The sequence below is a fragment of the Diplotaxodon limnothrissa genome, linkage group LG19, assembly GCF_057381915.1.
Source record: "Diplotaxodon limnothrissa isolate DT_005_m linkage group LG19, D_limnothrissa_male_GT1.1, whole genome shotgun sequence".
In the NCBI taxonomy this organism is placed as follows: Eukaryota; Metazoa; Chordata; class Actinopteri; order Cichliformes; family Cichlidae; genus Diplotaxodon; species Diplotaxodon limnothrissa.
In genome coordinates, this window is record NC_140614.1 from 24,379,979 (window position 1) to 24,452,067 (window position 72,089).

The window sequence follows — 72,089 nt, forward strand, 5'->3', positions numbered from 1 at the left end:
GCTAGTCTCGTCAGCAGAGAGCTGGGAGAAGGCTGTGAGAGATAAAACAATCTAAAACAATATGTCCCAAAACAGTATGTCTTTGCTGAGAAAGTCTAAAAAGATAATTCTAAACTAATCTAACCATAGACAAAAGGGCATGCTTGCACATTTAAAAGAAGGTAAAGAAACATAGAATCATTTTTCCTGTAACAACTTAATAAGGGATTATTATGTTCTTCCTGATATGGGTGTTGCTGCAGATGCGGCTGCAGGAGTGAGTGATGGTTTACTAAAAGGATTGTGGGGACTGCACAGTGTCTCGTCTTCTGGTTTTACTAAACTGGCAGTTGAGTTCTGTTCTTCTGACTGTTTATATTTTGTTTTCTTAAATCTCTCAGTTTACAGACACTGTTTTTGTCCGGCGTCTGGACTTTTCTTTTCTCACCACTGCTCGTCAGCAGGAGTGAGTTTTAATTTCACTTGCTTGATTACCCATCTTATTTATGTATTTATTTATTTATTTATTTATTTATTTTTTATTTATTTATACACTGGCAATACAGCTGCTATCCACCTTCGCTGGTATTAGGAATGAGAGTGGTTGTTCACACGCCCTTCTACTTTCGGACTATTTCCAAAAGCGGTGTGAACTTTACGAGGCGGAACTCGACCGTTCTCCCAAACCACCAGCACTTCAGCGAACAGCAGTGAAGGAAAAACACAGTAGGAGCGGCTCAGTCTCTTATTGGACCGTGAAAAGTCAGCTTGCTCCGTTAGTTACAACAATACACACACATACATTCACATTCACACTTATTCGCGCGATCGGAACCCTTATCATAAGGGGAGCTGCCAGTCTTTCTGTAGACGAGCTACTTATTCCCTTGACCCAGCTGGGGGAGCTACCCAGAGCTCCAAACCTAACCCACAAGAGTGGGGAGCTTCCAGTCGACGAGCTCCAAGCTACCAGCCGACGAGCTACTTTAAACCTAACCCACAGAGGTGGGGAGCTTCCAGTCGACGAGCTCCAATGCTACCAGTCGACGAGCTACTTTCGCTATTTTAAATTCCCTGAATTCAAAACTCCCTGAATTTAAGATTTCCTGAATTTAAAATACGCTTTTACGCAAAATTGTGTCAGTGTGTCTGTATCTACCTGGTCAGTGTCGCCGGGTCTGGTCCACCTCGATCGGGCCCCACCACCGTGGGTCGCTTTCTAGAACGTTGGCCAAGACTCGAATTTAACGCCCTTGGTCTTTGACCACACACCTAGTGTGTGGGCTGTCGACAGACGAACAACGTGGACTGGTCACGGAGATGGGACACGATGGAGGCGCTCCGGCTCCGAAGGACCAAGAAATGTTGGGGGAAAACTCTGTAAAAGACCCAGGAGAAATAAAGACACAATGAGACAAGATCACTTTTTATGCTTTAACGTGCACACGGGTAAGCTGTTCAGAACAACTCACAACGTGTACAGAGGCTGGGCACTTTTTATAGGAAAGACAGTGAGAACAGGATAAGAAAATACAAAACAGATAAAATAAACAACTCCATATGTGGCGCTAGTCTCGTCAGCAGAGAGCTGGGAGAAAGCTGTGAGAGATAAAACAATCTAAAACAATGTCCCAAAACAGTATGTCTTTGCTGAGAAAGTCTAAAAAGATAATTCTAAACTAATCTAACCATAGACAAAAGGGCATGCTTGCACATTTAAAAGAAGGTAAAGAAACATAGAATCATTTTTCCTGTAACAGTATTCTTTGTGATATGAACACATGTGAAACAAATGATCATTTAGCCATTTATTTTTAGCTCAAAATGACAACATTAACACAGTAAAACAGGTCTCTTTCTTAAACAGAAGCCTGTCATGCTTAACTTTTGAGAATATAAGTAAATCTTTCTTTAAAAGAACTCTGTCCTGCTTAACTTAAAATAATAGAAAACAATAGAAAGAAAAATATTCTTGTAACAGTGCACATTTAGTGCATTTAGTACTATTGGCTTCAGCTGAGGTATTATTTCAGCTTTTCTAATGCTAATCAGCTGCTCCCGTTTGAAAACCCGCTTGTTCCCATGATTACGCATCTTAACTCATCATCATTATTCATCTATGTATTACTTTTATGTATTAGTCATCTATTTGTTGTAATCATCTATCCTTGCAGTCGTTTATTACACAAAATAAATTATATTATCACACTTCTGGCCACATAGCGCTGATATTCACTGCACATGCCCATATTAACTTTTTCCAGCCAGGTGTTTTCCTTTTCCCATTCTTCCCTTTCTCTGAGGGGGAACAAACATTGCTGCTCTAACGCTGGGCTCACACTGTGCGGTTTTAGGCCCATTTTGAGCCGATTTTTGAGTGATCGGACCGATTTTGGCCTTCATCGTGCGTCGTGTAGTATACGTGGGGTAACGAGAAGTGATTAACACCTCACGACCAGCTCCCGATCATCAATCGCTCGTGAGCCGCTCACACTGCTCGCGCGCAAACACGTAAACGCCGTGAAAAAGACGGAGCAGCACGGCTGTGCAGCGTGTGATCTGGACACAAGCGATGGAGGCACAACTTGTAGAACTTTGAAAAGCTCATCCGAGCCTTTTCGATGTGGCCTCACAAAATTATCACGACCACAACAACCGTGAAAATAGTTGGATCTACATCGCTGCTAAATCACAGCTGCCTGATCAATGTTTTTCATTAGCAATTTAGCAAAGTTGATGGTGGTGGTGTGTCTGTGTGAGTGAGAGACAGAGAGAGCGAGCGACAGATTTTCTGTTATAACCTTAATTTTATGGACGCACAGTGTGAGCACTCAGGTCGCATCAGAGCATCGGGCGGTATAGTGTGAGACCTGCATCGTGACCTACCAACTTCTAACCCCTGCGAGTCAATCGTGCAGTTTGAGCAGGAGCTGAATAACGCGACTGAAAAAATCGCACAGTGTCTGCCCAGCTTTAGGTGTACTGTCGTCCGAGACTTGCACCGCAGTGACGGCGTTTGTTCCCCTGTTGGCCATGCTTCTTGTTGTGGTCATCTGTTGTCTTCCGGTATTTTCTCCGTAAGCGACCTTTCCTCGACCAATGAGATGAGCGATAATCTGACTTGTCATACTCGAATTGTCATAAGTGTGCTGTCAGCGCATTGGTCACAAAGCAGGAGAGGGGCTGGGAATTATGTTTTCAAACAAAGCGTTAATTCCATTAACATTTATAGACTACTTTTGATTCTCACTGTATTACGGGACAAAGTGCGTCCCTTATTAGCTCAATACGGGACGTGTACTTTTGTTTCTAAATACGGGACGATTCCGTATTTTAAGGGACGGTTGGCAACCCTAGATAGGCTCGTTACTCGTTACTTCGTGTGATGGCTATCGCGGAGCTTCCACAGATTCAATAACATTAGCAAGTGGAGGAAGCCAGCAGGTGGATGAAGGAAAAGGGAGGCAAGAGGAGAGACCCGAGGCGGCCGCCGGTCCGAGTGTCAGGTGAACTGAACTTCAGGTAAGAAGTTACGACCTGCAGTCCATCTGGGTCAGATATGAACCAAGTTTAGGTGGAGTTTATTTTCGTTATGCTGACTTTTTCGTACTGCGTGCTAGCTAGCATGACGGAGTTTCTATACAGCTGGGTGGTGCTATGATGTTACTGATGTTGAACTTTATTTTGTTCATAAGTTATTAGATTTGCCAACCGTCCCGTCTGGTATTCAGAGAAAATATTACGCGTTTCATATTGAGGTGAAAAGGAACAGTTTGTCCCGTAATTCAGCTACAATGAAAAAGGCACAAAGCTGGAGTTATTCTGTGTTTACGCTGCACAGCTGCCTCTTCTTCTCTCATTCTCTCCCCTCCCTCTCCTGTTGCTACTTCAATCATGAAACTGATCAATGATCAGCTGATCGTCTCTCTTGTTTGTTTATCGCCCACTTTGCGCCAGAAAGAAGAAACCAGCGGATGTCGCGGTAAACAACAGCAGCACGTTTAAGCTTGATCAGCTGTTGTTAGAATTTATTTAATATTAATTTCTAGTATCAGCTGATGTTTGCTGGAGCCACAGCTGTAAAGCTGCTGGTCATGATATGATTTGGTTATGTGGTGAGAGGGAAACATGAAGATGAAACCAGGAGACGTCCTTACTGGATCATCAGAGCTGTGATGGAGAAACAGGTTTACCTTTTAGGTGACATGAATGAGTTGAAGGGAAGTTGTGAACTGTTTCTGAGAGACAAATAACCCCAGGATCCTTTTTTAGGTAGCTGACAGCTGGTAACTGTGCAGGGGCGGGTCTAGCAAAGTGTTGCCAGGGGGGCAGGTAGGGCATTAACAGGGAGAGGGGGGCAGAAGGAAATACTTTCTTATTCTCATTTAAAATGTCTCACTTTTAAAAAAACAATTATCTGAGTCTTTATTATCTGAGGCAACAAACAATTGATAGATTGATACATATATACCATCAGAACAGTGTACATCACTGTCACAACAGTGTTTATTTTCATTCAAAGGCTTTATGATTTTTCCTATAATGGCGGCCGGTCTCTAGTCAAAATGCCCGGGACGATTTTCTGTCCCAGTCCAGCCCTGTATGCAGCTCATCTGCAGTCTGCTGTTACCTACATCTTCCTATTCAGAAGGCAGAATTTCCGAGTTCCGATATTTGTATTAAAACATTTGGCCAGCTACATATAAATTTCCCATACTGCATTACTGTGTACACACAGCACACAAAAGCATGGAAATTACACATTCTGTGTCCTTCAGCACTAACATAGTGACAGACAGCTGCAGACTCTCTCATCCACATCTATGACCGATTTAAAATCTTCTTTCATGTTCACTCTGTGGTCCTGCAGGAGCACAGAGTGAACATGTAAACCTTAATGGTCAGGGACCAGTTGCTTTGGACTTTTGAGTTATTACTGAAGAGTTTTCCATTTGTTTTCACTGTTAAATGGTAAATGGCCTGTATTTATATAGCGCTTTACTAGTCCCTAAGGACCCCAAAGCGCTTTACATATCCAGTCATCCACCCATTCACGCACACATTCACACACTGGTGATGGCAAGCTACATTGTAGCCACAGCCACCCTGGGGCACTGACAGAGGCGAGGCTGCCGGACACTGGCGCCACCGGGCCCTCTGACCACCACCAGTAGGCAACGGGTGAAGCGTCTTGCCCAAGGACACAACGACCGAGACTGTCCAAGCCGGGGCTCGAACCGGCAACCTTCCAATTACAAGGCAAACTCCCAACTCTTGAGCCACAATCGCTCGTTGATCTAGTGTTCTGTTAATTTTATGTTATGTTGTGATTTAGTTTATTCCAGTTTCGAGCTCTTCTTGTTTCAGGTAGCTGTTCATTTTCTTGTTTTATTCTAGATTCTTTTTGTGTCTTTTTGTTTTACTTCCAGCTATAGTTTTGATTATGTTCAACTGTACCCCGTTCCTCACATCTCTGCACCTTTCCAGTCACTGTTCTGTGAATAAATAGTCTAGTTTTCCCCTTGTCCTTTATTGTAGTGCCTGTTTATCTTACCCTGTTTGTCCTCTGTGGCCCGGGCTTCCTGCATGCTTTTGGATTTATATTTAAACTTGTTTTGCTTGGTTATTCCGGACTTCACCTTTCAATCTAATAAAATTTTGCCTTTTGTTCATCTACCTGCTTTGATTTCTGCATTTTGGTCCATTTCTAAACTGAAACGTAACACAAACTCATCACAGGAGATTTGAACCCAGAAGCATTGAGCTCTGAGGAACAATGAGAATTCCTAAAACCAAGATCACTGTGAGAATGTGCATACCATAAGCACCACTTTTTAATTTCACTGTGAATTTTAAGGGTACTATATACTGTGTTTCATATAAAGTATATTTACACCCACCATATTCATGCGAGCATTACTGTGTGTTTGAGCTTCACATCCTGAGCTTGGAAGCTTTAGCTTTCACAGATTAACAGCCATCACCTCAGGTCCTATTCACAGCAATGATGATCTCTGCTTAAGACTTCAGTAGACATTTATCTCTTCCTCATTCAGCACACACACATACACCTGATTCCAGGAAGATTTATATGTGTGGGTGAGAATATCTTCATATAAAATGAATAGTAACCATGTCTGGCAGGCTATTCATGCTGCATGCACATACTGTATGCATGGTGTGTGTGTGTGTGTGTGTGTGTGTGTGTGTGTGTGTGTGTGTGTGTGTGTGTGCCAAGATGAAATGACTTTGACTGCATTTTCCACACAGCAGATAAGGATCAGAGGCTGCCTGATAGTAGGAATTAGGAGCAGGGATCCCATTGATCTCTAATGGACCGCTACAAGCAGTCTGAGAGCCCATCACTGTATCCAAGGAAACACGACCCCACGCTTACACACGCTGACACACGAACGCACACGCTCACACAAAGCAAATAAGACAGACACACCCGCTTGTGTTATGAATGCAAGAAATGTTTCTGCTGGTATTAGGTTACACGGCCAAAACGCCCCCAGAATCAATGATGAAGGCTTAATTACGAAGGGTGAGGGATGAAATTGTTCGTGTGTGTGTGTGTGTGTCGCATCTGTATATGTACTCACATACCAATATTTTTTTGCTGCAGACAAAATAAATCTGAGAGGAAGCTAGTGTTTCAAGGCTGGACGTTTGAGTAAAAATAGAAGGTCAGTGGACCATATTGCCTGGTTGTCCCAATCCTTAGCTTTTTAGACAGAGGACACAAAATCAAATTACCCTTTCTCTTTCATGTACACACACAGACAGCAATCCACAAGCCCAGGGTAAAGAGACGGTGAAAGATGGCCTCTCAAACTTCTTGATATTGTGTCTCTTGTCTCTCATTGCAGATGAAATGAATGTATCCCTCCTGCTTCTCTCCTCCTTGCTGCCGCTTGCTTTCTCTTGTTTTCTGCCCTACTGGGCACATCTATTACCCTCTGATGAATGACACTGGGAATCCTATCTGTGCTTACTACTCTCACTGTACGGTGTCAGCAATTCATCCTACATCTAAACCTCAGGGTTGCGTGATCTGCTTCAAAGGGGCGCTGTTAATCTCTGCAGGACCAATTATAAAAGCATTATTGGAGAGGCCTTTCACGGGAAGGTTACATTCAGTGTCCAGGTATTCTGCATGGTTTCAATGAGCACTGCAAGTGCAATTTGATATAATGAGCAATGTTTTATGAGGTTAACGTAGAAAAGGTGTCTTTCAATTTTAGATTTAATTGGATTTTCATTTTTATCTTGTTATCTTCCTGAGATTGGGATGTCTAGAAAGAAACATCATAGAAGAAATACACAAATAACTTAACGTACATTTTCCAGGAAATTAACTTATCTTTCTTATTTCATACTTATTCTCTGTTGTGAGTCAGACTAGACAATTGGAACAGCTCTGATTTGCTAAATCCAGGTGCTATCACCTCTTAAGCTTATACATGCACATTATATCATGTCTGTTTATCCAAAGTGTCCAAGTGGCAAACTGCCTTTTCCGTGGTCTCAATTTCTTTGTCACAGTTGATCAATTTTGTTGTGAGCTTCGAGTAGGTTTAAGTTGAAGAAAAGAAATTTACTGGCTGATAAATCAACTCGCTGGTTCCTCATTTAAAATTTTAACATCCATGTATATTACCCTGGCATGATATAATAGCTATTGAGACCAGTGGTCGGGGCTCAAAGCTACTGACTGATCCAAGTGGATTCCCAGCTGAGCCACTAAGTGCCACTTTTGAATTCTAACTTCCACTTCTCCTCCACTTCCCTCTTAAATTACATTGACATGACATTGTGATAACCCAATACTACAATAGAAAAGGCTAATTATGAGTGTTTAAGCTCCTTTTGTAATTAACTTGGAGTTTCTTAAATTTCATCCTCCAGAAGTGTTTTTTTTTTTTCCTTTCTCCAGTGACACACGTGGCAATAGTTGATCCCAGATGAACTTACAGTGAGATGTTTTCAAAGGCTGCTTTCAAGTTTGGATATCAGAGCCTTTCTTTTGCATTGAGGCTCATTTAACTGCTCAAACTCTGTGTTCAAATGGTTCTGATGAAGGAATAAAAGGATAGTGACAGTTTATCACAACCTGAGTCTTGTGTAGTTGTGGTCATTCCTCTTGAATAGCTTGCCTGGGAAGATGCCAAAACCATGATAGCATTATTTAGTATTAGCATTATTGTTAAATGATGGTTTATCAACCCTTCAGTGCTGTTTCTGGATCAGAAACAAAATCACATTGGTCACACAGGTGACTCCCTAGCAACCAGGTCACTAGAGAAAAATGTTTATCGCCTAACCGGTTGGTGAAAGGTTGGTTGCTGGCTGTCGATAGGTGACAGCTTTGGTTGTGTGGAAGACACCAACTCGTCTGCAAACACTGGCCAACTACTTGCCAAGCTGTAGTGAAACTTAAAAAGTGCAACATGAAATGCTTTCTTCTTTTTCATCTCACCCCCAACCAGTCATAAAGAATTACTGCCCCTCCCTGAGCCTGTTCCTACCTGATGTTTCTTCCTGTTGAAAGGTAGTTTTTCCTTCCCACTGTCACCAAGTGACAATGACATGAGCGGTTAATTACTCACTTGTAATTGTACTCCTAGTTTACCTGTAGGTCAGCTTTACCTCTTTTTAAGAAGCTTATAGACTCACAGCCAGATATTTAACTCTTCAGAAAAGAAGCTCTGACCAGCAAGGATTTCAGTGTAGATGTTATTGCTGATTATACCTATAAATCTGACACGCTGACAATTACTGGCTAACTGGTGCACATAGTGGAATTGTGAATATTTAATGTACAGTGCTGTGCAAAAGTCTGGCGTCACTCCTCTATCTCTTTATTTTTGCTAAGAAAATGGGAAGTGGGTACAGCAGAGGTAAATGGGAATAAAGTATATAGAGCAAAAACAGAGTTTGTACATTTGCAATAAGCTTGAAAGGCAATATTTGGTATGACCACCTTTATTCTAACACAAGGCAAACGTTTGGCAAACTGTTGTAATTTCTTTTAGTATTTATGACTAGTTCTCCAGGCTTCTTGAAGGACATTTAAAGCTTTTCTTTGGATGTTGGCTGTTTTTTGTTCTGTTTTCTGTCAAGATCTTGTAAGGAAACAGTGCACACCTTGCTAAAAAATGCCAAGGCTTCAGACAATTGCTCTTTGGGAGTCCCATTGTTGGTGTTAAAAAAACAGTTTTATGTCTGTGTAGTTTCAAATGAGGAAAGTTAAGCAGATAATGTGTTTTCGCAACAGGCTGCTAGTAACAAAGTGCCTAAAGGTGCCTTTATATGCTTGAATGATTCATAAGTAAGTGTTTAGCGGCTTTACAAACAACAAAACACTTCTCTGAAAATGGTCAAGTGCAAGGAGTGGCCTGAAAATGAGTGGAAAAGCAGCCAAAGAAAAAGTCCTTGGAAGCAAAATATAAAGAAAAGAGGTGTAGCTCGAGACTTTTGCACGTTACCGAACAACCGTCTTGTGCCAAGATGCTACATCCACTTGAAAGGTGCACAGGTTGTTCCTTCTACATAAGAAGAGAACCAAAAAAACGGTCTTTCCTTTAAGTGAAGTTTAACAGAACCTTTGGTCGGTACAGGGTTATCATAACTGACAGAATTAAGGTTCAGAATTATAAAAATCGCTCCCAAGTCCCACTGAATCATAATTACTTTTCGTGGGTATGATTTTCATGGCATAGCTCTGTTTAATTACCTTGGGTGACGAGCCGCTCAAAGGCAAACCATTACCTGTATATGCGCTCATATATATATTTTACCTCTACAAGCTTTATGGCTAACTCGAGTAAGTTCCCATTCCCTGTACTTCTCTGTGATATTACTTATCATTATTACTCTGGGATTCATATAACAAATTATTCTAATTAAGTCTCGGGTATATTCCTCACTTATTGTACATCACCAGACTTCAAGATGACTGTGACTGTTCTGCACTTTGATTGTTATCTCTTCCCATTCATCTGTGCCCTCATCTATGCCTCACTCAGCCTCTGTCTTTCACTTTCAGTCTTTTGCCACCAATTTTCTCTGCGAACGCTGCCTTAATTGAATGCGGCAGTTGTCTCCTTTTAATTTCAGAGCTTGCTAATGTCATTAATAATGTATGGATATTCTAATTAGAATCTGCCCCAGTCGCTTTACAGTGTAAACACTATTGATCATCTGTTAATTAAGTTTTAAATATCATTGACGGGACATGGAATCAGTGGCAGATATGAACACTCTCATCAGGCCTTCCCCATGCAAGTGTTCAAAATCTTACACTAATTAAGAAATACTGCTGATCCATTGTCTCGGTTCAATTTAGCCACATAGCGGTGCTCTCACTGCCACTAATGTCGCTAAACACACCCATGCAGTGTATATGCAAACATTCATTTAAGCACATAACAACTTGCTCTTAATTCAGAGTGCATAACAAAAACTGTGCTTGTCATTTAGTCAGATACGAGCCACCGCCCTTTAATTTCTGTGATGAAACAGATCTAAGAGAATTTACAAACGAAGCCAGGAGACATATGAAGCCGATCTTGCTGCTCTGCACAACAGCTGGTCTTCTAACGCTGAAGGATTAGTCCCTGATGCTACAAGAAAGTCAGTGCTACACGCTAAGATCCATCTTACAGCGCACAAACCAACCAAAGACGCACATGAACACACAGGGTTACAAACATAAATAAAGACAGGAAACGCATGGAAACAGATGTATGTTTGTGCATAAACAAAATAATATGTGATCACACATATGTATAAATATACAGTGATGTCATGGGCCCGACTAAGTGCTGCCAGTTAGAGCCACAAACAGCTAAAAGGGAATCGGCTTCAGTGCGATGGGGGCAGAGCCAAATGCATACCAAACAGGCAGGTACAGATGGCAACCTTAGGGCTAAACATACCCCAAGGGCCTGTCTGAAAGTGTGTGTGTGTGTGTGTGTGTGTGTGTGTGTGAGAGAGAGAGAGGTGGAGCAGCATGTGGTGAAAAACAGGAAAAGGTCAAGTGTTTGTCCAACTGCTGTCAGCCGCTCCCTCCTCCTGTCTGTATCTTCATTCTTCTCACTATTCTTGCCCACAGCTCACGCTTTCTCTCTATTGAGGGCTTCTATTGAGTCTTACAGAAATTGAACAGACACACAAAAACACCTGGATGTCTCCCATTGTGCCTTACACTGGCACACAATTAACAAAATATAATCTCCATGACCACCACAGTGGCAAGTATAGTCAAATGCCCTGCAGTGTCGAGGGTGCAGCTTCAGATTTAAGCCAAAGCAGGATCATGGAAACTTGACACAGGATGCAACCATGTTTACGGCCTGTTGCCGTTGAAGGTGACCAGTTTTGGAAAGTTACATTAATTACGCATGAACTGGTTAAATTGCTTAAAAGCTCTCAAAAATTGCTGGGTTTTTTTTCTGGCTAACTGCCAGAGCAGTGTCTATGTACTAGTGGGTGCAGAAAGTTGGAAAAAAAGGTTAATATTATCAAGGAAAACCCCACTTTCAACAATTACACACTGGCAAAAATAATCTTAGCTGTGTATATACAATTAAGCTGTAAGGAATGCAGCAGATATATCCTATGGCTGGAATCAATCTCTCTAGTCACCAGTCCATGATGGGGCCAAAACAGACAGAGCTACAGAACATTTAAAATCACCAATTAACCTAATATGGATGTTTCTGGGAGGAAGCTGGAGTACCTGGAGAGAATCCATGCAGGCATATGGAAAACCTGCAAATTCCACTTAGAAAGGCCCCAGCTGGCTAGCAGGTTCAAACCCATGATCATCCTGCTGTGAGGTGACAGTGCTAACCACGGCACCACCTGGCAAAAATCATCAAAATCACCTTTGTGGGTCTGTCTTAGGAGAGTGTATGTGGCTCTTAAGCAAGACTGAAACCTCCAAAATGCCTCCAAGATAAGCAACAAATTTTCTGTACAAACAAAGTGTTTGGAAACATTATCTGATTGGACAATGATCACTTTTGATAGAACGCCTAAGAATACAAAGCTGTAGCAAACCGGGCTACATCTTTACAGCAGGAGCACTGCTACATTGTTTGCAGGAGTTAACACATTTCGTGTCTTTGTGAAATTTGTTGTGTGCATGAGAGGAGAAAATTGCATCTGAACACGCAGTGAAGCTAACCAAACTGTTGTGTGACATAGGCTGTGTAACTGGTCTCTCACCTATGGGAACAGTGGAGCATCTGCTAGATACTGTTTGTTACAACAGCAGCTCCCTCGCAGATGTGGATAAGTGCCTCCAAATGCTCTGCTGAACTATCCATTGTGTTGCGCTGGAATCCAGCACAGCCCAAATGTTGCCTCTTTACTTGATTCACAGCTGACTTCTGTAAGTGAGTATCATTCTTTATCCTCCATAAGAGGAAGATTAGCTTCCACACAGATATTTTTTTATATCTGTTTCATGACAGCATGTTTCCTCTCAAGGTTGCATCTGAGGGAAGTGAAGTTCAGAACCTGTTTTTAGTTGCCAGGGAGACGAGCCTTGGCGAGGTGAATGGAAACAGTCTGCGCTATGTACTGTACAGCAACTGTCTGATTCAGTTCACAGTGAGGTGCTTTTGATGGAGGAGGCTGTTTCATTATCGTCTCTTGTCTGCTGGAATCCTGTACGGCACAAATGTTCACCTTTTTCTCTGCAGACAATTCTCACCTGAGACGGTGCAAGATTAAGCACAGAACAGATATAGGGCCTGTACCTGAGTTAATTTTTTTATTTATTTAGTGAAAGATATTGTAGCAGGGCAACCCCATGGCAGTCTCCTTCTTTAACCGTTAAAGGGCTCACAGCATCTCAGGAAAAGGATGGATCCAACTGCTTGTTTACAAAGCTCTGCTGGTTGTAGGAGAATGACAGGCTTTGTTCTGCACTTGCAAACCCCTGCTGATGTATTATGTACATTTTGTAATACAAGGCAGTTAAATGTCACTGATTATTCCTGTAAGAAAGCTGTGGCCTTGGGCACTGAAGACATCAAAGGAGTCAGAACAAGACAGTGATCTGTTGCAGTTGTTATCTGAGGACCACACAGACACTTCAGACTCAAGTTCTAATCTAGTTTCAAACCACAAAACTCTTCCAAATAACATACTTGCTGTGTGCAGGATGTTGGCACTGGTTGAAGTGAAAAATGTGTCTATAGTTCTCAGTTTGAATCTCAGTTCCTTTTACGGTCGCTAAATTAGGTCCACATCTTTTTGGACAATGACAAATTTTGGTTCTGCACGCCACAGCAGTGAATATAAAATAAAAATATCAAATAAATACTTTGGTTTTTTTTAGGAGCTAAAAATGATGGACAGTTAACTGACAAGCAGGTTCGTGTCCAGGTGACGCCTGTTCCCTCACTATTTCATAACAAATTAAGCAGGAACCAGTGGAACCAGGTCACTAGTCTTTATTGATGACAGGACTGATAGTAGAATTAGCAGCATGAATTCTGGAGTATACAGCACTATGCTCTTTGCTCAGACTCTGCAAAATGCTGGAAAACAAATGTTGCTGCAAAAGCATACTGCAAATGCAAAAGTTTCTCAAAGCAACCAAATGGGATATTCTTCAATGTGCGTCACCTGATCTCAACCCCATAGAGCATACTGTTCAGTTACTGGAGATAAAACTGAAGGTAGAGAGACCCACAAACAAGGAGGACCTGCTGTGGCTGAGTGAAGACCCGGCAGAACACTCAAGGGAGCAAACGAAGCATTTTCTGAAGCCCACAACTTCTAGAAAAGTGTGCAAAGGATTTTCTTTCAAGCATTAAAACAATTTTTATGTTTAAAATTGTTTTAGTTTGTGCAATTCCTTTATGAGCCCCTAAAAATGGGGACGTCTATAAGTCCAAAACAGTGAATGCGATATTTAGTTAAACTGCTTGAATTAAAGTTGAACATCTGCAATTCAATCACAGCTTAACTATTTGATTTAAAATCCACTGTGCTGCTGTACACCAGCAAAACTCTCATTGTTCAGATACTTATGCACCTAACCACATCTCAAACATGAAAGGCTTTACACTGTTTAGCTGTCTGCTCTGCAGCTTTACTGTTTTGGTGGAATCTCACCGCTTTCACAGCAGGCAGACAGAGATAGCCTCGACATATATGCAGTATTTAGTAGCTAAACAAACTCATTGCAGCAGAACCAGACACAGCATCTGCCTTCAGGTATTTTTCCCAGCACAGAAAACCCAGCTTACCCTCTATGCAGTGCACCTGGCCACCAGCAGTCTGGAGATTTTAGTTTAAGTAGCTGTTCATATAGATTTAAACAATATGCTATCAGCTGAGGTAATTTTACAGGTTCTTTCAGCTCTCTGGGGAGTCACAAAACACTTTACAACTCTATATATGCAGCAATACTCTCCAATAACCATGAATGGAATCAGCTCGCTTTGAAAGGCAATGATATTAATTCAATGATTAAGATTATTCTTATGGAGCATTATGAAACTATACAGAGTTGATAGTGATGTCTCATGTACAGTATATGTGCATGTGTAACTGCACACCTGAGAGGGGGGGGATAAGATAAAAATCTCTCAACCATTTAAAAATGCTCCATAAGAAATCATTGAGACTGAGGATGATCATCAATTAAAGGACGATTGGGTTCCCACGTTGCAGTGATTAACAAAAAACAGTTACAATGATATAATAAATTAGTCAATACCTATGAAACCGACCTATAGACATTACAGATGTTTAGGACATTGTTAATGGTATCCCTAGTTTTTCTACTATCACATGTCAAAAAGCAGCCTGGTCTTATGACAGTTCATGAAATACTGACAAAAAAGGCGATCATGTGAAGGACATGAATTTCCTTTTTTGAGGCTGTCTCCATGACTTTGAAACTAATGCAGCTATTTCAGTGAACCATATATTTTTCTCCTGACAGGACTCATCAGAAAATTGGCACAACGGAGCTTTCGAACATGTGGTAACTTTAGTAATTTAACCAAAATCACGTCCTTTTTTAACGCCTTAGCGAGTAGGTGTGCTCCCTTAATCTAACCAAAGGAAAAACAACATTAGACACAAAAATAAAAAGAAGTGGTCATATTTAGGATTCGAACTATAGTCTGTAACTTACCATAAATGTCATGGTCCTGGGTCATTTTGGCCCAGCGTTTTGTGTTTCCTTGAAGTTCATTTTTGTGCTTTGTGTTTATTCTGATTTTGTATTGGTTTAGGGTTGAACCTGTAGTTTGGTGTGTGTATTCAGCCCTACCTGTGTCTGTCCTTGGTGCTCTGTTCATGTCCCCGTGTTGTGTTGTAAATCAGTCTGTGTGTTCCTGCTTTACTTTGAAGGCTCATGTTCTGGATTTCCTATTCTATTTTGAAGGTCTGTGTCTGTTGTCATTGTGTTCAGCTTGTGTCCTCATGTGTATTAGGTTCAGCTGTTCTTCCCTCCTGTGTGTGATTACCTGATTACCTTGTGTGTGTATATTTAGTGGGTGTCGGTCTGTGTTCATTGTCGGCTCGTCTGCGTTCTATGGTGTTCCTGTCTCTGCGTCTCTCTGCCCCGCACCCCTTTTGTATGGTCTCAGGTTTGTCATTTAGTTCTCCCAGTTTAGGTTTCTTCAGTTGTTTTGTCATGCCTCACTGCCTGTTTCTGCCATTGTCACTTTGTAAATAAACATCACTCGTATCATCAGTCACTGCTGCATTTTGGGTCCTCCCTTTCCTCCACACCACACGGCTCACTCCGCCAGCCGTGACAATAAATAAAAAACTGACTATTCCTGCCTGTGGAAACGGAGGATTACAGATTATAATCCCTAAAATAAAACATTAAAAGTATGAAGTGGCTTTTACAGGGTTTTCTGGGCCGTTTCTCTTTGCAGCACAGACATGCTAGATTAAAGTAAATTTCACTCTCTGTGATAGACTTTTATCTCAGCATGCATTTTGGCTGTCATGGCAGGAAAAACACTGGTGTTGGTTTGACACTAAAAATGGCTTCGTTCCATTCACTTGACATGGTTCCAGTATTGTTCATGTTGGCTCACTGCAGCAGCTAACTGGGACACTCGATGGACTGTTAACAAAATTAGCTTCACGTCTATCAGGAATATCACCCTGTGCTGTGCTGTCGCCATTGGAGTGTATTTCTCTGTACTTTTTCTACCCCCCCTTCCCTTCCAAGCTAAATGCATCATCTGCTTAACCTGAAAGATTGAAACTTTGCTCGTCCCTGAGTCTGGCCTGTCGGTTGACAAAATCAATAATGGTGAAAGCAGGGAAAGAAACATTATATTGCCAGCTGAAGCGTAAGTGAAGGGATAACAACTTTTCTTCCCTCACAGTTTTCCATGATTACTTTTTGGACTCAGGTGTGAGTGTCTTATTGATTGGTGATGTCATTTAAGCACTGCTGCTTTTCCCTTTGGGCTTGTTTTATTCATCATATATGTCCACTGATCCCGAGGGTGAGCCTTTTGTTTCATCAGACAGGTGTGTGTAAAATGCTTTTTAGTTCGTCTTTTTATGAGTGATTTTCTGTCTTATACTGTAGCTTCACATTCTTCTTCATGAGCTGAGTTATTTCTAGTTAGAGTTTCTCTCCGGTGGTGTTATTTTTACCCTTATATTCTTAAACATCAAATAAGAAACATTTAAAATACCTTTATTCTCGCAGCATGGTCATGGTTAAGCTCCACCTGGAGGTAAAGATATTTCACCAGTGATGTTCTACCAATAGACAACCTCACAGTACAGGAATCCAAAAGAGTGTCATCATACAAAGAAATTTCTGAGTATTTAACAAATTAGCAATATACATTCAAAATAAACCATTTATAACTTTACAGGGACCTTTGCATGTGGCATATTTGTGTTTCTGCAAGCCTAGCCTGCACTCTCTTTGTTCTTCCACTGAAAAAAGAACTTGCAGCTTGGACACTCCAGCCTGTGGAGTGAAATGATTACTAATAAATTCATTTTGAAAAGAGAAATCAACAAATGTCTTAGTCTGCGCTACATCTGTGCAGTGATTGCAATGATTGCCCTTGGAGGACCCCCTAGGTTTTAGACTCTGCCATGTTTATTGGATGAAAACAGCTGGATGCCAGTTTATCCTCCTAAAACTGATTAGTTTTTGAGGGAGTATAATATCAAAATTTCTATTAATTATGACTTTGGTAAATGAAGTGTAGGTTTTTCAACTGTTCTGCCCCCTCCTATATGTAAATGGCAGTAGGCGAAAAATGAAAACACATTTGAATTTAATGTATTGCACTCGTGTCGCTTCAGATTAAGCATTAATTCTGATTTCATTTAACTTGCACTTTTTATTAATGTGACTATTTTTGAGTAACAAATATTAATGTGACTGTACTAATTAATATTATTATTGTGACTATTTTTGAGTATGGCCAAAAGTAAAGATAGAAATGGATGTATACTTGTTTACCTGTGATCAGGGTGGCAGCTTTTTCCTGTGTTTACAGACTTTTACTTTTTTTGCATTTATTTGGACCTCATATGATCTGTAATTGAATTTATGTTGTTTTGTGATGGTATTATTGTTATGTAAGCTCTCTTTTTAGTGTTGAAATGAATACATAATTTGTGCTGTTGTGAAATAAAATTCCCTATAAAAGACAAGAAAACAAGATTAGATGTTTTAGCCGCAGAATTCATTTATGATCAGTGGAATATTTATTTGTGTTAGATTGGTGAACATTAATATTTGAGCGATTTGAGTTTTTTAAAAAATAAATAAATGAATAAAGCTACTTCCAGCTTCTCCCTTATTCACAAGGGGTTGCCACAGCAGGTAGCTCTGCATGTTTTATTTGGCAGATTCTTTTATAGACAGCACAGAATTATTATTAATCCTGTTTTTTAAAGTTTCGGAGTGCAAACATCCTGGTTTTATCTTGGATGCTTACATTTCCTTATTTTGCACACAGGAAAAAAACAATTTCACTAAAAACACACTTCTGATTGTAATAGTCAATTGTGCATCATTTTTGCTGGATAACAGCCTCCAGTTGTGAATTGTTGTTTTCAAAAAGTCTCACACACATCTCCTAAGTAACCCAGCCCCTTTCTTCTTCAGCAAATCTCTCAAGCTCTTGCAGATTTGATGGTCGATGACCAAGACCCAGTTTTGATACTGACGGTTTTAAGCTAAGTTTTCACATATCCTTCTCTCTCTTTGATTCCTTGCACCTTCAAGAGATTCCCAGTTCCAGAAGCACTGAGGCACCGCCACAGCATAATACTCCTGCAGCATGTTCCCCTGTGGGGATGGTGTCTCTCTCTGTGGCCAAAGAGTTAGTCTATTTTTGTCTCATCTGACCAAAGGACACTCTTCAGTCTGGCTAGAAGGTGTCTCTTCTGCAGAAATGGTTTTTCTTGCCCTGCTCCTGTGCAGGGGTCTGGCGATTGTCTTCTTCATGACTATCCTTACTGTTGTAGGATAAAAATTTGTTGTGGACAAGAACAGGTGTTGTAAGTCCAACTTTTGATTTTTGACCCAAATCAAATGAGTTCATCCTTGATGTAACAGACCAGAAGGCTAGGTACAGTCACACCTTCAGTAATTTGAGTCCATTACATGCATAGTTTAAGGGTCTTGTCTCCTGGTCCTCCAGTTTCCTCACACAGTCCAAAGTCATGCATGTCAGGTTAAATTGGGCTTTGTTAGGATGCCTGGGTCGTCGACCCAGGGTTTTTGAGTTTACGATATTATTTATACTGTCTAGTTTTTGGTTTCTTTGAGTTCTGTCTTATGGCTTAGGTCTGTCTTCTTTAGTTGCTCTGTCTCCCCTATCACCTGCATCCCCTTGTCTAGTTCGCGTCTATGTGTATCTTAAGTTCCTATATCCCCGTGTTCAGTCAGTGTTTTGTGTCTGCCCTGTTCCCACGTCTCTGTTCCCTTTGTAGTGCCGGCATATGAGTCTGTGTCTTTGTTCAGTCCGTGTTATGTGTTTCCTGTTTTACTTTGAAAGTCCATGTCTGATGTTAATGTGTCTGGTTTTGCTTCTTCTTGTCTCGTTAGGCCTGATTTGCCCCAGCTGTGTTTCCCTCCTGTTACCCATTCCCTGATTGCTCCCTCTGTGTATTTAAGCCCAGTGTTTCTCTGTGTCTGTGTCGCGATCTACCGTTTACTTTGCTGTGTGTTTTGCCCATCCACCGGTGTAAGTTTATTTTGAGTTTTTTTTCTAGTTATATGATGTTTGCGTTCAGCATTAAAGCTGTTTTGGTTTAAGTTCTGTCTCCGGAGTCTGCACCTTGGGTCCTATTCCTGTCTGCACACAGCCCCACCTAACAGAAGATCGCGACCAGAACATGGACCCTGCAGACTCTTTTTCCTTTGAGTTCAACGGCGAGATGGAGCGGCTGGTGCGCCTGCTTGACCGCATCGCCCAGTCCCTGGATTTAAGGACCATGGCAGTGGGGCTGAGCGCGGTGGAGGCCATCATTCGGCATAATCCCCAGCTTAGCCAGTTCGCTAAGGACTCTGAGTTGGGGAACACCATAACTGCCTGGAGAGAGCAGGTCAGGGCTAGTGAGCTTGCTCTCTCCCTCACTGCATCTTCCCCACCGCTGCCGCAGGACAACGCACGCTCTGCTTCATCGCCACTACAGGCTTCCTCCCCTTCCTCACACCAGCTGGGACCTTGTTCGCCTGTCCGTTCGCCTGCCTTTTTCCTGGCGGCTGTGTGGTCGGAGGATGAGGAGGAGGTCTCCGTTTCTCCACCGGTTCCTGTTCCCTCGTCTAAAAGGAAGCGACGCCACCGTCGCTCCTCTCCTCGGTCATCCGTTCAGCTTCCTGTCTCTGCTGGAGGGTCCGAGGAACCGCTTCAGCCACCTGTCTCCGCTGGAGGGTCCGAGGAACCGCTTCAGCCACCTGTCTCCGCTGGAGGGTCTGAGGAACCGCTTCAGCCTCACGCCACGTCAGCTGGAGGGCCCGAGGAGCCCGTTCAGCTGGAGGGCCCGAGGAGCCCGTTCAGCTGGAGGGCCCGAGGAGCCCGTTCAGCCTTCTGCCACGTCAGCTGGAGGGCCCGAGGAGCCCGTCCAGCCGCCATTAGCCTCTGCCTCTGCTTCGCCTGGTCCAGCTTCTGCCTCGGCTTCTGCTTCGCCTGGTCCAGCTTCTGCCTCGGCTTCTGCTTCGCCTGGTCCAGCTTCTGCCTCGGCCTCTGTTCCTGCTTCGCCTCCGCCTGGTCCAGCTTCGGCCTCAGTCTGTGCTTCGCCTGGTCCGGCCTCAGCTTCTGCAGCTCCGCCTGGTCCGGCCTCAGCTTCTGCAGCTCCGCCTGGTCCGGCCTCAGCTTCTGCAGCTTCGTCTGGTCCGGTCTCCGAGTGTTCAGCTTCCTCTGCTCCTGAGGTCTTCATGCTGTCTGTTCCTGCACGTCCCGTCCGGCCTGCCCGTCCTGCCCGTCCCGTCCGGCCTGCTCGTCCTGCACGTCGTTGCCGTCTTGGACAGCCCTCTGAACTACGCCGCCGTCATGGACGGCCCCCTGAACTACTCCGCCACCAGTGCCTCCCGCCCGGCCGGCCTCCTGACCTGCTCGGTCGCCGTCGCTGCCTTCTGCCTGGCCGGCCTCCTGAACTGTTTTCTGGGCTCTTGGACCATCAGCCTCCGGGCCGCCCCCTGAACTGCCCGGGATTGGACTATCGTGCTGTCAGCCTCCGGGCCGACCCCCCCTGAACTTTTTTGAGACTATTGCCTGGGCCTCTGCGCCCTTCATGAGCTCTTTTGTTTGTTTGCTTTTGGACTTTGCCTGGGCCTTGGTGCTGTTGTTTTGGACTTTGTTTCTGTGTTTTGTTCTGTTGCTTTCCGGGCTCCAGTGTTTGCACTTTTTTTTGTTTTGTTGTTTCTGGCTCCTTGTTTTGTTTCAAGCCCTCCATCCTGTTCCCCCGCCACCCACCCTGGTTGGGTTGTTTTTGTTTTTTTGATTTTGATGTTTTGGTTTGGGCTGTCTGGTAGCCAGCCCTTGGGGGGGGGGGGGGGTACTGTTAGGATGCCTGGGTCGTCGACCCAGGGTTTTTGAGTTTACGATATTATTTATACTGTCTAGTTTTTGGTTTCTTTGAGTTCTGTCTTATGGCTTAGGTCTGTCTTCTTTAGTTGCTCTGTCTCCCCTATCACCTGCATCCCCTTGTCTAGTTCGCGTCTATGTGTATCTTAAGTTCCTATATCCCCGTGTTCAGTCAGTGTTTTGTGTCTGCCCTGTTCCCACGTCTCTGTTCCCTTTGTAGTGCCGGCATATGAGTCTGTGTCTTTGTTCAGTCTGTGTTATGTGTTTCCTGTTTTACTTTGAAAGTCCATGTCTGATGTTAATGTGTCTGGTTTTGCTTCTTCTTGTCTCGTTAGGCCTGATTTGCCCCAGCTGTGTTTCCCTCCTGTTACCCATTCCCTGATTGCTCCCTCTGTGTATTTAAGCCCAGTGTTTCTCTGTGTCTGTGTCGCGATCTACCGTTTACTTTGCTGTGTGTTTTGCCCATCCACCGGTGTAAGTTTATTTTGAGTTTTTTTTTTCTAGTTATATGATGTTTGCGTTCAGCATTAAAGCTGTTTTGGTTTAAGTTCTGTCTCCGGAGTCTGCACCTTGGGTCCTATTCCTGTCTGCACACAGCCCCACCTAACAGGCTTATAAATTAGCTGTAATACACTGCACCTCTTTTAAAATACCTACATTTAATTCTGGTTCATTTAAATGTAAATAAATTTAAATGACAAATCTTTATTTTCTAAAGCACAGATCCACTTGTTAGATCCACTTATTAGTGATCTTATCATACGTTCACATTCTTTTTTTGTTACCCACCAGATGGGGGGGCTGTTGTTGTGGTAATAACGGTGTCACTTTTGATATGCCCTATGATATACCCCGCTGCATGCAAGAGAGTTTGGTAAACACCGACGACCGCTTTCTATGGGATGCACATACTCAGATTCATCTTATCTTTCCAGTAAATCTGAATTTCTTTGAACTTTTTCCACAACATAAACACCGCCACCGAGCAAAGCAGGTTTTGCAAAAAGGACTCTTGCTGTGTAAAAGTTGCTTGTGTCACAGCCTTGGATGTGTCTGTTTGCGTGTGAATATGTGTGCAAAAGGGAGTGTGGAGCTGTCAGCGAGTGTTATCCTCCGTGTGAACCAGGTTGTTGGCAGGGGTGGCACAGTGCAGGCTGACATAGGGCTGATTTGCTTAGGAAAGAGAGTGGCTTGCTGTGCTTGTGGGTTCAGACAAGCGTGGGGCAAAGAGGGCTCGACAGGAGACATCATAGAAAGAACAACAGTAAGATTAGGAACCACCCATCCTGCTCTTTTACCCACTCTCCAGGGAGACAGCTCTCCGGTTTGAAGGAGAGTTGCAGCCAACACAACCAACTTTCTTTATAGCTTAATTTCACCAACATTACACAAGTCACTTTATATAATAATATCACATATTCTAACTATGTCATTTTCACCCTGTGTGTTTCATATGGGATGTATCCGTTTCATTCTTATTGTGTTAGATACAGCATATGCTCATTCTGAATAAAATAAATGTAATCAAATATGAATCACTTCAATAAACGAGATAATAATGACTGTTCTAGCAAACCATACAATGGCTACAGCAATCATACACTTGATAGTGTTTCACATAATACATGGCTTGCTTGGCTCTTCTGACTCATTATGATGCAGTTTCTACATTTATCTGCTTCACATCTGATATAAAGTGAGCAACAAACTAGCTTCAGAAAGTTACTTGACTTCTCTTACTTATCACAAATCCGCTGCTACTCTTGGCAACATCTTCAGATCTCGGACCCACTCCTGCAGCTTCTCTCTTCCTCTCTGTTGCTGTCAGTACCACTAAGAGGCACCGCTACTCCTATGGAGGGGCGTCACTCCTCGGCGCTTTTAAGTCTTGTTTCTCACCAAGTTTCTTCTGCCCATCCTTTACTCTCTGCGCTGCAAATTGCAACATATGTCTGAGTCCTTCTTCTGTCCGTACTTCAATTTAATTATTCCGAGCATGTGGTGAAAGGCTAGCAATAATTAGAATCAATATACGATCTTTGTAAATTGAGGGTTTCTGCAGAATATGCACACACAAATGAAAATTACTGGTCTAAGTGTAATGCATTATGAAGCATCTTAGAAGGCTTATTAGGCAGGTAGCATTATAAATTGATACCCCTGCTATTCCTCAGGCAGCCAACGACCCTGTCAGTCTGGATGGTGGACATCTGCTTCAGTTCAGCAGGTCTGAACTTCTATCAGTCGCCTCTGCTTCTTTCCCTTCATCCTTCATCAGCCAGCTGTGCGTGAACCGAGCTCTGTACTTCACCCACTCCCCACCCCATTTTTTCTCTTCACTTCAACTCGCCTCTCATCTTCTCATTCCTCTCCCCTTCTCCAGCTCTGATTCAACGCCACCTCCTGCTTTCTACTTCGCAAACCAATTATCCAACTAACTGACTGTCACTTCGGCTCTCACAGACCCTTCTTAAGTCATTTCGTTTTCACCTCGTCGCATTCGCTGTTTACCTAGTATTTATCTGGCATTTTTTGCAAGCAGATGGTTCACCAGTTACGCAACACATTTATCCATGTAAGCGTGAATATGTCAGAAGTGCTCTGCACATGTTGGGGCTGAATTCAGTTTTGTCTCTCTCAAAGGAATCACACTGATCCTCTTTGTAGAGGAGGCGATGTAAAATTTTTATCAGGTGCAAGCAGAATACACCGCTGTTGTCATTCCAATGAGCCATGGGCATCTCACTTTGTTTCGATGAGGATTTTTATTTGAGGGCTATTACAGAGCGAACGTGATCTCACTCGCACACAATGTAGAGGAGAGATCAGAGAGTGAATAGAAATGACAGAATTACAATTGGGGTAAGCACATTTCACCTCACCTGTGGTTCCACTCAAACTCAGTGAATTTCAAAAGTCCTCATAATGAGAAAAATACTTTTTCTTGGCTGGCTTTTGAATTTTTGTTTGTTCGTTATCGAGAGTTTGTATAAAATTCAGTCATTTAATCGGAAATGTAAAAATAGCCTTCAAATAGTCAGACAATAACATGAAATTAACTCTTAACCTTGAAAAATGAGCCAAACTGAATAAGAAGCCCTTAAATTCCTCAGGAAAAGTTAAGTTTAAAGATCTGCAATTTCATAGAAAGTGATACATGAACTGCTGATGGAAAAAAGCTGATAAACTAACAAAGTCTCACGTTAAAAATCTATGAATAATTTGGTGTCAAATATTTGTCGGCAGTGGGTTTCAGAGGTGAAGACAGCGGATAATGCTCAAGCTTTACTTTTTACTTCAGTGTTTTAAAGAACATCTGAGAGTGACAACCAAACAGTGCTTTCCTTCCTGCCTACTTTTCACCACTCCATCCATCCTCTCTGCTCCGATCCTCTCCAGCAGTGTTCTGTCACATCCTGCTAAGGTTCTCATTTCTTCATCACATTCCTCTTCCTTCTCTTCTATCATCCCTGTGACACCTGCATGGAGGGGGTAAAATGGAGTCATCTGTCTGTTTGTCAGAGTGAAAGGTCATTAGACGATGAGGGTAAGAGGTCAGGACTGGAGGAAGGACACCTGAAGGTGACTATACATATTTTTTGATTACTTTTCTTTCTTTAATGGATTGGCCAAATCAATATATTGGCATATTTCACACTGATGTGTAGACATGGAAGACATTATATTTAAAGAATCATTTAAAAGCGAGGTGATTTTTCAATTTGGTAATTAACCAGTTGTTGTTTTTTTCATATTTATTGCCTATGCACTAATGAGGTCATAAACACTTGTATTGAACATCTGTCTTTAAAGTTGCCTTGATCGATGTCTTTATATGAATCCATTTTACAGTGTGCCGTGTGAAATGGATTACTCGAAGCAATGCCTAGGAAAATGATCGCTTGTTTTGTAATTCCCTCATCTCTATGAAGCACACCAGTCTCTTTCAGCTCCTTTGCTTTTACAACTTGCCGCTTTAAAGTTGTGATTCTGTCTTACAGTTTCCTCCAGCAGATGTTTTTAGCAAAACCTTATCAAAGCCACTAACTACCACCTGTCTGGCAATAAAGAGAAGACTGCCAAGACCGTCATCCCCCAAACATTTATTTATATTAATTATTTTCAGTTGTATTTAACAATTTAATGCCATCAACCTGCTGTATTTGCAAGAATTAGAAAAGTCTTGATGACAAAATAGTTGATTTTTTTTTTTAATGAAAAAAGAAAAGACCAGTAGAACCAGACCCAGGAAAGGTACAGCCGTTTGATGTGGTCGACTTTGGGAGGTGAGGGGAATTAGAAGAGTTAAAAAGGGTTGTGAACATAATTTTAAACCTAATGTTATGCAAAATAAAGTTAAGCAACTTCCAACAGCTGTGCTTAGATGGAGTTCAGCATCACAGTGACCTAAAAATGGAGCTGTGCAATGTAGATAATGAATCCAAAATGTTTCCCTAATGCTAACCAGGTAGTTTTGATAGCTTAACCGAACCAAACAATTCTCCTGATTGAAAGCCGTGTGTGCTTAGGTCACCACCACTCCAGCTACCTCATAAAGTGCAACTTTATGCAATTTCAGGAACACTTAGATGAGTTTATCAGCAACAACTTGTGTTTAATTATGTTTTGCAAGTCCTACCACGCAGTGATGCTAATGTAATGTTTCTGTTTAGGTTGTAGAGCGTTGTTTGCTAGCAGGTTTACCATGTCAGCTTTATAAGACTAAAATGTTAATAATAAAACAGTATGGGGGGATACGCACATCACTGGTGGCGTGAATTTGAGACCGTGTATCTTGGGGTCCATCATTTATTGTACTGAACTCATTGCCTTCACATATGGGTAATAGCGTAGTTAATGATAGTGGCATTGTGGACAGAGAGGAGTCCAACATAGTAAGTTCCCCATGCAACAAAGTAAGTCGTAGCATTGTGTGGACATGTGTTCACAACAATTTACTAACCATTTTAGTTATGATTTTTTAAAATTAACAAATACAAATTAATTTAATTCCTTCTTTGCAATGATTTGATTTAGAATAATGGTGACATCTGTTCACCTGTGGTTCTTTTTCTAGCATCACATTGTAACCAGTTAGTCCAAGGAGCAAGCCAATCAGGGTTTCCATCAAGCATTTGCTGAAAAACAAATCATCCCTGCATTTCTAAGTTAGACATGATACTTTTATTTTACAGCTTTAATATTTACTATAAAGGTTACAGGTAAGTGGGGTTATTGTATAGCTGTCAGATCAGTTAAGATTAAGTGAAAGGTGCCCTCTGTTCACGATTGTAGAATCAATATCAACATCTCATTTTCTGGTTTCCTATTTCCCAAGATCCCCAGACCTTGATAGAAGCTGCAGCAACTTAATCAGCAGTTTAAGGAAAACACTTTTGCTCCTCTGGCTGACAATGAAGGACAATGAAGACAGCGGCTGTATGTCTAGCTGTGTGACTCGAGCCCAGTGTGAGCCTGTATTTACATTTCAGTCAATAGCGTATTCACTCATCTGTTTGAATGACCTTGTAAAGTCAGTAATCCCTGCTTCACAATGAATAAATACATAAACAATGAAATTTCATCGTCTCACAGTCACTCATTTTGAAAGAAAGTGAGACAAGAGAGAGAGGGAAAAAGGAGAGAGGTGTGCGACTCTGATGCACAGTAATTCACTGACTGATAAGTAATTGCACTCTCGCAGAGTGCAGTGACTGCTGTTTGTTACTATAGGAAAGTGACTGGGGTAATGGTCCAATCCATATTGGACCTGTGCAGAAAATAGCAAGGTAATCAATGTGTCTGACCAGCTGCTGTGTAGCCCTGTATAGTATGTAATATATAGTACATGTTCTTGACAATGAGTTAGCAGAAAAGCTGAATGCAGTCTGCTTAAGTCCTGTTTCTGTGTGTATTTTTTATTTTTTTTTGCATCAGTGTTAGCTCCAACTTGGCACAATACAGCAGCAAGCACTGCACCCATTTGAAAAAGCAAAATTTTCAAAATAGCTCGAGAGATAAAACTGCTTCCAGTGTGCCCTGTCTGCCACCTGATGTTTTATTCAGAGATGAGTCCAGTTCACATCACTTCACTTCACTATAGTGATTTATATAGGGCCAGCTTGAACAAATGAGGATTTTTTTTTTCCGTCTCCTCAACGCAAAGACAAAGACAGAAGGAGGAGAAAGCTATTTGCAATTTGGAGCATCAATAAAAATGCAAATAGAGGGAAACCATTTCTCAGCTGTGACAGTGGAGGCGTTGTCATTGCAGCGCCCAAAGACAGCGAGACGGATGGACCCACCCGTATCCACAACCCAGAATTCTTTATCTTTAAACTGTAACACTCAGAGTTAGAGAAGAAAAGGATGGGGGTTCTTTCTTTCTTTCTGCAAATGCTGCTTTTTGTAAAGATGATGTTTTTTTGTAGTGCATGGCAGGGATTTTTGCTTCACAAGTGCAGATGTATACTTCACATCATGATGGAGGTGTCAGTGCTGGGAAGAGCAGGCCAGGGTCTGTCAATCAATCTTGCTCACAGATATGCTGGAAGAAAAAAAAGGATATGTGTACTTTGAAAGCAATATTTTAACGTTATAAAAAGGGGATTGCTGTGAAGCCTGTGTTTGCCATTTGGTAAGAGCTCATCCTTAAAGCCTTTTCTATTGTGACAATAGAAGAAGAATGCCTTGATGCTGCTTAATCATCTAGGTAAGGAAATCCCAGAAACTTGATTCTGTTTATCTGGACATTGTGTTTTCTGTGGGATACATGTTTCATCACTCATCCAAGTGACTTCTTTAGTCTCTCTTTCAGACTGAAGAGTGGAACTCTGTGTGGTCTACTGGCACAGAAAGAGTTAGATGTAGTTCTTGAGAATGATGTGTTTTATGGTCGAGCAGAGGTAGATCGCTCGATGTCTGCTCCATTGCCTGCAGTGAGCGCTGTTGCAAGATGGGGGCAGTGTACAAAGTATGTGCTACAACGGGTATGTGGGAGACTTGCTTGTGTGTTGGTCAGTCAGCCAGCCATGGAGAAGTTGTAACAAACAAAGAGCTGAAGTGAAACACATGAAGTGAAACACGTGAAAAACTTTTCATGCCTATTTTTTTAATGTTTGAAGGGGTTTTTTGAGGTTCTTCCATTCCCGGTGAACTGCGCTTTCACTCCCTGCACTATTCAGGGCCAACCAATCAACATTTTGCAGTCCCTTACATCATCCACTTCCAGCAACCTGCAGTGAGGGTCTTGCAGGAATGCACGGGAGCATGTCTGAGTTGGGTGAAAACCCGTCTCCCCATCTGTCTGACCAAAATCGTGGACATCTGCAGGACCGTAAATGTAGCTTTACTTGTTACGCAGAAGAATCTCAGGGGGGACAGTCGAGCAGAAGAAGCTCAGGAGATAAAACAGAGATGAGTAGGTGGAGAGTGGGCAGAGAGCTGGTTAGACAGGGAAGTCCGTTCCTTTGCAGGAGAGAATTCAATTCATGTTATTTATACAGCAACAAATCACAACAACAGTTGCCTCAAGGTGCTTTAAGGTAAAGACCTTAAGTTAATACAGAGAAAATCCCAACAATCAAACGATCCTTTATGAAAAACCACTTGGCGACAGTGGGAAGGAAAAATTCCCTTTTAACAGGAAGAAACTTCTAGCAGAACCTGGCTCAGGGAAGGACGGCCATCTGTTGAGACCGGTTGAGAAGGATAAAAAATAGCTTGTGGCATCCAAAGTTCTCAGTGTGCTGTATTCCATTTTTTTTTTACTCTGGGCAAACAACTGGGGGGAAACACACAACAGCTCAGTTAGTTAATGAATAGTACTGACGCTTACAGCTAACAAAGGTTGCCTGACTTCCACCAGGTTACCGATGACGACCTGGCAGAGAAATGTGGTACCCTTCAAAGTTAATGTGCTCAACGCCTGATTGCACCACTCAAAACAGGTGCGGGAGGAGCAGCTTGAGCAGAGAGTAACACCAAGCCATCTGATAACTCCACCAGGGAACCAGATGAGGGAAACACAGACAGAAAAAAGAAAAAGCAGCCCCCAAACCAGTCCCACTGAAACAGAACAGTTGCTGTCACGCAATTGGCTGATTAGATTTTTTTTTAATGAGAATTTGATATTGAATAAAGTCGTATTCACTCCTATCAAATGGGAACGCTCTCTTATGTAATGCACAGTTATTGTTTTAAATTAGTTAGAAAAAATAAAATGTCATGATTTTTTGTCCATTGTGTGTTAAATAAAGGATTATCTTATCAGTCAGACCTACACACGTCCTCTACATGATTCGGTCTTCAAAATTATCCAAACCCGCTGCTATCAATCAGCGAGTGAGCCCTTTAACTCCTTCTTTTCTATTTTCTGCAAGAACAAAAGTACAGACCTAGATTTGCATCTACCTGTGGCACAAAAACCTCATTACCTCACAATCCAGACGCTTCATCGGCTTCTGCGAACAAAGTGAGCAGCTGCTTGAGAACAGCAGAACCTTGAGGCAGAGGCATTAAGAAGCACGTGAAGTCAATGAGAGTTTTTCTTTTCCCTGACTTGGTGTTTCCATGCTCGCTGATTCTCCCGCTGAGGGGAGTAAGTGCACAGGTAAGCTCCCTGCTTATTGGTCAAGACTGAGATGGAAGAAATTCTTGATCAGCTCTGACGCACAGGCCAATGATTTTTTTTTTTTTTATTGTGACTGTGCAAACGGAGAAGCAAACGTGGTTGTTTCTGAGCTGGCTTGCAGATACCGACTCAGGTGTCTAACGCTTCTTACGAAGATCAAATGGTGAATTCTTTCCTTGAGGTGCAAAAGTTCTCCACTTATCCTGTTTTTCCGAACTGCTTGTCTACAAAGTTTTGAATATTTCCTTGAAAATTATATTGCTAAGCAGCTTAATAAACACCACCAACAACAAAGTCACGACTCCTACATCACCTCTGAAAGCTCGCACTGCTCCAGACAGCGAAACCTTCATAAACATCAGACGTACTGAGGCACTCTTGACCCCCAAGGGAGCTTAGGGATTTAAATCTAATCTGTCCAAACACCTTACTGTCTCTTCCTGTATTTTCCTTCCTCCGCTTGCCACTTTTCACTGTTTGTTCTGTGGCAGTGCATTTGTTTATTTTTGTGATATGTATGCAAAGACTTCCTGCATACATAAACCACAAACCCTGCTGAAAAAAAACCCTACCTTTTTGTTGTCAAAAAAGTGTGTGTCTGTGTGAGCAAGCACTAGTGTGTGTCCTCGCTGGCTGGCAGTAATGCAGTAGAATTTAGGCAGAGTGAATGATCACTCTGTTTATAGGGATTTGATTGCAACCCAGAAACCAGGCCACATTCTCTGTCTGTCAGCTGCCAGCGAGCAGCCTGGCGTCAACATTTTATTCCCTGAAACTCTGCACTCAAAAAAATAATTCATTGGATGAACTTAATTTCATCTTGCCACCTATATTCCACCTAAACAAATCATGTTAAATCAATCCATCTTGATTGTGTTGTTTCAACACTAAATATGTTTGTAAGTGTAACATAATTTAAACATTAACATTCAGTTAATTTGATTTTTATTCAGTTAACATGTTTGTACCAAGTTAGTCTAATTAAATTAATTTAAATTCATGTTATATTGTTTAAACACTTTGGCACATCAAAAGTCAGTCTTGTTACATGAACTAGTAAAATATTTGTTTGTTACACCAATGTTAATCTTGTTGAATGAACAAATGTAATTTATGTCTGTAGTACTTACACCAATCATGTTTCAGTTAGTGTTTGTATTGCTTATGTAAACATTACTTTTAATTAAATTAATGAAACATACATAAATGATAACTTGCAAAACCATCTTTTATTTTGCTTGAACATTCTTAAAACAGTTGGCAGGATCCCAGTTCAGCCTAGCTTTCTCCCCTTTAACCATCTCATACCAAGACCACAGAACTTCCAGATCAAGACATGCTGACTGAAAGAAAAAATACAATACAATAACCCTAACCCTAATAATAAAAATGAAATAAGTCTGTTGAATAGTTTGCAGACAAAAAATATTATCCCCAAAGCAACTTTCGTAAAATGTAGTAAAATATGCATTGCAAACAACAATATGAATTTTAACACAATTTAAAGCTCAGACATAACATTCAACATTACTATAATATTACAACATTACTATGTTGCTTGCATACATTAGTCCTCCATTTAATCAGGCTGTATCCATTAATAGTGACTTTATGCTATTTAACGTGTGGAGAAAACATTCAATTTTGAGCATAACTGCTCCACTCAAACAATTTGTGAAAACCAGTGTGCATTTGCCTTTGTAACAATTGCCATCTGGCAAAAATCAGTGTTTACACTTAAACTGTATAAGACTTTAAGTTATGAACAAACAATCTTTGTATAATAGCCGCAGAGCAAACCACATAGTTTATATGAACATTTTATAACTTACAATTTTAAACTTTAAAACAGTAAACACATATTTGCATTGCAGAAACCTTGAAAAAAAAATATCTGGCTTGCATGAGTCCGTTTCAAGCTCATTCACCCCATTAGCTTGTTTTTTAGGAACTGTGCCTTGGATGACAACCTCTGTCCATCCAGCTTCATGATAATCTTTTGCAAGACTTCAAAAGTGCATTTGAGCTCCGGTGGGTAGCTTAGGTTCAGACAGTATATCAGTCCAAATAACAGAGCACAAGCAATTGCAATGCTCCTCAAACCAGTGAGAACCTCCACGCCTTCAATCAGGACACCGATGTTCCCTGGGTCATCTCCAGGCTCCGCACCCTCCTGATGTATGACATACACTCCCATCACAGTTTGTTCCATGGCTTCAGTGTTGGCCTCAGTGTTCTGTGACGTAAAATATAATAATACATTTGTTTGAGTCTACATATGAAAAAAATAAAGGAATTCAGCAATCAGCGTGAATATGCTGATATATTTACTAAATTCTATGTCTCTGGTTTCACACCTCAGAAATTTGACATGAAACAAAACAAGGACCAATTGCAATATCTTTTATTCACACGTGGTGTCACATTTTACCATTTCATATATCGAAATTACCCATAACTCCTGGAGCAAATTACATAACACAGAACAACTTGTGAATATAACTGACCGTATATTCCTTCACAAGTTTCTCATGGTCTTCATTCAGGTAGACACACAAGGACTTCAGGATGCATGCTCGTCTTGCATGTATTGTGTCATCCTAAGAAAAAAGGGAATCCATAATGACAATATTTAACTTTTAGGCAGCAGTTTGAAAAAGGAATACTTAGTTTGGAAGAGTCCAAAAGGCCACATGGTAAATAGACTGGTTCTTATATAGCGTTTTTCTACTCAGAGCACTCAAAGCTGCCTTTATACAACAATTCATTCACCCAATCACTTTTTCTAAACTGTTTAAATGGCCTGTATTTATATAGCACTTTACTAGTCCCTAAGGACCCCAAAGCGCTTTACATATCCAGTCATCCACCCATTCACACACACATTCACACACTGGTGATGGCAGCTACATTGTAGCCACAGCCACCCTGGGGCGCACTGACAGAGGTCGAGGCTGTCGAACACTGGCGCCACCGGGTTTAGTGCTTACTGTCTAACATTCATACACATTCACACTCCGATGAATGCATCGGTGAGCAACTTGGGGTTAGTATCTTACCCAAGGATATTTGGCATGCACACTGGAGGAGCTTGGGACCAACCCGCCAAGCTTCTGATTAGTAGCTGACCTGCTCTACCACCTGAGCTACAGCCACCTCAAAACATCTGTCTAAACCAAATCAGACACAAAATGAGGCAACACTAATGTTTTTTTGGGGTTTTTTTCCCCCATTTTGATCAAAATTAACCATACGATTTTATCAATTACTTATTAATATAAGACTGATGCTTATATAATTTGTATAAGATATGAAAACCTCTTAGGACTTTTGCCTACCATATGTATAGATATCTTTGCTCATAAAATTGCCAGATTATGGGCATAAAAAGTTCTTAAGCACAGATCTAACCCACCTTGGAGATGGCCACCATGATGTGTCTCATTTTTCTGCCAGCCACCCCACCTTTGCCTCGAAAGAGCTCCATCATGCGTGGAGTGTACAAGTCTAGCTCATAAAAGAATCTAGATAGCAGCGGTACTGTCGATATGCGCAGGAATTCCTTGTCAATCTGAAAAACATGAACAATGCACTTATAATATGCACCAGAGGAAGGACATACCAGGAATTATTAGCTGTTTTATCACTATGTTATGTCAATATTAGTGAAGCAAGAAATAACTGGTCAACCATAAACACACTCTAAAAGTTAGACATATAGGACATGCACCTCTTTCTCGGTGAACAGAGCTGGCCATCTGCTTTTAAAATCTGCAATAAAGGGCTGTCCTTGAATAACTTCTTGCCTTCTGTACGAAAAAGTCTTCTGCATTTTCATTGTCACTATATTGTCATTGTTTCTCTTCTGAACCTCTGAAAGCAGTGCAATTCTCTCTTTTTCCAGGCTGTCAGTGGTTTCTCCTTTTGGATACTGCGGACAGTAATTGACTTCTGCTCTTCTAGGCTTTTTCACATTCAATGCTGCCTTACTTTTGTCTTGGGCCTTGTTCTTTAGTGAATTTACCAACACCTCAGCACAGCCCAGGCCTCTCAGTTTGGTCCGGACATTGGCCATTTTATACTTGAGGCTAATTTTCCAACCATAACAGCCATTAAAGGATCCCTGCTCCCTCAGACAAGGATGCTGTTTGACAAGGGCTTCTGCAACTTCATTCAGGTCATTGTCAGTTGGATAGACTTTAAATTTTATTATTTCTTCAGCCAGCCTTTCTAAAAGGTGGGATTTCAGTTTTGGTGAGGGGGTCAAATGAGTTCCACCAGCAATGAACTCAGCATTGGCCTTTTCAAGTTGCAGTTCAGCCTCATAGCTGAAACGAGGGACTGTGAAGACACTTGGCCACACTGACAGTCTTGTAGACGGTGATGAACCTGACGATGAAACGGGCCTTGTATTGTCTGTGTCTGAAGAGCTTGAAAAGGAATGTGTTGGACTTCGCACTGGTTGACATGTCACTCCATCTTCTGTAAAACTTTGCATCTGCACACTATCCAAGTATACAACCTTTAAAGTTGCTTTATCATTAATTTCAGAGATCGCAGTCAGATTTACAAAATCATTTCCGAAATCAGGATCTTGATATTGAAGACGAAAATCCTGTTGCACTCCAAAATTTGTCTTTATTTCCTGACACAATTCCTCAATGGAGTCTGATATCCCAGCTGGTAAAATTAGTTTCCTGGCATCATCTTCTCCGAGAATGATCCTCAGTCTTATGGGCTGGGGCATCATGCTGACCTGGACAAATATCAAATATTTAAAAAATAAATAAAGATGTACTCATTGACTATTGTGCGAGTGTGTGTAACAAATTCTAATGTCAACGATAATTTGATGATGTCACCTTGGCCTCGAGGAATTTTTTTACTGGAGAAGTGAATAGTGCATTTTCCAGATTTGTCTTGCATTCTTCTAATTAATGACAATTCTTGCATAAGATGCTTAAAAGAAATCTACTCTCACTAAATTAAGTAGCAATTGGTCTGCAAAGTATGATGTATTATTTACTGTGCCAGGTGATATAGGGGGAAAATACTTACAAACATCACTCCTGTTTACCCTGCAAGTTAGTGTGTCTCTTCAGAGTAACCAGACGCAGGCCTCCCACTGAATAGGCAGCTAACGGGTAGTCATCGAGTAGTTCCCCATGCTCAATCAGAGACACCTCTCTCGCATGTGACATGTCAAGCTCAAAAGCTCTGAAGTGCTCTCGATACCAAGCAGAGAACTTTTTTACAAAAAAGTATATTCTGCCATGCAAAATAAAAATCTGCAGAATTTCTGCAAACTCTGGCAAACCAAATATTTGCCCATGAACAACTATCATTCCTGTGCTGTAGTTCATGCCATTGTATGACACGCTTTTTGTAATATGGACATCAGTTTCATCTGGTAATCTTTGCTTTATAGCTACTGCGATATCACTTTTCAGAACATCAATTGGTACTGATGAGCCAACATTTACCATTAAAGGTGTCTTATGGTCAGAAGAGTGCAAGTCAGAGGCAATCACGAGCTGATGTTTTTTGGCAAGTGTAACAGGTATGTTCTTAAAACAGTTTGTATGGCGAGCAATTTGTTTAAAAAAAACTATTTTTTGCCTCAAATCTCATTGTCCATTTGTGGACAAGAGGCCCAAAATGCCGAATCAGAGCAGGGTAGTGCTCCAAATAATGATGTTTAGGGAGAAGACTGTTGTTTGGAAAAAGTTCTTGGTATCTCTGGCGATGTTCACTGATTTTACACTCAAGGTAGGAAATCGACTCATCAGACTGGACAGGGGCTACAACAAGCTCCACAATGTCCTTCAGATCCAAAACAATATGCCATGCAGGTTCATCCTCTGGAACAAGTGGACCAATAATTAGAGGCAACAAACGAAGCAGAGACCAATTTTCATGTGCATTTCCACCAATATTTTTTTTTAATGAGAAAGTCTGGGGAATTGCATGAGGCCGGTTGGTTTTATCTGCCCATTTATACTCAAAATTTTGGATCAAGTTGTTAAGTTTTTCTAAGGTGAAATACTTTTTAGAGATTAAAAAAGAAAAACAATGCGCAAGCTCCACTGGTATTATGCCCTCTAGCAGATCATGTGCTACATCTGGAGGGTAGCCTGCAGTGACATGAAAATGGCTCAGATTCTTACTCAAAATACAATCTCGCTTAACTCCACAACAAGCACTTGCTGTTTCTTGTGCACGCTTCAAATGGAATTCATGAAGTTCCGGTGTTCTATGCTCAAAATCACCAGCAGTCACTGACTTTATTTCAGATTTTTTAGCTGTACAGAATCTGCATATGTATTCAGCAGAAAAACTTTCCACAAAACCTGCCAGCCCATGGGCTCCTAGGTTGTCAGCTATGACGCAGCTCACAGTTCCTTTAATACACTCGTTCAACTGACTGATGAACACACCATGTTGCTCCAAAGTTACCAGATCTCTCAAAAGTGGATCAAAGACTTTTTCAAACCCAAATGTCCTCAAATCTTCACTCTTGCAAAGGATTGCCAAATAAATGGATGAAAGGGCTGAATGAGAACCAGGTGGTAAATTGCCCAAGACCCAATATACACCACAAAGCTTGTGCTTTTTCCGTGAGGTCCCAAGAGGATTACAAACCTCAAAATCATCAATATAAAGGTTAATAGAAATTCTCAACTTCTCACCATCTAGAAAGCTATTTCTTTTATAATGCTCCCCATCTCGAAAAGATCTGTAAACCCTCTGATCACCATTCAGATTCTCTCTATTTTCTTGAGCTATTTGTTCTTCAATCACTCTATCCAGCAATTTATTGTGACTCAATATTTCCTGCAATAACTGTAATAAAGGGATGTACTGAAATGACTTCCTTTGGTCTATCGATAAAAAATACTCAACAGGCTCTACAACCCTAAAATTTTGTATGTAGTATAGTTTTCTTTTATAAGGAGTGGCAAGAGGGCCACACTTTCCCAATATTTTAGCCACAGGGTTAGAAACACATACAGAATTTGCAAGCTCTTCAATAACAGCCTGACTAATATGGAGGTTATGGCTCTTAAAAATTTCTGTAATTGTACGTTTTGTCAGAGGTACACTAGCTGAACTCAACAGAAAAACTAACTCCTCTAAGAACTCATCTAATCCTTTTGCTGGAACATGAAATATGTGTTCCAATTTCAACAATATTACTGCTAATTTCCGTTCAATTAGTTCGGGCTGATTTTCAACAGCACTATTATCACATTCTGTCACTGACTCACTTTCAAATTCACCATAGGATACATCTTCAGAACAGCTAGCCCTTACATTATCAGAGGACTCTATCACTTGAACTGGGTCCACACGTGTAACTACACTGGCTTTAAAATCTTTAAGTGTGTGTGGATGATGCTTCCTCTTTTTGTGTGTATAAAATGTATTGTAAATATTTGTCTTGAAAGGGCAACCAAGAAACACACAACTAACTGTCTCGTTACTTCGCAGATGTGTTCCAATATGGACAAAAAAATCTCTCTCAGAGAAGACGTCACTGCAGTCACATAACTCACATTTAAAAGTTACTGAACTTGAAGCTGTCTGTGTAAACTGAGATGAATGAGCTTTATAGACATGAGTGTTCAGTCCACTCCAAGTCTTAAATGTGCACGGACAATTAACATATATGCACAGATAATGTTGACCTATTCCGTAATGATGATGTAGTTTATAATGTTGAAGTAATTTGTACCTGCTGCTCTCTCTGGTAACACAATGCTTGCACTGCCACATACACGTCACTGATAAAAAATGAAATATGCATTAGAAAACGTCAAGGAGATTAAACTTCTGCATCATCCAAAAAAAATAAATAACATAATAATAATAATAAGGCAAACATGAACTTACCATGTATTGTTGAGGAGGTGCATAAGAATCTCAGAGCATGGGAATGTGGCTTTATTTTGTGATGTATTTCTGGGGAGAGAAATTAATTAAAACAAAGTTATTACTCTGACAAATTTGTGTTAATATCTACATACTGTGAAATGTGAAGACTGTTACGGTGCGTACACACCGAACGCGATAGACGCGACCAGAGCTTCAGGTTTACATGTAAAGTCAATGGAGGAGCACGATGAAGCGCGACTGGGGGTCCAGCTAAACTTCGGAAGCAGATTTGCATTGAGAAAACGCTTTTCTGCCTACTTCACATGACTGACGCCTTTGAAGCGCGAAGTAAAATACGCGCTGCAGTTTGTGTGGTGCATTTTGTGCATTCGCGCTTATCACGTCTACCGCTCGAGTTGGTAAAATCTGCGGGACAGCAGCTTCTCAAACTCGGCAAGGGACAGAAGGTGGTACAGCTGAAAGCGGCCGTCATCCAGACGGAGCTTCTGGAGCAAGTGGTGAAACTCACCAAACTGCTCACGCTTGTGGAAGACCTGATGGACCCAGGTACGGTGAGGACGTCCTTTAGGCACTGCTCTGCTCTCCACAGCAAATAGAGAAGGGAGACTCTTTCTTCAAACGCTAGATTGACAGCTGCCATTTTAATAACATACCGTCTGGCACTACTTCCTCCCAGATCTCTTCTTCATACGCGTGAAAATTGCATATAAAGCTCGACCAGTTCATGCTGGGCGCGCTTCGAGGTGCAAATGTGCACGCGATCAGCTAGGGGCGTCTATCGCGTTCGGTGTGAACGCACCGTTAGTCAGCCTAATGCAGAGCACCAGAGAAACTATAACCCGAACAAGTATCCACCTAAATCATTCTGAATTCGAAAACTAAGTGAATATATTACAAAAAAAGAAAATGCACATGCAATTATTGTGACAGATTTTATCTTACTCCTTGTTATTAACTCCCCTAAACGCTGGTTTAGTTGAATTAAACCTTTCATCAATCCAGTTAATGCGGTTGCCGCGACTAAACTCCACTGACAAAAACAGGAATTTTAGATAGAGCATCATAAAACACTCATAAAATCACCAAAACCATGTCGGTCAGTCTTACCACTACTACCAACAATCACCAACTCCGGTTAAGCAGAAAGTAACCCTTCATTCATGGAGCTATATGCGAAGACATTACGGCTCTACGCGGCTTTCCCGCTCTTCAAAGTTAGCTAACTCCAGAGAAGAAAAACAGTCCTACCAACGCAGATAACCATGAAACACACCTCATTCAAAGTCGACAGAAACAAAAACAAAAAAACGAACTTACCAAAATAACCTCATCAGTTTTTGCTCTGTTGCAACAATTAGCGACTCCGGTTAAGTTTTAAAAAAAAACATTAAATTCACCGACTTACATTTGAAAAATGTTTGGGTCTACAACCTCCCTGCTATATATAAATCTCCACACTACACAGGTAAAAAATTTTAACTAATAGTATTTATCTCTCACTCCACTAACCTAAATAAATATATCAAGAAATATTACTTACCTCACTATCAGGTATGCCAAAGAAGTAACTCCACGTGCGCTCGTTAACTTCTCAACGGACCTTTCCGCATCCGGTGGGCGTGGAGCATGCGCAATACATGACGCTATCAGAGCCTTTGGTTTGATGGACCTCATTCTCATTGGATTGCCATGAACGAATTTAACTCATCAAAGTTTTCTTTGATTTATATTCAACAAAAAAGAATGAATCATTTAATGAGCATAAAAATGATTTCTTCATGTGATGTAAACATATTACTACTTTGTTAATCAAACACATGCCCTAGTTGATTTTTTTGAGTGTGCCTTTCTTCTTCCTTTTCGTTCTCGCTGCATCTCCCCTCGTCTTTCCTAATTCTTCTTCCCACTCCCCACCCTTCCTCAAGAAAATTATTTATTTGCAGCCACCACCCCCTCCTCCAACACGCCCCTCTTTCTCCCACCCCCTCGCTGTGCCTTCTGATTTCCCTGGGAACTGAGCAGCAGCAGACGTCTGCCTTCTTTCTTCACAAAAAACAGACACACACATACAAAAAAATAAGTCACACTTGCATGAGCACACGCCTAACTATATATATAATATATATATATATGTATATATATATTAACACATACAGAGATTTAGACACATACACAGGATTTTTCCATGTGGATTACCTGGGAATTACAACATCTGGATGTAATAATTTCAATATTTGTTTACTCTAAGCTCCCAGTCCCCCAGTATGTGGTAACAGAAGTTTATGAAACCAAATTAATTATGTGTGCCAGTTCCCACAGGACCCTGCTCACAGATTTGTACAGAAGATTGGAATGTTAGTCCCCTCTGACCTAAAGCGGTGTTTTCCACTGTCTATCTGCAAATATGCACCAGAAACTGTGTGTGTGCTTGTGTTGAAATGTGCCTTATTTGGCAGTTGTGTGTTTTTCATTTCTATACTCCTGGCAGCTTTAAGAGTCTACATATTTCACATATTTTGCACAGAAAAATTGAGATGGTTATGTAACAGATAATACAGTCATATCTTAGAATACAGTTAGTTTATGGTTAATGCTATTTACATTATACTAACAGATCATTATGGGGTGCACTGGTGACTCCTAAGGCACCAGTACAAGATCTTGAGTGATCTTATGCTACATCTGCTTTAGCTGAACCCAGCCAGAGGGTCTTCGTTCCAAATTATTCCCTGCTTCTCCATTCCCTTGCCTCCTGTTATCTCTCCGCTATTGACTCAAAAATAAATAAAAAATACAATAACATGCCCAATTACTTGATAGAAAAGGATGCTCAAGAAAAAAGCAGTCCACTTCTGATTTCAGCCCACGCTATGCAACACGTTTCCAAAGAAAGGTATGATTCTGTGCAAAATATTTATAAAAGACAATAATTTGTAAATCATTTAAAGCCTTTGTTTGACAGAAAATGGCTCACAGACAACATATCAGATGTTGAAACTGAGAAATCCTGTTTTGTTTTCTTTTAAATTTCTGATCAGTTTGCATTTTAAACAAACTGAGACATGAGCAACAAAAGACGGGAAAAGCTGGTAAGGACACCATTTACAGCACATCATAAATTAAAAGAAAGAAATCTCTGTATGCAAAGGGCAAGGGTATGGAAGCCTGTTTCTAGATTAGATTAGATTAGATAGAACTTTATTAATCCCTCGGGTGGGTTCCTCTGGGAAATTCGATTTCTGCCACTAAAAAAAAAAAAAAAGTATCCATAACTCGAAATTTAGACTTATTAACTTGAAATTTTGAGAAAAATAGCTTGCAATTTTGACTTACTTTATCTAAAAATTTTGAGTTAATAATTCGAAATTTCAAGTTAGCGCTGCCAATCAATAATCTACGTGAATGATGTCGTTTCCTTGTTACCCGGAAGCTGAAGCCCTCAGCTACAAATGCTACAGCTAAGCTACCAGTATTACAGCCAGTCATGAACAGAGATGGGCAGTAACGCGTTACTTGTAACGCGTTACTGTAATCTAAAAAAAATCACAAAAAATATTTTATTTTATGTGCTGGAATGTGTAGAAAATAGGTTTAAATGTTAAACTAATTTATTCAAGTCAGAGAATGTTGCATATAATTAAATTTTTGCTTGATGCATAAAGTTAAAAGATTAAAACTGTTAAAACAAGTTTAAAAAAGAGACTTTTCCATTTGATTACATTTTGTATGATGGATTATGTAGAAAAAGTAGAATTGGGCTGAAAGATCTATCGCTTTATCATCTCTTCAGGTTGTAAATCGTGTTTTTAAAAAGTAACTAAGTAACTAAGTATCTAAGTAATTAATTACTTTTGAAAATAAGTAATCAGTAAAGTAATGGGATTACTTTTTAGCGGAAGTAATCAGTAATTAGTTACTGATTACTTTTTTCAAGTAACTTGACCAACACTGGTCATGAATGCTCAAATTGCTGATTATTTTCAGCGTGGCTTTACAAATGATGAAATCCAGCTGAATCACATGCTGTTACTATCAGAAAACGTACTCTGGAAAGCACCAGTTTGTTGCAATCCGGTTTTGAGCGCGCATTCCATGTAGATGATTGGCAGAGCTAACTCAAAATTTTGAGTTGCTTTTCTCAAAACTTTGAATTAATAAGTTGAAATTTATATTATGGATACTTTTTTCTTTAATGGTGGAAACTGGCTTCCATGCAAGGGCAGCGACAGTACTGAATGGCTGTGATTTACAGACCCAGAGGCAGGCAGCTGTTTCAAAACTAGACATGACTCTAAGATAAGATAAGATAAGATAGAACTTTATTAATCCCTCGGGTGGGTTCCTCTGGGAAATTCGACTTCCAAAAAGCACAGCAACGACCGAAGTTACAGTTACAGAATTGTTATATATATATATATATATATATATATATATATATATATATATATATATATACACACACACACACACACACACACACACACACACACATATATAAATACAGAGACAAATATAAATAAAATATACAAAGGGGATAAATAGAATAAATAGGAATAAAAAATAAAAATACAAGTGAATTGCACATTTCAAGTATTGAGTCTATTGCACTGTTGACTATTTACAAAAAGTATTGCACAAGGTATTGTACAGTGAGGTGAAGAGGCACTACAGCTTAGTTGTTCCCCCCTCCTTTGTCCTCCTGTTTCCCCTCCCTCTCCCCTCCAGAGAGGAGTTAAACAGTTTGATGGTGTGTGGGACAAAGGAGTTTTTAAGTCTGTTAGTTCTTGTCTTGGGGAGAAGCAACCTGTCACTGAACAGACTCTTCTGATTGTTTATGGCCGTGTGCAGAGGATGCCCAGCATTGTTCATAATGTCCAGCAGTTTCTTTAATGTCCTTTTCTCTGCCACTGTCACCAGAGTGTCCAGCTTCATGCCGACCACAGAGCTAGCTTTCCTGATCAGTTTCTCCAGCCTGGATGAGTCCCTCTTTGCTGTGCTGCTCCCCCAGCACACCACAGCATAGAAAAGTACTCCAGCAACCACTGACTGGTAAAACATCCTCAGGAGCTTCCTGCAGATGTTAAAAGACCTCAGCCTCCTGAGGAAGTACAGTCGGCTTTGGGCTTTTTTATACAGGTGCTCTGTGTTGCATGACCAGTCCAGTTTATTGTCCACCCACAGCCCGAGGTACTTGTACTTGTTGACCACCTCCACCTCCTCCCCCTCTATCTGAACCGGCAGTGGACCTTCTCTGGACCTCCCGAAGTCCACAACCAGTTCCTTAGTCTTTGAGGTGTTGAGTTGCAGGTGGTTTGTGTGACTCCATGCGACAAAGTTCCTCACCAGACTTCTGTACTCCTCTTCCTGATCATCCCAGATACACCCCATGATGGCCGTGTCATCTGCAAACTTCTGAATATGGCATAATTCAGAGTTGTAGCAGAAGTCAGAGGTGTACAGGGTGAAGAGAAGAGGGGACAGCACAGTTCCCTGTGGTGATCCTGTGCTGCTGACCACAGTGTCAGACGTGATGTCCTTCAGCCTGACGTACTGTGGTCTGTCGGTGAGGTAGTCGGAGATCCAAGCCACCAGGCAGGGGTCCACCTCCATCCTGTTCAGTTTTTCTTGAAGCATACAGGGCCGGATGGTATTAAAGGCACTGGAAAAGTCAAGAAACAGGATCCTGACCGTGCCTTTTCCCTCATCCAGGTGTGAGTGGGCTCTGTGTAGGAGGTACAGGATGGCATCCTCCACTCCGACACCCGCCTTGTATGCAAACTGTAGTGGGTCCTGGGCATGTTGTACCTGTGGTCGGAGGAAGTTGAGGAAGAGCCGCTCTAGAGTCTTCATAAGATGTGACGTCAGTGCCACCGGTCGGAAGTCATTCAGCTCATTGGGCCGGTTCCTTTTAGGGACCGGGACGATGCAGGATGTCTTCCATAGGGCGGGCACTCTCCCCAGTCGCAGACTGAGGTTGAAGACTCGTTGTAGCGGCTCCCCAAGTTCAGCAGCACACGCCTTAAGCATCCTAGGACACACCTTGTCTGGGCCTGCTGCCTTTCTGGGGCGAAGCTTCCTCAGTTGCCTCCTGACCTGATCCACTGTGACACTGGGAGATGTTTGGGAGGAGGGGAGGGGGGGAGATGTCTTGCTGCTGAGAGAGGGATTGGAGGAGGGGGGTGTCATGGTGTCAGGAAGGGGGGGAAGCGAGGGAGGCAGGAGAGTGGGGAGAGGACTCTGTAGTGAAGGTGAGGGTGAGGGTGGGGGGGTTGTGGGCTGGTCAAACCTGTTGAAGAAGACTCTGTAGTGGAAATTACTGCATGGGCTCAGTAATACTTAAAAACCACTCTTGGTGAATAATTTGTCAAAACTACCATGCAAAGCAAAATAAATAAATAAATAAAACATATACAAAAAAAGACAGAAACACTGGCTGCTCTGGGCACGAGTTGGGATGAAGTGAAAAACTCTTCTGTGGTCCATCAGCTAAAATCACTCAACAAACAACCAATTTTTTAGATTCAACATTCAGTATGACATCTTTGTTTCTGCATTAACCCTCTGATGCATAGTGGTCACTGGAGTGGACAGCTACTAAAACGTACATATCTCTTTAATGCATTGGTTTCTATGGTGGAACTGCATATTAGCCTCTAGAGTGCTCTCTGCTGCCATGCTCCATTGAGGTCAATTCAGTGTTCAGTTAGTGCAACTGCAAGTAAATTTCCTCTGAATCAAAGATGGCAGACAAACTGTCACCCCTGCCGACCACTGCTGGCATATCCTGTCAATCCTTCTATGCTAAAAGAGCCCAACAGGTAAAAAAAATATGATGATATGCAGTAACATCTAGGGAAGGATATTATCTGTTTGGAATAAGAAATTGTTATGTCTAATATGTAGAAAACTACAATTAACCATGTGTCCACTGTAGTGGACATCATGCATTACCCACTATATTTTTTTAACATAAGTCATAAATTGTCTCACTGTTTTTTGGGACTGTTTTGGTTATAAGTAAGCATATAATTGTTACATTTATAAGCTACTCATTTAAAATGTATATTTCTGTGCAGATCAGCTGTAGTTTGAGTTACTATAATAATTATTTTATCATATTTTGTAGACTTCAAATGCAGCAAAGAATAAGGCAGCGTACAGAATAGTCCAGGAAATTCCATCCAGCTCCAGTGATGATGATTTCATTGATGAGTGCAGTGATGATGAGAGTGGCTGCCAGAGCAGAACAGAGACATAGGAACTACGGACAGCCTAGGTGTGATGAACACAGAAGTGTTTGGAGATGCAGAGACTAAGATGTCAGTTTGTGTTTTCTTCCAGCATGCTACTAAGGGCTTGGTAATACTGTCCTGCATCGTTATAGAACTGTGTAGACTCAAAAATGTTTCTCTTGTTGGAGATAGTTTGCCATATTCAGGTGTAGGATTCACAGCTAGGACTGTTGATTGGTTTTGTTATTTACGTCTAAACATTGGGGCCTTATGAGTTGAAAGTTCCAAAAAAATTGCTGAGATGTTTTTCAAAGGATACAAGCAAACAAGTGTTTGTATATTTACAATAGAACACAAGGTAATTAATTTTTATAGTAAATTCACAGTATTTCATGCTAAGTGCTCAGGCGCATGTAGTCCACTGGAGTGGACAAGTTTATAACTTTATAAAAAAACATATTTTGGGGGAAAAAAGAGTTGAACATTTTTTTTCATGTCCTGAGAAGAATAAAAGCACTTAAGAAAAAAATCTTGACCAAGGCTTTCATAATTCATGCATCAGAGGGTTAAAATAATTGCAAATGATTGCGTCCTGTTTTTGATTTTACGCAGAGTCCCAAGTTTTTAAAAACAAGGTTGTTCTTTAATATTTTCCTCAATCTCCAGTTTTCATTGTAGGGGGTCTAATAACTTTTGAATGCCAAACAGCAAGACGACAATCCCCTGGTACTTAAAAAGTGCCTTTCTAACATTCTGTAATTGTGAAAACTGGCAAATTGCTGCAGTGTGGGTGTGATTGTAGTATAATTTTGGCTTTGGAAAGATACAAAAATTGGCAAGCAAACTGAACCCTCAATGCAATTATTGGAAAAGTTTCAGAGCATGTGGCTCAGGTAGTCCTTGACAATCCAAAAGCAGTCTGCCTAAAGCATATTGACACCTTTAAATGTCTGAAATTTACATACAATGTGAAAATTAGAATAAAATCACCCCACATCATCACTTCACGTTATTGTTGCATCGCATATGCAGCTGCACATACACACTTGAGCTCTGACTTGGCAACAGATGTATTCTCACTGCCAGAAGGCGGTGGTCCAGCTTAAATGACGTAGTTAATAGAAAAAGTCTGCATATGTCGATATTCATTCACACAGAAAAATCTCAAAATATGTTAAACACCAGAACATAATTTTGTTTCTTACTTTAAAAACATACACATTGCAACTTCCCAGTGATTTTGATCTCACTAAATGCATCTTGCCCTTTTGTTGCATTAGGATAGCAACTCAAATCTCACATTTTTTTGAAATGTTCAATAACTAACTGGAGCTTGACCGGTGTATTGGTCTGCAAGAGATATGACCATGTCTGTATCGGTTTTTGTGTAACTTAGAAATGGCATCAACACATAATTTGTCCAGGAGATCGGCTGCAGCACCAATGTTTACTACACACTCAGCGTTGTCTGTTGCACATGTGGCGGAGGAGCATCAAAGGGCTGCAGGCAGTGGTGCTTAGTCTAGCGGCATACCACATCATCCGTCAAATATTGTGGAGGCACTGTTATGGCACGGCTATTTATGGTTGCCAGTGGAACCAGGTTACACGGGTTGATGATGTGACTGCTGATAGGGGTAGCAGGATGGATTCTGAAGTGTACAGTGCTATACTCTCAGCTCAGCCAAATGCTGCAAAGCCATACTGCAAAAGCAACCCAAGGGTGTCTCAAAGCAAAGGAAAATAATATTCTTCCATGGTCAAGTCATTCACCTAATCTCAACCCAACACTGCCAGCTTTCAGTTGTTGAAGACAAAACTGAACGCAGACAGAGCCGCACAAGCGCAGCAGCTGGAGGCGGCTTCAGTGGCAGCGAATCTCACTGGAGGAAACGCAGCATTTGGAGATGTCTGTGGGTTCTAGGCTTCAGGCAGTCATAGAGTGCAACAGATTGTCATCCAAGTATGAAAAAACAATTCTTATGTTTACAATTATGTTAGTTGATGCAGTTACTTGTGAGTTTCTGAAAATGTGGGGCTTTGTTCCATAACAGTGCAATCCTATTCTTTGGGTATACTGCTTGGATTAAAGCTGAATATCTGCACTTTAACTTCATCCTCACCCTTTGATCTAAAATCCCTTGTAGTGGTATACAGAAGCAACATACACTTACCAGCCACTTCATTAGGTACACCTTGTTAGTATCAAGTTGGACCCCACTTTGGAGATCAAAATTTTCTTAATTCTTTGTGCCACAGGTTCAACAAAGTGCTGCAACCATTCCTCAGAGATTCCGGTCCATATTGATGTGATAACATTACACAATTGCTGCAGATTTTTCAGCTGCATAACATGAATTTCCTGTTCCACCAAATCCCAAAGGTGCTCTGTTAGACTGAGATGTGACAACTGTGGAGGCCATCTGAACACAGTGAACTCATTATCATGTTCAAGAAATCAGTTTGAGGTAATATGAGGTTTATGATACGACGCATTATCCTGCCGGAAGCAGCCGTCAGAAGATGTGGTCATAAAGGAATAGAGATGGTCAGCAGTAATACTCAGGTAGGCCGTGGCATTTTAATAGCACCCAGTTGGTATTAAAGGGCCCAGAGAATGCCAAGAAAATATCCCTTCACCATTATACCAGCAGCAGCAGCGACGTGAACCGCTGTTACAAGGCAGGGTGGATCCATGCTTTCATTTTATTTTTAAGCCAAATTCTGACACTAAACTATTAATATTATCTGATATATCAATCATATCTTTAGCCATTAGCCCTAGCAATCCAGTAAGAGGCATACTCTACAGCTAACACTTATTCTAACCTTGAATTGTTGGCAGACATGTATGTTATGGTCATATCCATCTCCTTAAAGGATGTTGTCACACTGACGCTTGTCATTGTCATTATTTGTTATTGTATGTGTCTGTCTGTGTCTCCATGCTTTAGCGTCAAAGATCTGAATACACAGATAGCACTTCCACAGTGTTCATGAAGCATACATCTCCATCACTTTGAGCAACATGCCTCCCTTACACACAGACACACACACACACACACACACACACACACACAGGAGCTATCATCTACTCCTACTGAGCCAGAAATAGGCATGCATCACTTCTCTGCTGTCTCAACAAAACATTGATATACGAGTTAGCTGTGATGTGTGAGGTTAAGTACAAAGACAGTTGATGCTGACGGCGGCTCATGGTGGGCGAGGGGGTGCCGGGTGGGCAGGTAGGTAGAGAGGGAGAGGTTAGGAGAGTGGGTGTCTTGAATGATTCATACAAGCGACTCCCAGAACGGCTACTGCTGTACTCAACATCAGCAGTGGGATATGATAGCGCACGCCTATTGATGTAAAGAGTTTCTCACTGCTTTCGTGTTGGAGAGTTCAGAGTTATCGATTTGGCCAAAGAGCTCACTCCGAGTAGGTGTTCCACATACCTGGCCCACCAGCTAATTTTATTTTTACGCAGCGGAGCAGGACTATCCGTCTGCCTGCGCAGTGGGATATCACAAAAGAAAACTCTTTTTCCTTCTAGCTTCGTTTTTATTCATCAGCATTGTTTCCCACCTCTGCTGTCCTTTCCTCCTCTTGTTCACCCCGCTCCCTCCTTCCAAGGCCATGTACATTGTAAGATAAAGAATGTCAGAGTCTGGTACAGAGGGTAGGCTGGAAGGATCACTGTTTATGGACGTTTGAGCCCAGTCTCTGAGAAAGGTAATTTCACGCTCGACGGCACTGACTCCAGTCTCAACGTTGTCCCTGTGATTAATTAGGCTTTTTAAACGAACAAACCAGGAGCCAGGTGAAGATGTTAATTATCCCACAGTTATGCAGATCGAATATAGTCACAGGCCTGCGGCACCCGTTAGTGCGCAGACTCGTGCCCAAAGGCTGACATACATATGATTTCTCATGAGCATTCATATACAAATCACCATGTGAAAGCAAACATTTGAAGCGCTTTACTAGTCCCTAAGGACCCCAAAGCGCTTTACATATCCAGTCATCCACCCATTCACACACACACATTCACACACTGGTGATGGCAGCTACATTGTAGCCACAGCCACCCTGGGGCGCACTGACAGAGGCGAGGCTGCCGGACACAGGCACCACCGGGCCCTCTGACCACCACCAGTAGGCAATGGGTGAAGTGTCTTGCCCAAGGACACAACGACCGAGACTGTCCAAGCCGGGGCTCGAACCGGCAACCTTCCGATTACAAGGCGAACTCCCAACTCTTGAGCCACGATCGCCCCTTTATGATAATAAGGGTTGAAGTTAAGCTTGTCCAGGCTTGTGTTTCAGTGACTTCCTGTTTTATTTTAAAGGTTAGCTTTCTTTTGTAATTTTCTGATTCTTTCTCCTGTGTCTCATTCCCCTCATACTGATATATATATATATATATATATATATATATATATATATATAAAAACTAGTCTAAAACTCGAAAACGTAACCAAACCCCGAGAACATGACATGTTCCATAGCCCGGCTGCCCTTTCAGAACAACTGTACAGTCAATGAGAGTCTGAAAGACAAGTCGGCAGCTCAGTTTCAGTGAAGACTGATCATTTGATTGTTGCGGTTTTGTCTGTAGGGTCTTTACCTTACAATCTAAAGTGACTGAGGTGTTTGAATGGCTGTAACTTACCTGGGTAGCAGCATTGACTAATTCATTACCAGTCATTCATTTGTCACAAGTAAGCAGCCAACCCTGTACTTCCTGGTAACACTTGGGCACCAGCCATATGAAAACAGCACAATCACTTTTTTTTTTGTTCCTTTTGGGATTACCACAGATGATCATCTGTCTCTATCTCACTCTGTCCCTCTTCTGTCATACCAACCCTCTGCATTTCCTTCTTCACTCCATCCATGAATCTTCTCTTTGGTCCTTTCCTCCTCCCTTGCCGCTCCTTATTCAATCTTTTTCAATACATCTACTATCCCTCCTCTGCACATGCCAGAAATTTGAGCTTTGCTTTTACTAACTTTGTCTCCAAACCACTCAAGCTGAGCTGTTCATCTGATGTACTCATTTCTAAACTGTCCATCCTGGTCACTACCAATGGAAGTTTTAACATCTTCAGCTCTGCCACCTCCAGCTCGGCCCATCTTTTTGTCAGTGCCTCTAAACCATATATCATAGCAGGTCTCTCTACCATCTTTTAAACTTTCCCTTTCACTCTACCTACTATCCTGTCACAAATAACCCCTGTCCCTCGTCTCCAACAACTCCACCCTGCCTGCACTCGCTACTTCACCTCTCCTCTGCACTGTCTGTTGCTTGGATGGTTGACCCCAGGTATTCAAACTCATCCACCTTCACTGTTAAACCTGTCTCTCTCTCTCACACACATATTCTGTCTTGCTTCTATTGACTTTCATTCCTCTTTTCTCCAGAGCATACTTCCACCTCTCCATGCTCTCTTCCACCTGCTCTCTACTCTCACTACAGATCACAATGTCGCCTGCAAAGATAATAGTCCACGGAGACTCCTGCCTGAACTCATCTGTCCATCACCATCACAAAGAAGAAGGCGCTCAGAGCAGATCCCTGATGTAATTCCCAACCTTGAACCCATCTGTCATTCCTACCACACACCTCACCACTGTCTTGCAGTCCACTAACAAGTCCTGCAGCACCCTTACATACTTCTCTGCCACTTCTGCCTTTCTCATGCAAAACCACAGCTCCTCTCTTGGCACCCTATCATCTGCTTTCTTTAGATCCACAAACACACAGTGTCACAGATTCTGACCTTCTCTATACTTCGCCATCAACACTCTCAAAGCAAACACTGGATCTGTAGTGCTCATGGATAGAATAGAATAGAATGCTTTTCAATTTTTCACATGAATGAAAATACTTTTCAACTAAAAACACAGTTTAAAAGAATAATGTGGACATTTGTAAATGAAAACGTGACACTTTATTCAGATATATGACTACATTTCAGGCCAGAAAAGCAGCTTCGGTGGTTATCTAAGTTTTCAATAACAATGTGCATCATTGTTCTGATAAGCATTAGCGCTCATGAAATGTTTTCCCCGTATCTACTGAAGCTGTTGGCTTAGGTCACGTCTTTAGCTGGACAGAATTTGTAAGTAGGAGTCCTGAGTTGGATTGTTTTGTTATGTACAAATCAATACATTTGTTTTGGTTATTTGGTTTGTGGACAAAAAAAAGAGAATCACTGCTTAAATATTTTCCTAAATCAATATATTTCTAAATCAACTGGGTTCACCCTTGTATTCCAGCATGCACTCAAAACAAGCAGCAGTGCCCGGACTTGAACAACACCCATAATGAGCCAGATATACTATAAAGTGCCGCTCTGAGCCCTCAGAAGACACGAACAAGCACACAAAAAGCAGTATTTTATAACAGACTTGAAACCTGAATCATCCACTCGCATTCATCCTCATTATATAACAACCGTTCGATATATAGGTCTGGATTCTTTGTGTCAATGTGGATCCTGTCGGTTGCCTAGAAATGAGTGAAATTCTAAGTTTTGTGCACCATCTTTTATATCAGCTGATCTTTGTTTAGCTTGTTTGTTTAGCTGCTAGACTCCTGAGATTTTATCAGCAGCTCCACAAGCTGTTCACAAACCAAATAACCAAAACAAATGTATTGATTTGTACATAACAAAACAATCCAAAACAATATATATATATATATATATATATCAGTATGAGGGGAATGAGACACAGGAGAAAGAATCAGAAAATTACAAAAGAAAGCTAACCTTTAAAATAAAACAGGAAGTCACTGAAACACAAGCCTGGACAAGCTTAACTTCAACCCTTATTATCATAAAGGGGCGATCGTGGCTCAAGAGTTGGGAGTTCGCCTTGTAATCGGAAGGTTGCCGGTTCGAGCCCCGGCTTGGACAGTCTCGGTCGTTGTGTCCTTGGGCAAGACACTTCACCCATTGCCTACTGGTGGTGGTCAGAGGGCCCGGTGGTGCCTGTGTCCGGCAGCCTCGCCTCTGTCAGTGCGCCCCAGGGTGGCTGTGGCTACAATGTAGCTGCCATCACCAGTGTGTGTGTGTGAATGGGTGGATGACTGGATATGTAAAGCGCTTTGGGGTCCTTAGGGACTAGTAAAGCGCTATATAAATACAGGCCATTTACCATTTATCATATAAAGCAAAACAATGACTCAAATACTTAGTAATAATATCACAAGAGGTAAAACTTACAGTCTACTAGACTAATAAATAAACCCCCCAAATCCCCCAAAACAAACACAAAAATCAAAACTTCAAACACTAGAGTACCAGCAAAAAACAAAGAGAAACCAGGAAAGTAACGATCCCAAAGGTCAGTGTCACAATAAAAAAAATTATCATTTGAAACTGGAATAAAAAAAAAAACTAGTCTAAAACTCGAAAACGTAACCAAACCCCGAGAACATGACATGTTCCATAGCCCGGCTGCCCTTTCAGAACAACTGTACAGTCAATGAGAGTCTGAAAGACAAGTCGGCAGCTCAGTTTCAGTGAAGACTGATCATTTGATTGTTGCGGTTTTGTCCGTAGGGTCTTTACCTTACAATCTAAAGTGACTGAGGTGTTTGAATGGCTGTAACTTACCTGGGTAGCAGCATTGACTAATTCATTACCAGTCATTCATTTGTCACAAGTAAGCAGCCAACCCTGTACTTCCTGGTAACACTTGGGCACCAGCCATATGAAAACAGCACAATCACTTTTTTTTTTGTTCCTTTTGGGATTACCACAGATGATCATCTGTCTCTATCTCACTCTGTCCCTCTTCTGTCATACCAACCCTCTGCATTTCCTTCTTCACTCCATCCATGAATCTTCTCTTTGGTCCTTTCCTCCTCCCTTGCCGCTCCTTATTCAATCTTTTTCAATACATCTACTATCCCTCCTCTGCACATGCCAGAAATTTGAGCTTTGCTTTTACTAACTTTGTCTCCAAACCACTCAAGCTGAGCTGTTCATCTGATGTACTCATTTCTAAACTGTCCATCCTGGTCACTACCAATGGAAGTTTTAACATCTTCAGCTCTGCCACCTCCAGCTCAGCCCATCTTTTTGTCAGTGCCTCTAAACCATATATCATAGCAGGTCTCTCTACCATCTTTTAAACTTTCCCTTTCACTCTACCTACTATCCTGTCACAAATAACCCCTGTCCCTCGTCTCCAACAACTCCACCCTGCCTGCACTCGCTACTTCACCTCTCCTCTGCACTGTCTGTTGCTTGGATGGTTGACCCCAGGTATTCAAACTCATCCACCTTCACTGTTAAACCTGTCTCTCTCTCTCACACACATATTCTGTCTTGCTTCTATTGACTTTCATTCCTCTTTTCTCCAGAGCATACTTCCACCTCTCCATGCTCTCTTCCACCTGCTCTCTACTCTCACTACAGATCACAATGTCGCCTGCAAAGATAATAGTCCACGGAGACTCCTGCCTGAACTCATCTGTTCATCTGTCCATCACCATCACAAAGAAGAAGGCGCTCAGAGCAGATCCCTGATGTAATTCCCAACCTTGAACCCATCTGTCATTCCTACCACACACCTCACCACTGTCTTGCAGTCCACTAACAAGTCCTGCAGCACCCTTACACACTTCTCTGCCACTTCTGCCTTTCTCATGCAAAACCACAGCTCCTCTCTTGGCACCCTATCATCTGCTTTCTTTAGATCCACAAACACACAGTGTCACAGATTCTGACCTTCTCTATACTTCGCCATCAACACTCTCAAAGCAAACACTGGATCTGTAGTGCTCATGGATAGAATAGAATAGAATGCTTTTCAATTTTTCATATGAATGAAAATACTTTTCAACTAAAAACACAGTTTAAAAGAATAATGTGGACATTTGTAAATGAAAACGTGACACTTTATTCAGATATATGACTACATTTCAGGCCAGAAAAGCAGCTTCGGTGGTTATCTAAGTTTTCAATAACAATGTGCATCATTGTTCTGATAAGCATTAGCGCTCATGAAATGTTTTCCCCGTATCTACTGAAGCTGTTGGCTTAGGTCACGTCTTTAGCTGGACAGAATTTGTAAGTAGGAGTCCTGAGTTGGATTGTTTTGTTATGTACAAATCAATACATTTGTTTTGGTTATTTGGTTTGTGAACAGCTTGTGGAGCGCTTATATATATATATATATATATATATATATATATATATATATATATATATATATATATATATATATATATATATATATATATATATATATATATATATATATATATATATATATAAGCAAACATTTGAAGCCGAGGACAAAAAAAAGAGAATCACTGCTTAAATATTTTCCTAAATCAATCAATCAAAACAAATGTATTGATTTGTACATAACAAAACAATCCAACTCAGGACTCCTACTTACAAATTCTGTCCAGCTAAAGACGTGACCTAAGCCAACAGCTTCAGTAGATACGGGGAAAACATTTCATGAGCGCTAATGCTTATCAGAACAATGATGCACATTGTTATTGAAAACTTAGATAACCACCGAAGCTGCTTTTCTGGCCTGAAATGTAGTCATATATCTGAATAAAGTGTCACGTTTTCATTTACAAATGTCCACATTATTCTTTTAAACTGTGTTTTTAGTTGAAAAGTATTTTCATTCATATGAAAAATTGAAAAGCATTCTATTCTATTCTATCCATGAGCACTACAGATCCAGTGTTTGCTTTGAGAGTGTTGATGGCGAAGTATAGAGAAGGTCAGAATCTGTGACACTGTGTGTTTGTGGATCTAAAGAAAGCAGATGATAGGGTGCCAAGAGAGGAGCTGTGGTTTTGCATGAGAAAGGCAGAAGTGGCAGAGAAGTATGTAAGGGTGCTGCAGGACTTGTTAGTGGACTGCAAGACAGTGGTGAGGTGTGTGGTAGGAATGACAGATGGGTTCAAGGTTGGGAATTACATCAGGGATCTGCTCTGAGCGCCTTCTTCTTTGTGATGGTGATGGACAGATGAGTTCAGGCAGGAGTCTCCGTGGACTATTATCTTTGCAGGCGACATTGTGATCTGTAGTGAGAGTAGAGAGCAGGTGGAAGAGAGCATGGAGAGGTGGAAGTATGCTCTGGAGAAAAGAGGAATGAAAGTCAATAGAAGCAAGACAGAATATGTGTGTGAGAGAGAGAGACAGGTTTAACAGTGAAGGTGGATGAGTTTGAATACCTGGGGTCAACCATCCAAGCAACAGACAGTGCAGAGGAGAGGTGAAGTAGCGAGTGCAGGCAGGGTGGAGTTGTTGGAGACGAGGGACAGGGGTTATTTGTGACAGGATAGTAGGTAGAGTGAAAGGGAAAGTTTAAAAGATGGTAGAGAGACCTGCTATGATATATGGTTTAGAGGCACTGACAAAAAGATGGGCCGAGCTGGAGGTGGCAGAGCTGAAGATGTTAAAACTTCCATTGGTAGTGACCAGGATGGACAGTTTAGAAATGAGTACATCAGATGAACAGCTCAGCTTGAGTGGTTTGGAGACAAAGTTAGTAAAAGCAAAGCTCAAATTTCTGGCATGTGCAGAGGAGGGATAGTAGATGTATTGAAAAAGATTGAATAAGGAGCGGCAAGGGAGGAGGAAAGGACCAAAGAGAAGATTCATGGATGGAGTGAAGAAGGAAATGCAGAGGGTTGGTATGACAGAAGAGGGACAGAGTGAGATAGAGACAGATGATCATCTGTGGTAATCCCAAAAGGAACAAAAAAAAAAGTGATTGTGCTGTTTTCATATGGCTGGTGCCCAAGTGTTACCAGGAAGTACAGGGTTGGCTGCTTACTTGTGACAAATGAATGACTGGTAATGAATTAGTCAATGCTGCTACCCAGGTAAGTTACAGCCATTCAAACACCTCAGTCACTTTAGATTGTAAGGTAAAGACCCTACGGACAAAACCGCAACAATCAAATGATCAGTCTTCACTGAAACTGAGCTGCCGACTTGTCTTTCAGACTCTCATTGACTGTACAGTTGTTCTGAAAGGGCAGCCGGGCTATGGAACATGTCATGTTCTCGGGGTTTGGTTACGTTTTCGAGTTTTAGACTAGTTTTTTTTTTATTCCAGTTTCAAATGATAATTTTTTTTATTGTGACACTGACCTTTGGGATCGTTACTTTCCTGGTTTCTCTTTGTTTTTTGCTGGTACTCTAGTGTTTGAAGTTTTGATTTTTGTGTTTGTTTTGGGGGATTTGGGGGGTTTATTTATTAGTCTAGTAGACTGTAAGTTTTACCTCTTGTGATATAAGTATTTGAGTCATTGTTTTGCTTTATATGATAAATGGTAAATGGCCTGTATTTATATAGCGCTTTACATATCCAGTCATCCACCCATTCACACACACACATTCACACACTGGTGATGGCAAGCTACATTGTAGCCACAGCCACCCTGGGGCGCACTGACAGAGGCGCGGCTGCCGGACACTGGCGCCACCGGGCCCTCTGACCACCACCAGTAGGCAACGGGTGAAGCGTCTTGCCCAAGGACACAACGACCGAGACTGTCCAAGCCGGGGCTCGAACCGGCAACCTTCCGATTACAAGGCGAACTCCCAACTCTTGAGCCACGATCGCCCCTTTATGATAATAAGGGTTGAAGTTAAGCTGTCTCCCTGTCTCCCTCTATCCCCCTTTCTCATTTACCAAATCACACATTTTCCTCTCCTCGCATTTTAGTCCATTCCACCAGAGAAGTAAGCAGAGTCAATGCAGCAGGCATTTAACAAAATAACACATCCCTCTTTTGGAGCTGTCATTTTAAAACATCAGTTAAATTCAATGTTTGACATAACTGTCAATTCAATGTGTGTCATAAAGTTAGCCCAACTACTGCTGCATTTTCTGATCTCAGATGTGACGTGTTCATGACATATTTTATATTTAGGGCTGCTTTCAATTAAATGTACGGCATAATATACAGATAAAAACATCCTGTTTGAGAGATTTTTGGAAGACAGAGGAGATGAGATAAATCAGTGTCCATGATCCCTGTTGTACAGCCATATATGTTCCTGTATATTAGTAGTAGTAGTAGTAGTAGTAGTTATTTTCTTTGTTCATTTTGGATGTTGTACTTATCTCTCAGTTCCCTGTTAGCTCTTTGGACAGCTAAATAATGTCACGTTGCCTTCATGTCCAGCATTTGGGTCCTTTCTCCATTGCCACTCACACTATATGACAAAAATAAAAGCTTTTTTTTATTTGTACCAAGCTTTAAACATGCTTATTTCTTCTGAAAAGTTGGGCATTTTATCACGGGAGTCTGTGGGTAATGACACTCTTTAGGAGCCAGCCTCAATTGGCCATTTTAGAAACTGCAGTCTTTGGCTCTCTTCTGTTGGCTTCTTGTATCACCACTGGAGTCTTTGCTTCCCAAAGTCTAATTTTCCACCCTGTACACACGGCAACATGTCAACAACCTGTTTTCTATTAAGATTATCAGATGGGAGCGAACTTAAATCAGCGAATTGAAAGTTAGGAACTGCACACGGCCCTGATGAGCAGCTTCTTTGATCCACTCTCAACCGTTATGAATGCATCTCCAGAAAAAAAGAAAATAAAAGAATGTGGGTCTTTTTTAGCTAACCCAAAAGTTTACCACAACATTTCCTCTGGACGATAAAAGAAAGAAAATCCTTTAAAGTGTGCATAATTAACAAACAACGTGATAGTGCGGTTGATCCAGCCATGTAAGGGTGACCTTTCCAAACGAGTCCAGCTGGCAATAGTACGTTGTTTGAAGTGTGACTCGGTTCTCTCTCAGTGTGAACCAGCGGCATCAGACATCAGACAGCCTATTAAAGACTCAATTAGACGTTCTGCGTATTGGATTCCTGTGGCTATCTGTCCTATTGAAATACCATTACAGAGAGGCGGAGAGGAGGAAAACGAGATATAAAGAGCAGAAGATAGAGACAAACACACATGGGCAAAGAGAGAAAGAGAGAGACTGATAAAGACACAGAGAGGGAGGCTGAACGGAGCGCCTCTGGCATCAAAGAATGATTAGAGCTCGGCCAACATAATGTGATCTCTTGCACACATAAGTTACGGCCTCAGTTTTTCTGGTGTTGCTGTACAAAAGCTGACTTTACAGATAGCTAGCTGGTAATCCAGTAATCCACCATAAGAACTATAGACTTTCAATTCAATAACGGTCTCACCGATGGATTTTGTAGACTAATGACAAACAAGTGTTATATGAAAAACTTGCTCATGTGCAGCTAACGTGTAGTCCTTTAACATTTAGATGTGTATTTTCTGCTGTTTTACAAAGTTGAGGTGTGTTTGTGTCTTTGTCACTTGTTCTCGCTGCTTTTCTTCGACTCACTCAGTTTCTATTTCTGCCATCTAATTACCGGCTGTCTGTCACTCCTTCCCAACTCTGTTGTTGAACTGCAAATTACGCTCCCCTGTGGACTTTTCTCATTTTATTATTTTGCAAAACACACTCACTGTAGATGTTTAATGAAGCTTTGTTTTTTAAGACAGTTGGACACTTGTTTTAGAAATACACTTGAAAAATATTATTTACTGTCAGATTTTTCTTAAATCCTGTCCTGTCTGGCAGCTTTTGTGATCTGAATGAACTGTGGTGCCAAGCACAACTATATAAAATCTCTATAGCCTCCTCTTGTTCATGTTAATCTTTTATATGTTCATTCATTAATTTCTATTTGTGTTATTTCAGTTTTTACATTATATGTGGTATAATATGATAATGTCTAAGGCAGGACAGGCAGGGGGGGTGGGGTAACTGGTACGAGTTGAAAACACAGTCCCGGGGCCCCAGGTGCCCAAAAACCAAAGAGGTCCAAGCCACCCCGAGGCAACAGGGAGGGAGCAGACCAACAACCACAACAGAGCATCCAGCCACGCATCCCAGATCCAACGAGCACCCGCATTCCAGGGGAGGGGCGTTCAGCATGGAGCTGTGACCATGTCCCACAGGGGTTAAGGCCCAGCAAGCCCCTGACCCCGGCCCAGCCATGCCCACACACACTCTTACAGACCATTCGCTCACTCATTCCCTCTCACCTACTCACCAATGACACAGAGAGACACAAAGAGACCTAAAGACAAATGCGCACACACTGGCCCAGCACTTGGCAATGCCAAGAAGAGACCAGAAGTTGGGATCAGGACTGATGGAAAGATCTGGCTCCCACTTAGCAGTTGGGAGGAAATTGATTTGTCAATTTTTAACAATAGTTTATCAATTTTTCATAACCATTTTGGGGCACAAATATTTAAAAACTTTGCTTCCCAACTACATAATTCTACATTCAGTTGACTGGGATTGAATTTTTCCGGTATGATGGATTTCAAGAAAATGTATCTTTGCTGATTCTATATTTTGATACAAGTTCTTCAAATGAAATAAACTTTTCATCTTGTATAACATGATCTCCTTCTCATGCCACGATGAAAAACGTATTGTTTTCTTTTTCTAATTAAAACAGATTACATTTTAGTAATCTTGTAATACACCAAGTAACTTTTAAAAGTAATATTCCCAAACATTAATCAAGATCATTGTTGAAAGAGTCATTAAAAAGAATGATGTTTCTCACTTTTTAACCTATTTATATTCGAATGCTCTCATTTGACACCCCATTTCCTCATGGAAATGGGGTGTCAAACATAATATTCACGCAGGTGTACAGTATGCCCACCATGGCCAGGCTCATTTCAGCATTAATCTGCTGATACACACATTTTTCCCTGTTTAATATGTATGTGTTCAAAGGAGGGATTAGCAGAATCTCCTTTAAAGAGCAAACCGTTTTCCACCAAATCACCCTTTGTACACACAGGGGTCTCTGACTGAGGCTGCATTAGGTGTAATGACCAAGAGGCTCAGTTTCATCTTCTGTTTTCTATTTGCATTACACACGCTTCCTCATATTACCCTGGCCATAATTTCAAATGTTTTAACTTGCTGGAAGTTTCCCTTCCTGTCTTTTCCCTTGAAAGGTAATTTTTACCTTCTGTGTCCAGGATCTTTCTCAGATGTTTGTCCTTATCAATTAGTTCTTGGCAGGAAATTTACTTACAACTGAAGCTTTCTCACATGGGGTAGTTATCTTAAATCAAGTGTGACACTTTAATACACTGTTGACCTTCACTTACCTCAATTAAAACCACTAGTTGCTGTACCAGCAGTGATTAAAGAGGAACTTTGGTGTTTGTTTCCAGCTTCATAATTGTGTTCTTGGACCGTGTAGAGTAGCTTTGCATGATAGTGCTTATGTGTCGGGGTTTGGGTGCTGCCACATAATTCATCCAGTGTACAAAACAAGCTGTTGTAGCTTTTCTCCCTTTAAAGCATTTTTCTTATGATTGGCTGCCCTTCACAAAAAGAAGATATGAAGGTCTTTTGTACTTACAGCCAGACTACTCTGCCTTAATTGACCACATTAAGGATATTTGCTCTCATTAACATCATAAGCCAATGGTAGAAAAAGCTCTCTCAAACAGAACATTTGCCTCATAGAGATTACTTCTAAGTAAACCTAGGTCTCTATTTAAATGCTGAAATATGTTTAATAAAAACACCCACTATTTTCCAGAATATATATTTGCCATTGTAAGTGGACTGATACTTATATAGCACCTTTCCACTCAATTTGGTCATTCAAAGCGCTTTGTACTACCAGTCTCATTTACCCAGTAAAACACACACACACAACCACGCACACACATTCATACAATGCTTTTATCTATTAGGAAGAGTTCAGGGGGATAGACGACCCACTCTGCCACCTGAGCCACAGCAGCCCCTGTAAAAGGAGCCCATATTCTCTGATCACTTATCTCCTTTTCCTGTATTTAATTGCACTTTAATGTTATATAAACTGCAATGTAAAGTGATTTATTTTCAAACTGATATTAAGTTGTCTCCTCTGTTGATGAAGTTCAAAGAGGCCTAATTACATCCACTGTGATTCACTTTGGTTAAACAAAAAAGAAAAGTTCAAAGGGGGCCCACACAAGTGCTTGAGTTTATGGTTCTTCAGGTCCTTCAATCTTCTTGTTCCCTCTCATGTTGCTCCACTCCGCTCCTGTCCTCCTACAAAACATTAGGGCTTCCTTGTTCCTATAGCAACCCCTCCTCATCTCTCTATCAGGGTGTATATACATAGCTAGTCTCCAGGGTATTCGTTCTCCAACTCAGCAAAGATATTGGCAATTATGTGCTTGTTAGGAGTGGGCCGGAGATAAGAAAGATGTGTCTTGTGTCTGATTACTCTTGCTCTGTGTTCCTGGGAGAGGCTTGGGAGTTCTCGGGGGGGGGGGGGGACTGTGCCCAACCCCGTTTCTTAATCTAGTCGGGGTCCTGGTGGAAATATTGCACTTTTGCATGTATTGGATTATTCATGCATGTAATATTGAGTAAATGGGAATGTGGAAGAGCTCTTATGTGAGGTAATAGTTATGAGCATTAGGCACCACAAGCCCTCTTAATTCCTTTTTTCCCTCTCTTTGGACAGTTTGAACAGGCTTTTCAGGGCATGGACACCTCACACGCTCTATTGTGTTGTAAATGAGACAGAGTTTTGGTTTAATACAGTGTCCAATAAGGGTAAAAGGTGCTGGGTTTCAGCAAAAATTTCAAGGTCGAAACCTCACTTTAAGCTCTTTCAGCAATCACCCACACACACATGTGCAGACACATCAACACATACATGCACATAAACCATCTCAGCCAGAGCCATGTGTTGATGAGACAGGAGCGTGAGGGTTGTATGTGCGTCGCTAATGTAATTCCATCTCGCCAGATGGCCTGTTTTTTGTTTTTTTTTGTTTTTTTCTTCCGAAAACATACTTTTTTTTTCTTCCCCCATCTTTTTTGATCCTCTCTCATTCCTCCTCTTCCTCCTGCACCTCTTGTTCCAGCTCTCTCATCATTCACACTTTCTCCTTCTTCTCACCTCTCCAACTTGTGTTTTTACAGCCTCACCTGTGCTTTTCTTCTTCTGCACTTATTTAACAGTTCGTGGCCTCTCACTTACCCATTGTGTCATCTTAAGCAAGACTCATTATTATCAGTCAATCAGCGGCGAAGTCTCTTATGTAGCAGTTCCGTCTCCACTCGAGTATTTTGCGATGTTGTTCCGCTCACTCATGTACTCACAAACACATGTCGAAGCCCCTGTTCAGCTGTTATCTCTGTGGCTGTTTGATCAGTCAGATAGCGTGTGTGTCAGATGTTAGATTGACATGTTTCCTATGCTCAGGGCTGTTCTCCAGAGGCACGGCGGTCAGAAAAGCTCATTTGATTGGACTGATGCTGCAGGCTCAGAGCACAGGGCCCAGTCGAGTGATGTCTGAGCTGATTCTAATGCACTGCAGCATGTGTCAAACATAGAGCGACACAGTGGTTGCATTCCAAAACCAAGGATACTGTACACACTCCCTGCTCTCCCCCCATCTTTATCTGCTGCCCTTGAGCAAACCACGTCAAGGCTCATCATCATAGAGCCAGTCGGGAAAATTAACTGCAAGGGTGTTTTCTGTTCTCCAGCTTGTCATGAAAATAGACCATTAGGGCTGTAGCATCAAGGGTACAGCGAAGGTGGTTTTTGTTTTGGATCGCAGCCATGCAGCAAAGTATTTAGGGGAGCTGGGGATTTGAATAGCATTCCATTACAGAGCACCGCAAGGCGGATGATAAACCCAGGTTTTCCTCTTTTGTTGTTTCTCATTTTCTGCTTCTGAGCGTTATGACTGCAAAGTGTGTTTTCATGGCAGAAAACAATTTTTATTTTAAAAAAAATGTGAATAAAAGAGAGACTCTGGTATTTTTTTTATCTAGGAGGTTTCCAAAATAAATGTTGTGCTGTCATATTAAGTTTTGAATGTGAGCTCCTTTCTTCAGTATACCGGCAGAATATATGACTGAGCCAACACCAAATGCAATGATTCACAAGCGCTGATTTATAGTGTTTTCAGTTTCCATCAGTAAAATATATAAGGTGCATAAGCAAGAAATCAGACTTAAAATGTTTACAGATTTCTAAAAAGCTTCAATCTTCAGACTGTCAGCTACGCCAAATGCATTTTTCTCCTAACTACCAAACATTTGTCAGGTTCAGAGGGAATGTCATCGCTGACAGCTGGCTTTCAGTGCTTTTACTTTATCATTTCACCTCAGTCCTTCAATTTCCACCTTTCTTAGAAGCACAAAAAACACTTAAAAATATTTTCAGCCTATTGAAACCGAGCAGAGGGGCAAACAAAATTGTTTCAGGGTCAGTTATAAAAGCTTGGCACAATACCACTCCATGAATCAGTTTTATTACTCGAAGGTTCAAAATCCTACTAATGCAGACCTTCATGAGATGTCTTACCTGTCAGCTCTCATTCTCTTTTCACTTTGAGCTGCTTGCTGGGAAATCTGAGCTCATTTCATACCTTACACATTACTGCCTGTATTTACACCCTGGCTTACTACAAAAATACATTTTTGTACTAGTTACTTGCTTTGCCAAATGGGAGAAAATTGTTTACAATTATAGTAACATTTTTTCTGCATCTTTATAGTGTGTGGGGGTTGAGTGTTTACGTGTACAGTCATGAAAACGAGAGGTTTCACAGGACTCTATGAAGTCCTGTACAAAACTAAATCTGCCCCCATAATTCAGCAGCTTTTATCACCAATAATTGTTGTCTCTTTTATTTTTTTTCAGCCTCTCATATCGTTGTGAAGGAACTTTGCTCCACTCTTCTTTATAACATTGCTTGAGTTCATTGAGGTTTGTGTGGATTTGTTTATACACAGCTTTCTTAATCTCAAGAATTGGTTGATGGCTGGACTTTGACTGGATCTTTGTAGACATTTTGTTCTTTTCCTATTCAGCCGTTCTGTTGTGGATGTCCTGTTGTGCTTTGGATCATTGTATTGCAGTTTCAGCCAAGCTTTAGCTGTTGGACAGATTCACATTTGACCAGAATACTTACAGAGGAGTTTACGTTTGACTTGATGACTGCAAGGTGCTCAGGTGCTGTGACTGCAAAACAAGCTGAAATCATTACCCCTCCACCACCGTGATTGATAGTTGGTATGAAGTGTGCATGCCAATATTCTGTTTGTTTTTCTCTGCATTGTGGTCATTATGGCCCAGAAGTCCTATAGTGTGTTCAAGTGCAACATTGCAAACCTAAGCCATGCTGTAATGCTCTTTTTTTTTAAATTTGTATTGTCATGAACATTAACAGTTAACATGCTAACTTCAGACATTTACCACTTGAGTTTTTTGCAATTTCAGAAGAATTGGACGCTCTGTCCTCCTGCTGACTTTCATTGGACGTCCACTTGTGGGAAGACTGTGGAATTGTGAATGCTCCACACCAGCTAACAGCCAAAACCCTGTATTTATAGAGGTGGTCAGACTTGCTTATTATTAATCAATGCTGATAATCAAGTGTGTTTTCTTTTGTTACTTACCCTATGAATTTCTATGGAAGCAGGGAAGGTGTACTCTTTTTTTTTCTTCAGAGGAGTGCATGTGAAAACCTTTGTCATATCACTATGTGTGTTAAAGAAATCAGTTAGCATTTTGGGATATAGACCTATCAAGATGCTTGAAGAAGACTTAGTTAAGTCTCCTCTGTGCCTCGCTCTCTTTAAGCCACACAAAAAAATAAAAGTAGATGATTGACTTGTTTTATGGGAGTTGAGTGCAGGAGGATTTCTTGGAAGGTAACACAGATTCCCTGAAGCTTTTAATTCCCGTGAGGTTGAAAGACTCCAGGTTTCACAAATTTGGTTCAAACGAATGCAGACTGTTACATAAACAACACTGTATGCCGGTCTTGCAGTGTTGGGAATCACATCATGACATAATAATATGACATAAAATCAGCAAAGTTAGAAAATGTACTTTAGTTGCAAGACAAAAAAGTCTTGACAAGATCACTTTTTACATTGAGAGTGAATGAAGATCTGCATTTCACCCGCCGTCAGCGCCGACATTCCTTCGTCTTCAGCCAAGTGAGGGGTTTTTTTTACAAAGAACTTGAGCAGTCTTTCTAGAAACTATGTTATTATTACCTATTTTCCAGGATTTCCTATCATTAGTATCACCCGATTTGATCTTATCACCTATTCAATAAGTGACGAAAGTGAAACAAAACAAATTGACAGATTTTAATCCCAAGCAATTTACTTGCTTACTTAATTACTTACTGATTTGTTTGCTTTTACTGGCCAGAACATAACCAAATAGCCTACGTTTTCTAAACCTAACCACACAGTGGGTCCAAGTGAACGTGAACAGTGAGTAAAACCACAATTATGAAGCCTGTCATAACGAAAGTTATGCCCAAAAGAGCTCCAACTTGCGTCATGGTGCAGAGCCGAATGGATTATGCCTCTGCAGCCTTTCTGACTCCTGGAGCAGAATTTTCCCGGCCCTTTTAAACTAGAAACACTCCGCACATCGAAGGGTGTAACAACCACCATTTAACGAGGTAATAACTACAAACAAGTCAGACGAGACTATCAACAAGTAAATGGGCATCAGTGGGGTGATCACATTTGAAAGGGGTGAATACACAGAACAGCTCTGCATTTCCTACAACTTACTTATGTGCATTCTTTGGGGAACAGTTTTATGTGAGAGCAATTTGCACAATTTATTAGTTTCAGGTTGGCCATTCTTGTATTTTGCTCGTTTGTGTTGTTGTGTTTGCACATCTCTGTTGCTTGTGGGGCTCGCACACAAGAATTTCACTCGCATGTGCTGTGCCAGTGTGCCTGCACATGTGATGTGACAATAAAAAGTGATTTGATTTGATTTGATTTGAAGTGCATCAACATATTCATCACCTAAAATGTGCACACCTTTGCAATGCAGACACACACACACACACACATAGGGTGAATAAAGCAAATCAGGGGAGTCTGTCATGGCTGGCAGTGAAGTAGAGAGCCAGTCTCGGCTCTCCCTGAGGCCAGATGAAAATATATAAGATGTACATTCAAAGTTCACTCTGAAATCCTCCTCTCTCTTACTGTCACTCCACATGACTCATCCCATCTCTCTGGTTCTACCTTTTTTCTGTCACACACACGCACACAAAATATAGACTCTCCTTCTCACACACACACACACACACACACACACACACACACACACACACACACACACACCTGCTCTTGAAGGTAGAATTTCTTAGTAGTCACAGAGGAATCCATTGTGTTTCCTGCACATTTTTCGTACTGTTAACTGGAGATGCTCCAGCGTGCCTGAGCCCGTTTTAATTTCTGCTCTTTCTCATCGCTTCTCTCCATCTCCTTCATTTTATCTAATATGATAGGATAATCGTGTCAGTGACCTCGACTGCACAAAGCTCTCAGGTGATTATGAAGACGAAACGAAGTGGTTTACATAATTCGGTTGACCTGTCAGCTTGTGTATGTGACAGAGAGCAAGAGAGACCGTGCTCGCGGGAACTATGCATGTCTGTATTTGCTTTTTAATGCCACATAATGCCTGACCTTGTGTCAAGGAGTTATCAGCACTTTACGCTTAAGCCAACTCACCTGAATACCAAAGAGGTTTGTTGGACTCAAGAACATAGCCTCCCCCACGCTCTCGCTCCCTCCCCCTCTGTTTCCATCCTCTCTTTCTATCTCCTTCTCTCTCTCGCTCATGGAGTGTGTGAGAATTAGCATGGTTGTTTTTCAGTGCTGCACAGTCTCAGGCTATTATAGAAGCAGTACCACCCAGGGGACGGAGGCATTATGAGTGTTGGAAGAGCTAAGAGCCAAGGAACAGATGAGTTCTCCCCTGGCTAACAGTCTATCCGCGCTTCATGCTGGTCCTGTGGGCATTCAGCCTCCATAAACATACATGCTGTGCAGGGCTATTCTAAAATGTGCCCTATCCCCCAGCCCTGCACCTCCAAGACTAACTCTTTTTAATAAAATCTGTGGCTTGGTTGTGCATGCTTGGTTTTTTAAACAGATCTTGAATGTGACCGCCTAAAACTTTAGTTAAATTAATTGTTTAGCAGGCACAGGCTGGGAATCCCAATGGTCCCATACAGAGAGCAATTTTTAGAATTCTGTATTAGCATTTATTTGTTTTTCTAAAGCAGATGACCATGCAGATAGTTTGACTTTTAAGCCACACATTAAAATTTTTAGCCCTCCCTAATACCAAGAGACACTTCCAGTGCAGCAGACAAAAGCTTATGAATAAATTTCTTGTAAATCAGGGTGTTACTGAACCTTTTGTGAGTTACGAGATGAGCAGACAATTTCAGGTTCTTTTACAGAACTTTTAGTATTCTAACCGCTTAATTTTCATTGCAATCACATCGTTCGTTTTACTAGCCTCCTACTTAAGTTTTAAAAAGTTGAATCCGAGGCTGATGCTCATTTTTTTTTAAGTTTTTAATACTCCATTAGCTTGTTTTTTGTTTTGTTTTTTATTATATCACATTTATCTCACTTCAGAGTTAATGTAGCATTGCAATTACGGCGGTCCGGCTCTTTTTGCATGCTGTTTTACTGTTCTACATTACTGGGCTCACTGAGCCATAAGTCATAAGCACAACAGTAACGGGTGACATTATTTATTCAAGGTTTGATTTACTTAAAAACTACAAGGACAAATTCAATTGGCAAGTGTACCCACCCCGTAAATGACCCACGTTTTACCACCCACAGCAGATACCATGCAGAAGTAACGGAACTACGCACAAACACCTCCTCATCTTACCATATTTTGTCATGTTTCATTTGGCACCGCTTAGCATCAAATACAAATGACAGCTGTAAACAACTGGCTCCCCCTCTCTCTCCACCTACTCTCCCTCTCTCTCTCTCCCTCTAGAAATCTCTGTAGGCTATGAACTGGAGAGGGTATAATTTATCATGAACATGACAAATTACTTTTGGTCGTGTTGAGGAGCGGATTGGTCGTCCGCACGTTTGCATATGTGTGTGTGCGAGTAAGAGAGTGTAAAGTGGCACAGGGCCTATAAAATGATATGCAGCATCTTGGCTCTGCAAGGTGGAAGGTGGGAATAGATTAGAATTACTGCTTTGTTCTTGATGCGCTGGCATGTTAAGAGCAGCTCAGGCCACATGCGTCCACAGATCACAATCAGCCCATAGGTATACTGTAAGAGAGGTTGTGCCTTGCATTTTATAGCTGCTCTGAGTACTTGTATTCAACCATCTGTGGAAAAATAAATATAGATTACAGTAGCTGTTGTTTCAGCATGTAATATTTTTCTTAATCAGATGTACAAATATCTTTAGTCATCGCTGATTTCTGCAATTTGATAAAAAGAAAATGAGAGACACTTGTAGTAATTTATTGAAAGGTGCAAATATGAATGGAAATGCAGTGCATTCTAAGAAGCCTGAAGGTCAAGATTTACACAGCCTGAATATTCCCAGGCTTCCAGAAAGACATTCAAAGCTCTTTTTTTGGATGTTGGCTGCTTTTTTGTTCCATTCTCTGTGAAGATGATCACATACTGCTTCAATAATGTTGAGGCCCGGACTCGGAGGAGGCCAGTCCATGACTGATAGTGTTCCTCTGTGTGTGTTTTGTTTTGTTTTTTAAATCTAGGTATGTTTTTACTGTACCAGCAGGGTGTTTGGCACCATGATCATGCCAATCAGAAGCTGTCCAGATGGTATTACATAGTGGATCAAAATCTGACTGTACTTTTCTGCCTTATGAGCTCCTCTCTAGATATTAATGACAATTTGAACATCCAATTTTATTGAGACCATTTCTGATGAGGTTTCAGTGAACAGTAGATGAATCAGCTGAAGGTGGAGCTGCCTTTCTCAGGTCCTGTGTCAGGTCTTTGCTGGATTCTTCTCTGTTTCTTAAGGACATGACTTACAGATACTGTAAAGTACAATTTAAGTGTGGTTATTTTTTATGATATCGAAGCATTAAGCACTTTAATTCAGTAGAACGCATCATTCAGTTCGATGCACTTGTCTAAGTCATCACAGTCTGTTGCTTTATTACCAAATGCAGCCTAGCCACTGACAGTTTGGGCCTCCAGAAGATCACAGCAGTTCCAAAGGGCTTGTAAGCTCACTTCTTTCTATCTCCACACCTCTAGATTTTTTATTTTTTTTTTCCATTTTTAAATTACCTTCAGCCCCAACTGGGATTGACTCAAGTGCAATCACTTGGGACTGTGTTCAGCTCCCTTCGGACTTCACACTTGGATGTGAAAAATCAGCAGAGTTCCCCCTAAAGCTAAATAAATCTTTTTAAAAGGGCAGAATTGAGTAAAATAATAACAATACAAGGCAAAAAAAAATATGGTGTTTATTCCCAACTTGTGGAAAGTAAGCATTTGGCAGATGCATGGTTTCAAGAGGCGTGTGTGTGTGTGTGTGTGTGTGTGTGTGTGTGTGTGTGTGTGTGTGTGTGTGCTTATCTATGCAGTTGTGCCTGTGTTTTCATTTCCACAGCAGTTGTTATCACCCCTCCTCGCCTATCGCGTGCTAATCTTTCCCCATCAGGTGTGTGTTTTTGTTTTGCAGATATCTCTTTCTATCTGGGTGTGTTGAGCTCCACAACAACAAAGAGCCACTTAGAAACTGGCTCTTGTGATTGCCAAAGTAAGCATTACTGACCAGATATGAACATCACAACAGCGACTGGGTCAAAAGGATAATAGGGCTTTTGTGATGATACAAACCGACAGGCTATTTTCACTCAGTCAGTCAATCATAATCTCTGTAATGGGAAGTTACATAAGGCATTCTCCATTTGTGCACAAATTCAACAGACAACACAGAAGAATAATTCATTCTTCATAGAATAATTAATAATAGATTTGTAATTTGTTTGGAAATTATTTTGTGGACAGATGTCTACAGGTTTAATTATGGGTTGTGGCACCTACCTCTGGTGTAATTATTTGAAATCCAGATCACGTAAAAGAAATGATAATAGTAGTACTAATTAAATTCTGTCTGCTGCAATTGTAGTGGATAGGATTTAAATCATTAATGTCTGAATGGCAGTGTTTTCCTTTTTTTTACTGGAGAAATGGTGACTGGCTGCCTGCTTAAACTGTATATGAAAACTGATGTAGTCACCATGACATTGGTTTGGTAACTTGTACTTTGAACCTTCAGTTTAAGCACAAGATACCAAGATAAAGCTGCATCTCACCAGACTCAAGACTCACCAGAAACGTTATTATGTGCAGGCTGCAGGGGCCCCCTTTCGCCTGCAGAACTGCCTTAATTTTTCATGGAGTAGATTCAACAAGAACCGTGGAAACATTCTTCAAAGAGTTTGGTAGCTTGTCACAATAGCATGGCAATATCTATGTGGAGGCCATTTGAGTACAGTGAGTTCTTTGTCACGTTTGAGAAATGTTTTAAATTTATGATATGCTGTGTTATCCTGCCGGAATCAGTCATCAGAAAATGGTCCTGAACGGAAAGGCATGGTGATTAACAATACTTCAGTTCATGCTAAATTCTGCCCCCGCCATCCAAATTAAGACCCATCATGCCAGACAACACTTTTCTGCTCTTCTGTTGTCCAATTTTAGTGAGCTCGTTTAAGTTGTGCCTTCAGTTTTCTGTTCTCTCCTGGCACCCTGTGTGGTCTTCTGCTGCTGTAGCCAATCTGCCTCACTGTCTAACATGGTGTTCAGAGATGCTCTTGTTTAAACCTTGGCTGTAAAGACTTTGTGTCGTGGTCCTGGGTCGTGCGACCCAGTGTTTTGAGTTTTAGTCTATTTTGATGTTTATTGTTTGTTTAGGTTCATTAAGTTATTCTAGCTCACTTGTAATTATATTACCCTTGTGTTAAGTCTCCCTTGCCCTTCATGTGTTTATGTCTGTCTTATGTTGTCAAGTTCATGTTGTCGTTTCTGTCATCTCCCGCTGTACTAAATCTCCCTGGTTCATGCGTCATGTCTGCGTGGTTATGTTTAGTTCATGTCATGTCCAATCTCCATGTTTCCTGTTTTACTTTGTAAGTCTGTATTCAATATCAGTGTATTTAGTTTCACTTCTCCTGTCCTGTCTTTAGGTTCATGTATGTCAGCTGTGCTCCCATGTGTGGCCACTTCCCCTGATCATCCCTCATGTGTATTTAGTCTCTGTGTGTCACGTCATCTGTGTTCCCACCCTCCATGTTTTCATGCCCAGTCTATTGTAGTCTTAGCCATAGCTTTCCGTGTCTTCATGATTTATTACAGTTTTAGTTCCCCAGTTTAGTTATAGTTTAGTTCTCTTCACTGTGATTCTGCCTTGTTTGAACCCCATGTCTTCAGCCAAAATGAAGGCTCGCTTTTCGTTCAAAACTCCGTTTCATGTCTTCGCCAGTGTCTGCGCCTGAGTCCTCCACACACTCTCCATACGGTCAGCCACTGCGACCGTGACAAATTTGAGCCGGACTTCTTGTATGGTTTGTTAGTGCAATTAACCGCACACCAAGCCACTTTATTTGTTAGACAATTCCTCTATAAATGTTTCCAAATGCAAAAACACCACAAACACATTCAAGAGGTTCAGTTCACTGACTCCAATTAGCTGAGGTGACAAATAGCAGACAGCCATCTGTGCCGGCGCTTAATCATGCATTATTTCTAGCAAGTTATATACCCAACAGTATTTAGTTGTCACGAAGAAAGCTATATAGAGATCAAAATGTTTTTTGTACCAGGCGGTAACCAAGCTTTGTTCTGCTCTAAACTTGGACATTTCAACTGTGGAAGTCTTTGGGGACTGACTCACTTTTGGAGCCTGGCTTGTGCTGCAATTTGAGTAAATGCAGTTTTTACACATATATTTAAAAGTTATCAATCCATCTGTTTTCTTAACCTCATCCTGTTAGGGTTTTGGTACAGCAAGAGGCTATAATAGCTATCAGGTCTCCAGTCCAATATTTTCAAAAACACTGTAGGATTCTCACAGCTTTAAAAATAAACGACCACAAAACTCACAGTGAACTACGTCAGTATATTATCTCATGTGTCATTCATGTGTGCACAGAATTGGCAGAGCAAGCAAGAAAAGGCTCAGCTTTAACCAGGATCATCACCCCAACCATCGATGAATCTGTTTTAATCGGTCATCATTTTTATAATGTGCTTGTCAAATTGATTCAGAGTCCAGAGAGTCGAGAAGAAAACACAGAACTCATAAAAAAATGTAATCAGATCTAGATTCAGTTATTTTTATGGGGGAGAAACAGGCAGCCAAATCATTAGGATCTTTTT

At 41.2% G+C, this 72,089-nt stretch overlaps 2 protein-coding genes across 2 annotated transcripts; both read right to left on the reverse strand.

Moving 5' to 3' along the window:
- Window positions 1-31,577: 31,577 nt before the first annotated feature.
- On the reverse strand, window positions 31,578-34,164 carry LOC146612275 (uncharacterized). The gene is made up of 4 exons (XM_085343183.1): window positions 33,410-34,164; window positions 33,095-33,250; window positions 32,187-32,279; window positions 31,578-31,915 (listed from the first exon to the last, which is right to left on the reverse strand). Exons 1-4 carry the CDS (start codon window positions 33,752-33,754, stop codon window positions 31,604-31,606), a joined length of 906 nt encoding a protein of 301 aa, XP_085199309.1. The 5' UTR covers window positions 33,755-34,164; the 3' UTR covers window positions 31,578-31,603.
- Window positions 34,165-35,277: 1,113 nt separating this feature from the next.
- LOC146612276 (uncharacterized) lies at window positions 35,278-37,863 on the reverse strand. The gene is made up of 2 exons (XM_085342484.1): window positions 37,573-37,863; window positions 35,278-37,463 (listed from the first exon to the last, which is right to left on the reverse strand). Exon 2 carries the CDS (start codon window positions 37,453-37,455, stop codon window positions 35,278-35,280), a length of 2,178 nt encoding a protein of 725 aa, XP_085198610.1. The 5' UTR covers window positions 37,456-37,463; window positions 37,573-37,863.
- Window positions 37,864-72,089: the final 34,226 nt, after the last annotated feature.

What these genes read in the sequence shown, in the direction of transcription:
- LOC146612275 (XM_085343183.1), bottom strand. Translation starts at nt 33,754, where the DNA reads ATGGCCAATGTCCGGACCAAACTGAGAGGCCTGGGCTGTGCTGAGGTG. An exon ending in CTCTGTTCACCGAGAAAGAG is followed by an intron (nt 33,251 to 33,409) that starts GTGCATGTCCTA and finishes CATGTTTTTCAG; the next exon opens with ATTGACAAGGAATTCCTGCG. An exon ending in TCATGGTGGCCATCTCCAAG is followed by an intron (nt 32,280 to 33,094) that starts GTGGGTTAGATC and finishes CTTTTTTCTTAG; the next exon opens with GATGACACAATACATGCAAG.
- LOC146612276 (XM_085342484.1), bottom strand. Translation starts at nt 37,455, where the DNA reads ATGTGGCAGTGCAAGCATTGTGTTACCAGAGAGAGCAGCAGGTACAAA.